We start from the raw sequence: 72,089 nt of genomic DNA on the forward strand, positions 1-72,089 counted from the left end.
TCTTAATTTATTTTGGGGTACAGTCGATATTTCGAAACTAGGAGACGAAGATATCTTCTTCAATATATACTTTCAAATTCCTAAACGAATATATCTTCTTAATTTATTTTGGGGTACAGTCGATATTTCGAAACTAGGAGACGAAGATATCTTCTTCAATATATGTTTTCAAATTCCTAGACGAATATATATTCGTATTGACAAGAAATAAAAAATATAATACGAAGATATCTTCACTACATGTAATGCACCTACCGGAGTTATGTATTGATGTGAATTCAAGAATGAAAACTCATTTATTACTTCAACTACTGATGTATCAACTTCATCACTCTCATACCCTCACTCTCACTCTCACTCTCACACTCCACTCTCACTCTCACCTCTCTCTCTGTTTTGACTCTTTCCTTCCCAAATCTCTATTTACCGGTGTCTTTCCTTCATTCCTTTAGCGTAAAACTCATAAGATGGATGTAGAGATTGACCCAGACATGCTTGTTTTATCGCAGCAACAGCTGGAGCGATACTTAAGTCTGATCAACGATGACCCTGTACCTTTTAGTGTCTATCATGTAGATGAGATTCTTCCTCTATTACGAATAAACGTTAACGACGGACTGATGGCCCACATGCAAAGCAGATGGAATACGGACTCTCGTTCTTTTGTTATTGGAGAAATGCACATATGCCCGACGCTAGAGGACTTTGCTTCAATCCTTAGGTGTGGTAGTCTTGCACTCATGATCTTGCCTGTCCATCAAGATCCTCATATGGCCGCCCACATTTGTGACAGCTTCTATGGAGTTACAATGTTTGATGCTCTTTTGTTTACCCTCCAACATGGATTTCTGAATATGACAAACATAGACGAGTACATTTGGCGTGTCCAGGGAGCTGAGAGGACCATCAACCACACACAAAGCAAACTGATCATGCTTGTGGTTCTGGCTCATTTTTTTTATGTCCGGCTGCAGGACGCCGGCCTTCGGAAAGGATCCTGCAGGTAGTTCCTGCACTGATGGGAAACGCCCCAAACCTGGCTAGCCTGGTACTTGCTGAGACATTAATTGGTCTTAACGAATTTGTTCCCGAGGAAAACAACTATTCTCGCCGTGGCTCACCTTTGGTTCTATACCTCTGGTTGTTAGACAAGTTGCATTGGTTGCCCCGTCCTTCAATTCCATACACTTCCTTTGCCAATCTACAAGTGCAAAGGGTCAATGGACTCGTGCCTCCGAATTTTATTTCGGATATTCACCCAATTAGGTTCATTGTTCCGTGGTATCTGTTTACTGAAATGATGTACGAGATGAGGGGTTCTCCATTCATCATTTTGTTGGGCCTTCAGGGAACTACCTCCTACTGCACAACTGTCATATACAGACAATTTGGCCTACGGAATCCCCTACCTTCAAATGGACACAATCCTCCGGAGGACTTCATGTTTACTCCTCACCATCTTTACTTTGAGTACGCATCAATAATTGAAAATTCTTTGACGGTTTTCATCCCCAACCGATGGATCAATGCTGTGAACGAAGCCATTCAGCTATACATTCCACCCGTCATCGAACATGAGGTCGTGTCGCTGACAGGACCGATAGACGAGTCATCCTCTCATGAATCAGACTAGAGCTTCATTTGTATTGTTGAACAGCTATATTGTTGGTTAATCTGTGCAGTACTTATGTAAACGGATTATGGAATGTTTTTGTGTATTCAACAATATTATGAAGTTATGTTTGATTATAGTCTGAAGTTATATTTTACATTATGTAGTTAGTTTATTCTGGAGTGATATAAATCGACTCATTGTCGTTATGTTTGATTCTTTGATTGCAATTTGGATGTCATGATCAATTCAAAGTATAATGTAAAACAACTGATCTGTTCATGTAAACCCCTTAGATTGATCCATCGATTGGTTGTTCGCTTCCTTACACAGTATCTAATCAGTAAATCGAACGGACATTTCTTCGCCTGTAAAACCCTTAAAACGAAGATGATGTCGCATCCAATCTTTGAAGTTACATATTATTGTTGACACTTTCATGTCATACTGTAACGAATTTGAAAACGAAGAATCATTCGCCTGTAAGTTTCTATATTAAACACAACATTGTTACGAAACGAAATACTATTCGCTTGATATTCATATTTGAGGTCGACCACATTGAACGAAAATGTATTGAAATTATATTTCATCATTGAAAAAAGAAGTGTGTTTTCGTTTAAAACCCTATAAAGAAATCATTTCATATCTATGGATTACTGTATTAAGCCTTTCATGACATATCAAATCGGAACAGTGTGCAGTATTGTTGTCACATCACAAAAATTAATAAATATTATATCTTAATAAAGTTGCCAATTATGTTTTTTTTTCAATTTTTAAACACATGAATTCATCTAATTATATATGAAAAGAAGCGAACATATATTCGTGTTCAGTGAAAATTGCAAATTATTAGGAACTAATTTGAAGCGAATAAATCTTCGCTTGAATGAATTCTAAGTTGACGTACATGTGAAACACACAACCCCTACATGAGAAGACCCTTTACACCTGATGTAAGTACACCAACGCTTGTATGTGAAGACCAAAATGATGAATGAATGTGGGAGGAAAATACACGCCGCGAATAAATCTTCGCTACAAACAATTTTTCAATTTCTATCCGTTAATCACATTTAATTTTTATTTATAATCGTTACACATCGAATCGGACCAAAACTTACATTTAAAATTATGGCAATGATATGACTTATGGGCAACGTATACTTAGCAAGAAGAGTAGATATGATAATACTTTATTATTTTTAACAAATTCGTTATTTTATTAATGTTTAATGACATTTGCATGAAAATATAAATAACAAATAATTATTATAATTCGACGTACAAATTTTCATTACAAGTTTCATAAACATTTCCCCGTTTCATAAACATTTGTACATTTTAACAATATTCATCTGCATCTCCAGCTTCAAGGCATCTCCATTGAAGCAACCACAGCGGATCTCTCACGCATAACTGGGGTCATACACCTGTTGAGTTATCTCTTGAGATGTTTTCCATCCCAGGGAATCTCCCACAGTTGGCGCTTCCCACCAGCAGTGTACACGAATGATCTTCATTTGATCGGTAGTTTCTACTTGAGTTACCAAGCATTCGTGGTAACTGAAGATGTTTTCCACCAGTTGATCTTCATTGTACAAGTTTTCCATCACAGAGAATCTCCCAAATGATACATCCCAATAGTTTATATGAAAAAAACACACACTCTCAACAAAAACGCTCAATAGATATTTCATGCTGCCGACGAAGATTGTTCATGTAATCCCTACATTTATAGCAAACAGAAAATCTGTTTTCTTCATAAAATATTTAGATCTTTTGATTTCGAAAAATTAAATTTTCCGTGATGAAATATCAAATCCGAACAGTGTGTAGTCACTTTGTCACATCATAAAAAAGTAATTTCATTCACGAAAAAGTAATAACACTTAATAATATAAAATAAAATAAATAATTCAATATTGTCATTCACATTATATTAGATAATAAATTATTTCAACATTAATAAAAATATTTTCATGAATAATTATAAAATTATATTCAATATAATACTATAATAGTATTGCTAGACGAACAGGGAAGAGATCTGAGCTAAACTAACTCAATAAGCGAAGAAATCTTCGCAACAATTGTTTTCGACCTGTCCCCCGTGTACACCCCCCATACACAACAATGAGAAGCCCACTTGTCTGTCATGGAAAGACACTAAACCGTGTATGTGTAGACCAAAATTAAATGTATTTTAAATTTCCCTTTATTTCATATTATATGAAATTATTATAACTGACATTAAGCGAACAAATATTCGCTCTAATGACCTGGCGGATCAGTAGGCAGTCCTTTTGTTTTGTCACATCTGCAGAAATTATATGTCATCATCAAAAAAGAAGTGTGTTTTTGTATAAAACCCTATAAAGAAATCATTTCATATCTATGGATTCAGTAAAAGTATTAAGCCTGTCATGACATGTCAAATCGGAACAGTGTGCATTATTGTTGTCACATCACAAAATGTTAAAAATAGTATATTTTAATAAAGTTGCAAATTATTTTATTTTTCTATTTTTACACACATGAATTCATGTAATTATAGATGAAAAGAAGCGAACATATATCCGTGTTCAGCGAAAATTGCAAGTTATGAGGCTCTAATTTGAAGCGAATAAATCTTCGCTTGAATGAATTATCATTTGACGTACATGTGACACACACAACCCTTACATGAGAAGACTCTGTACACCTGATGTAAGTACACCAACGCTTGTATGTGAAGACCAAAATTATGAATGAATGTGGGTGGAAAACACACGCCGCGAATAAATCTTCGCTACAAACCATTTATCAATTTCTATCCCCTGGATCACATTTCATTTTTATTTATAATTCATTACAGACATATTTTTGTACGGTACATCATATCTTAAAGTAATCATTATACATCGAATCGGACCAGTCTTCATTATTTTAGATAGGGAACATCAATCATAATTTATATATTGTTAATTAAAAAGTTTAGGTGATGTTTGATCTACACTTACTATAATTAAAAAATTATAGTAACAAATTAAAAAATTAAAAAATTATTCAAAAAATTATTCATACATAACAAAATTATTCATACATACATCATATCTGAATACTACGGTCATAAATTAAAAAATTACATTTACTATAATTAACATTATATGAAATATTAAATTATTCATACATAACAAACCTTATATTTATTACATGAGTGTCAAAGTGAAATATATACATTGTCATTTATATTCAAAAAAAAATTCATTAAATTTAATTGACAGCTCAATTAAAAAGGAAATTAGTACAATGAAGCGCCAAAAAATTTTCCACATGTCAAGTCAACTGTCACAAAGTCTCAGGCTTTGTGACGACGGCCAGTCAAATTTTTCGTGAAGGTGGGATAACTACGCGAGAAAAATTCAATGACAGGTTCTGTCTAGAAGGTCGGGCTTTCCAAATTTCAAAAATGGACCTCTGGGAAGTGGACCTCGTAAGTACATCTCTGGCTGTCATACCTTATACTATCATTTACCACTCAGTTCAAATCTAATCTTTTTTAATTCTATCCACAGTTGTTTTTCCCAATCATTGATGACAGACATTTCTACCTTGTTTGCTATAACTTCATACAAAGGCAATTTCAAGTAATTGATAACCGGCAGTCACCTATGCAATCGCCCTTCGAAAGAAGATATAAGAATGCACAAATCTTGGTATGACAATACAATTAAAATTTAAAATAGTTCAATTTTGGAATTCTAGTAGCACTAAAATACATTACATAATGTTGTTTGTAATGATGTATCAGGATGACTACATTCAACAATATATGAACGACGTAGACCCCGTTCTTGCTAAAAAGTATGGCGGTTTGGAAAAGATATGTCTGAAATTGCCGTGGCAGGATTCAAAGAATTACACTGACTGCGGCATTTTTTGCATGAGACACATGGAGACGTATGAAGGTGAGGTGAAGGGGTGGAAAACTGGCTTTGGAGTTAAAAGAAATGTGAGGAACCAAATAAAGACATTAAGGATGGAATACTGTTGGCGTGTCATTGGCTCGGAGCTCAACAAGGCCAGGAGCAAGGTCTACAATTCCTGCCGTAAATGGATAAGTCAATGAATTAGGAACTGTATACATATTGTGTAATTTAATTTTACAAAGAATTTTAGTTCAAATGAGTACAATAATGTACTCATAGACAGATGGGGTAATTAAACTATTCCTATAATTGTAATGATTTATTGTTACAATAAAGAATATGTTGTGTAATTTCAATTCTCAAAAATTGTTACTTCACATCCTCACACTAATGAACGTGTATACATGAAGTGTGTTTTTTATGAAATTTGATTTTCAAATACTTGTTCAATTATGTGTTAAATTAATAAATTAAGTGAAATAAACATGAGCCGCATAAATATTCGCTTCAAAGACCTTCTCTTCATAAAGTATGTATGTGAAGCCTCGAATTTCATGAAAGAAATATGAAGAGAATAAATATTCGCCTCTAATACATATTTTCGATGAAGCGAATACATATTCGCCTCAAATTATTGATAATGTAAAGCAACCATCTCATCCATGAGATGCGGGATGACTTGTCATGTCACTGCACTTACCCCGACATGTAAATACCAGTTTCAACATAAAGATCAATTTCATCAGACAAATATGAGGAGAATAAATATTCGCCCGAGATACATGGTGAGGTTCAAGCGAACACATATTCGCCTCAGTTTTATGTTTCATTTTCTCAATAAAACACTAAAAGGATACTTAATATTAGTTCACTGGGGGCGAATAAATATTCGATTGATTAAGGTGTTTGTAATTTTTTAGAAATGAATTAGTGTGGTCAATCATTTGGTATTTCATAAAACTTCGCATGCATACATTCGACCTTATTCTTGGTTTCAAATCCACCGTACATACAATACTATATACATATCAGATTTCACATGAAACTGGAATTCGATAGTTGAGATGACAAAAGAACAGTGAACGGAGTATTGGCGTCCATGCTGAAACTTTCGTCCCATTGTTGAGGAGTTGAGAACTGAGGAGTTGTCGTTGGCATTGCACTTGATGGCTGGAAAGGAATATCAAATTTATTTAAAAGTATGTTATTATATGAATATTAATAACACAGTTATTAGTAAAGAAGGTAAGTCAGCAATTTCATACCGGAATATGTGATTCACTAGTTATTCTTGTTGATTTTCGTTTTCTTGAGTTCTTCTCCAGTCCACCTTTCCTTCTCTTACCCGACTTTGTTGGCTTCTTAGTTTTCATTCCTTTTGCTTGAACAGGGGCACCCTCGGCAGAACGTGATAAACCGGTTGGTGGAGTTTGCATATTTATACTCTCCTGCAATTTTTTATCCACAAACGTGCACTGGCTCAGCATGATTTCTTTGACATGATTGTAAGTGTCATCTCTTTCGGCTGCCTTGGTAAATAAATGCATGGACAACCCACACAAATCTCTGTATCTTATGTTATGAAGCTCACTCGGATCAACATTAGTACTGTCCACGATTGGATCAGTTCCAAATATTCCATCTTTGGCTGTTCTTGTCCACCTCTTCAATATCAACGCCGGAGGAATCTTCAACACGTCAATCGTTGTGAAAATCTTTAGGATGTGAGCACACAAAATCCCTCCAAATTCAAATTTACAGCAGCTACACTCGATATTCTTATCGTCATTCTTATGAACTGTAACTGTATGAGAGCATCTCCTAGTGTGGGGTGTTACCTTGTATTTTCTGTGTGTGTCGACATCCTCTAACATTTCTACACCACAATCATGCGACATAAACCATTGTTGTTCAAAGCACTTGAAGACCTCTGGGGTGTAAACTTTGCAGGCATCCTTTAAGATCAAAACTGGATAGTTAAGACTTGGTTGGCTGGTAATTGATTTGAAATCAGCCTTCAACACATCATATCTTCTTTCATCGAGTAGTCTTTCAAAGTGTTTGAAAAATTCTAAATACTTGTGTTTGTAGGAGCAGTACCGTTTCAACATACTGTTCATACTCTCACTTCTCTGTGTTGTCGTCATATCAGCACAAAACATTTGTCGTCCATACACTAATGCCCACTTTCGCCTGATGCTAAACATGCGTTTCAACCAATCGTTGTTTTCAAGCCCGTAGTTTGTCAACATTTGATTCCAAGCTTCAACAAACTCTATCTCTTCTTCAAAATCATATATACACGAAGAAAAATCCTTAGAAAAATCTCTGAAATTATGGAACACCGAGCTAAGATGTATGGCTGCATTTTGAAATATGTGCCAAATACAGAGACGATGATTTGTTTCGGGCCATTGAGACGCCAAGGCCTTAGCCATGGCCGCGTCTTGATCTGTAAGAATGGTTTTTGGTTTTTTCCCATGCATAGCTTTGGTGAAAGTCTCAAACAACCAATCAAAAGTCATCGCAGTTTCATCGTATAATAGAGCTGCTCCAAAAAGAATTGATTGTTTGTGATGATTGACACCTACAAAAAGCGCAACTGGACGACCTTCATTATTCTTCTTGTATGTGGTGTCAAAACTGACCACGTCTCCGAAGTATGAATAATCGGACCGCATGTTGGAATCACACCAAAAAATATTCGTTATCAAATCGTCCGCATCAAGTTGAAAAGTATTATAAAAACCAGGATCATTGGATTGTTTTTTCTGCAAATACTCTAATACACCCCCTGTTTCCCCAAAATTACACTCTCGGGTTCTTTTCGTGCGCAGGTAATTTTTGTAATCCTCAGGAAGAAAACCTAGATTCTCCCTTCCACCGATTTGTTTAGACATTAGAGCATGTGATGACTTAGGAGGAATTCCCACGTTAGTGGCCATCTCGATATGTAAGCCTGCCACTGCAGAAATATTCCTATGGCATCTATACAGGTGAGTTTTCTTTGGACTTGCAAGAGGATGACTATGATCACTAATAAAATTTACCACTTGGAACTTTCCATTGTCTGCCCTCTTTATCCTCAATTTCGCTTCACAACAGAACCGAGTCACAGAACGTCTACGTTTCACATAGACATCACGTTTGTCCTTTCCCCGTTCACCCTGTGCACTACAACAAAAAACTCTATCCAGTATTTTACCCTCCTTGTCTACATGTTTTGAACTGCGCCTTATACCAAATCCTATTAGTTTAGCGTACGCTAAGTAGAATACGTAGCCTTCTTCTTCACTCTCAAATTCTCTACCTAAAAGTGGAATTAAGTTGGATTCGATGTCCTCCAAAGGTTGGCCGTTTCCATCGAAATTCAATTGACGACGACAAGTAGCAGATTCGCTGTTCAGTTTGAACACGTGGAAATTTAGGTTCAACTAACCAGAACTTGTAGATTATTGGAAAATGAAAAAAATATAAGCGAAGAAAGCTTCACTTCAACAGTATGAAGATTGTAATATTAGGCGAATATAGTTTCGCTTCATAAGATATTAGCTAATAATATATCAGTGAAGAGATCTTCGCTTACATGTGCACTACAAAAATTGGAGAAGTTAAACAATGTTACCTTAAATCAATAATATCATTCTCGTCCATATCATTCTCGCTGATACGTATTCCTTCCTGATAATCAAACAGAACAGAACATTTCATGTCGAGTATTCAAAAAACATAGAAAAGGTTGGGACGAAAAGTAAAGAAGGTGTAGATGACATTCAAAAACATACCATTTTATAATTTAGGAAGATGGATTGATATTATAATGAAGTCTCCGGCGAAGGAGAGGTCGATGGTAGACAATGTAGTATAGCTCCGGCGAAGAAATGGTCGTACAGTAGAGAGAGAGAAGAGTACAAAGTTGTCTAGCTTAGCAGCATGGCTTGCTGCATGTAGCATTTAATGAAAATGTGGCAGGTGTTAGGTGGCGGTGAGGTGACTTGTTAAAAAAATTATTTCATTTTAATAATTAAATGACAAAAATTATTATGAAATTAAATTAATAAATCAATCAATCAATCAGTAAGCGAAGATTTCTTCACATTATTATTTTGACAATTGTTTTACAAATATTATTTTGACAGTAGTTTTAAAAAATATTAATTATTTATCAAATTTATACTTCAAGTTATACAGTATTTCTTAATGTTTCAAGATTTAGTTAAATATAAGGCTCATCTTTTAAAAAAAAAAACAATTCGAAGAACAAAAAATATAATTCTGAAATCAAATATGACATTGAATTTTCAAGAATGCAAAATATTCAAATAATTTGTAAGTAACAAATTAAACCAACACATGTCTATTACAAAAACAAAGGCTGCAAATCACAAGCAGCAATGGATTCTAGCAAGCTTGTGTGAGGAACACCAAACACATCCAAATATGTCTTCAGAGGATTCTCTGCCTCAAATACCCAAACAAGTTCATTAACATCGTGCCGAGACTTGTCGTATACAACTATAGTTTTGTCGTCCTCGGGCTCGACAAATGGATTCTCCATTTCTTTAGTTGTACCTCCTCCAGCAATTACAAACCCCATAAGATCAAGTTTGTAAGCCGGGATGAATTCCCCTGCAAATATGAAGGTGTAACTGTCGAAGAGTTTGGGCAGCTGAAAGAAAATACAAAACATTATTAGTAATCATGGACAATTGAATATCATATGGAGGAGTAGGAATAAGACAAAACTTACATTGTTCAAATACCGCATTCTGCCAGCTCTTGGACCGCCCACAGTCCCATGATTATCTCGCTGCACCTCGTATGGTTCCTCGTCCACGTAACAGTTAGATCTGATTGATGATTTTATCCCTGTATAAAAGCAATAGGTGTTTTTAGTTTCATATATGTTAAAATGAATATTGAGTTAACAGTAAAGGGTTAAGAATAACAGAGTCACACAATCAATGGTAAGGACCCAACTCCCGTTCAATATGCCCTTTAATACTTTGATAGTGCGACCGCATCCACCATTAGAATCGGTGGATGCTATGACGTGGGTCACATCGTCTCTCCACCTCATTGACACCGTGGCACCACATGTGTTAGCATATTGTTGCATCAAGTGTTGTTTAAGAACAATCATAAATATTTCAGTTAAACAGGATGAAAACTTAAACAATATGGAAAAAAAAAGGGAGAAAGGTCACGAAGAGTACTATCTCTTCACTTGTTAATTGATTTGGGCATAAAATCCAGTCTTTGCCAAAGTTTTGGACGGATGCTGAGGCAGTTGCCTGCACGTGCATTAAAAAAAACGGTCTTTGTTAGTATGTACTAGGGTTTCATGGAAATAATATCCCAAAACATAACAATAGGTAATTTATCCTAAATAACATTGATTTACAATGAAGGTGACATTTTGAGAGTAGAGTTTCCTAAAGATTAAAGAGACAACAACATCACATAACAGAATCTAGTGTAGTAGTTCCATAATCCTACATATGAAAAGTTACTATTCAGGAATACGTACCATTGTGGAGTCGTGAAGATGTGGATTCAGGTTCGGTCGACGGGGAGCCGGTTACGAATCGCCGTGAAAAGGAGGCAGGAAGAGAGAGAGATGAATCGGGCGGAAATGATTATAAAATAATCATATTAGGGGGTATATATATTCATGTAACCGGGGCGAACATGTCTTCTTTCGAAAAGCGACTATTCATTCCATGTAACATGACACATGGACCAGGGGCGAATAAGTGTTCTCTCGAGAAGCGACTATTCAATCCATTTTACATGGAACATGGTCTAGGCGAACAAATATTCTTTTCCAGAAAAAAAATTAAAATAAATAAAAAAAGTAATGAATTAATTGAAGCGAATATTATATCGCTGCATGTCATTTTAAATTAATTAAATTAACATTTATAAATAAACGAAAAAAAAAAATTAAAAAAAATCTAGCCGGTAATTGAGGCGAAGATTTGTTCGGTTGCTGCATGTCATCTTCAATTAATTGAATTAATATTTAATAAACGGAAATATAAAATCCATGTCATTTTGGTCTTTACATAGACGGGTAAGTGTCTTTACATGGTAGGCAAGCGGTCTTCTCATGGGTGGGTAAGGGGGTTTTACATGAGGTTTTTATTAAAATTAATTTAAGCAAATATATCTTCGCTCATGAGGGTCCCCCGCCAAAAAAAATGAAATAAAAAAAAAAAAGGAGCCAAGGAATTGAAGCGAAGATTTGTTCGGTTGCTGCATGTCATCTTCAATTAATTGAATTAATATTTAATAAATGGAAATATAAAATCCATGTCATTTTGGTCTTTACATAGACGGGTAAGTGTCTTTCCATGGCAGGCAGGCGGTCTTCTCATGGGTGGATTGGGGGGTTTACATGATGTTTTTATTAAAATTAATTGAAGCAAATATATCTTCGCTCCAGAGTGTCTCGAGGCAAAAAAAATTAAATAACAAAATTAAATAAAATTAAAAAAAAATATAAATTAATTGAATTAATATGTAATAAACGGAAATATAATTATTAAAATTAATTGAAGCAAATATATCTTCGCTCCAGAGGGTCTCCAAGCCCAAAAAATGAAATAAAAAATTAAATAAAATTCCTAGAAAAAAATTGAATGAATTAATTGAAGCGAATATTATATCGCTGCATGTGTTTTTTAATAAATTAAATTAATATTTAATAAACGTAAATATAAAATCCCTGTCAATTCGGTCTTTACATAGACGTGTTAGTGTATTTTCATGGAAGGCAGGCGGTCTTCTCATGGGTGGGTATGGGGGATTTACATGAGGGTCATGGCAACGGGCGTGTAGATCTTCGCTCCCATCGCATCTCACCCTCCCCTCTGACACGGTCCCGGAGCGAAGATATCTTATCTGTTTATCATCTGAATATTATATTATTTCCTGGCGTTAAAAGGCGCTTCCGTTAACGGCGTCTGGTGTGAACCCGGGCCTAAACCCGGATTCCGGATTCTCCCTCCCTCCGTCTCCTGCCCAGATTGATTTATTATTAAATTAATAATGCTGCAATCTGATTGGTCCGCCACAGGGGAACACGGAAATCGGTAGCAGAAGATCTGAACTGGGACAATCTGCACCACAATTCAGATATTCAATTTTATTTTCATTTTTTGCATATTAATAAATTTTACTTATTTGTTTTTTTTTTAATTTTAGCCTACATTTTTTTAGTAAAGGAATACTAAAAGAAAATGTTGATGACTATTTTAAAATATCTAAATGTAGTTCTAACATTTCAAATAGAGTAGTAGGTATTTTTTTAATTTAAAAACAGTAATCATTTTACACAAAAAAAAATTTTTTGGATTTTTTAGATGTGTATAATAGTGTCAAGGTGAGTTATAATGGTTATTTTTGTTCTTATTGCAAAAAAAATTAAAAAATTATATATGTTGTCTTAATTTATAAAGTTTTATTTTTTTTCTTAAGGTTAAAATGTAAAAATAATTAAATAGGTTATGCCAAAATTTAAATAGATGGGTGATAGGAGGAGGAAATTTATGAGGGGAAATATGGAAGGAATGATGTGTCATTATATAATTAGTTGGAAAAATGATAAATGGTAAGAACTAAGAAGAGAGATAATAGAGAAAAATTTTATTTTATTTTTTTTATTTTATTTTTTTTTTGACTAATGTGTCATTCTTTTTTAAATTCTCTCTCCAAATTCATTCCCACAATTATTTCCTAATTAAATAATGGAAGGACAGTTAAATTATATGGTCATTTCATTCATTGTATGAAAATTAATATAAGAATATATGATAAATATAAAACTAAAAGATCTTTTTCAAATTGGTCAATTGTTTCCTAAACAAAATTAGTTTCTTTATTTTTAATTCATCCAAGATTCTTTATATGAATATTAAAGCTCAAATTGTTTACTAAATAAAATGAACCTTTTATACTCGGTCAAGTAACTAAGGGAGATGAACTTAATTAACCACTGCATTCCTCAATAGTCAATCCAACATAGAAATGAGGGGGAATTAGCTTGGTTCATTATTTTTAAATAATCTATTCTCTCTTAATATATTAAATATTATCCATGCATCAATCATTAAAATGATGATTTAATCAAACTATTTTCTCTTTATATTATATCAAGTACAATTAAGTCTTTATACTCAAATAATTTATTTTTTCATACCAAGTCTTTTCAATTTGTTTAAATAGTAGGCCTTCATTTTGGGTGGTCAACCAAGTTATTTAAAATATCATCTTTAAAAAATAATTTTATTTTGTGCCTTAAATATTAATACCTTCTAAATACTTTTAATAAAAATATTCACTCTTACAAAATCACTCCACTTAATAATTTTTAAATAAATTATGTTATTGGTCTATGACAAGATTGCTAAAAAAAAGTATTATGTTTTGGAAGCTGTTTTAGGGCCTTAGACAAAAAAAAAAGTGTAAAATTATATTATTTAATTTATGTTATATTAAAAATATATAAATGCTTTCTAGTTAAATTAATTTAGTCTAATTAATTAAATATTTTAACATCACTGTTAAAATCACCTCCTATTTAAATCATGTATAAGAAATAATTTATTTTATTTAAGGGGATGTGCTGCATCATTCTATGCAGGCCTTGAATATGTTAACAAATATTATTAGATGTTTAAGCTAAAAAGTAAAAAATCTCTTTTAAACTATAATTGCACTTGTAATGGTAATGGGATTGTTTAAAATATTTGGTGATAACTAATCTAAAATATCATTAATTTTAATGATATTTTTGGAAGTTAAACTGAAAACTAAGAAATTTACTTATATATATATATATATATATATAAACAAATGAAAAACATGAAAAGGAATTCTAAAAAATACCGGGATAGAGTTAATATTTAATGAATGCTATCTTATTTCTTCAACTTAATTTTCAAAAATAACTCTAATTTAATTTTTATTTCATTGTATTTAAGACAGAAAAATAGTATGATTTTAGATACTCTTATCTATTAAACTATTTTATTGAGTTAATTCTAATTTAAAAATTGAAGTTCCTACAAAAGTCTTAACATATACTTTAATCACCTTATATCCTCCAGCTTATAAAATAATTAATTATATTTTATATTAAAAAAAATAACATCGCATTAAATTATCTTAATATGTTCGAACTCGTCACCAAACTAATGGGTCAACTTCATCTATGAATTAAAATATATTTTTAATGATAATAAGTTAATATTTTAACTTAATTATTTTATTATAAATAAAAAGTAATAATTTTTTATATAGTGTAATATATTAATAATTTAAATTTATATATATTCTATTTATAATAGTTAAATATAATTTCAAATAAAGAAATTAATTTTAAAATTTAATAACATATTTTTTTAATTTATATATAAATAAATCTATAATAGATTTATCTAGAATAAATATTTAAATATTTACTACATAAATACAAATTTAAATTATCAATCTTATTTTTATTATTTTTTATTTATAATAAAATAATTAAATAAAAATATTAAATATATATTATTAAAAAATTTAATAAGTCAGAGATTTATTTCACTTATTGATTTTAGTAGGATAGGAAGAGAATAAAATATTTCAAACTAAATAAAATAGTAAAAATTATTTTGACAACTAAAACATAATATATTATAACAATTTTCAAATAAATTATAAAACCAATTAAACAAAATCATAGAGATGAACTGGAGCTGATCCCAGCCACCAATTAGTGATTGGCGTTTCCAAACAACAGATGTAGAAACAAGAGGGATACCACGATTCCAAACTAGTATGTGCATTTTTTTTCAAGACAAAGTCAAGGACCCATGGCTTTGGCCTGCTCTCTAAGCTCAAACTTCTTAATTTTTCCAGTAGAAGTTTTCGGCAGCTCCTGTATGAATACCACCGTCTTCGGCGCCATGAAATGAGGCAACCTTTCACGGCAATATTCCACCACCTCTTTTTCCGATGTCCCCACTTTTATCCCTTCCTTCAGGCACACAAAAGCGCACGGCGTCTCCCCCCAAAACTCATCGTCCCTCGCCACAACCGCAGCCTCTTTCACCGCCGGGTGCGTATAGAGAACCGACTCCACCTCCACGCTGCTAATATTCTCTCCCCCGCTTATTATCACGTCTTTCGATCGGTCTTTTATCGTTAAATACCCGTCCGGATCCATCACCGCAACGTCTCCCGAGTAAAACCAACCATCCTTAATGCATTTGGAAGTTCCGACCGGGTCTTTCAAATAACCCAACATTAAAGACCCGCCCCGAATAACTACCTCTCCAAGGGTCGACCCGTCCCGGTTCACGCTCTTCCCTGTTTCCGGATCAACCACATCAACTACATTAATCAACGTTCCAACGCCCTGCCTCGCCTTCATCCGAGCCCGCTTCTCAGGCGATAGTTTGTCCCAGTTTGGATTCCAGGCGCATGAAGCCACTATGCTAGCCGTCTCCGTCAGCCCATAACCATGACTGACAACAAAACCTAACGCCTCAGTTTTCAAGAGCACTGCTGCCGGTGGGGGTGCGCCGGCGGTCATAATCTGAACCGGGTTTATGAGTGGTTTCCCATCTGGGCTGTTTGTCAACATGTTGAGAACAATTGGGGCACCGCACATGTGGGTCACGTTGTGTACACGAATCGCTTCGAATATGGAAGCTACGTCGAATTTACGGAGGCATACGTTAACGCCGCCCATCGCCGCAATTCCCCATGGTAAGCACCAACCGTTGGCGTGAAACATTGGTAGGGTCCATAAGTAAACCGGCTGCCTTGGCACCGCCCAATCCATTAAACAATTAATGGTCATGATGAAAATCCCGCGGTGGCAATGGACGACACCTTTCGGCAACGATGTGGTCCCGGAGGTATAGTTTAGGACAATCGGATCCCACTCGCTAACCGGTCGAACCCACTCGAAGTCCGGACGACCCTTATTCACAAAATCCTCATAAGTGGAGATAAAATCAACGGTGGTGGTCGTCGGGGATTCGAGTACTTGACCAACCTCATTGATGAGGATGAGTAAGGGACGGGGAGAATTCGGTGGGAAGAGGCAGAGAGCTTCGAGTATCAGGGACGATGACTGGTAGTCGACGAAGATGAGTTTGGATTCGCTGTGACGGAGGAGCACGGAGATGGTGCGGGAGTCGAGACGGGTGTTAATAGTGTTGAGTACGGCGCCTGCCATGGGAACCGCGAAGTGGAGCTCGTACATCGCCGGGATGTTTGGAGCGAGAACGGAGACGACGTCGCTTCGGCGAATGCCGAGGGATTGGATGGACGAAGCGAGCTGAAGGCATCGCCGGTGGGTCTCCGACCAATTGTAGGTTACAGAGTTATAGATGATCGATGTGCAGTCGCCGTAAACTGTTGCAGCTCTCTCTAGGAATCCCAACGGGGTTAATGGTGTGGAATTTTCAGATCCGGGCTTTAACTCATCCATCACTTCTTTTTCAGAAAACACTCTCTCTCTCTCTATCTAATAATGTTGGAAAAAGCAAAACTAATGAAGCGAAGACTAATATCAACAATTTTTATAACATTTTATCTGTAAATTTAATATAAAAACTACTTTTTTATATGTAAATTTTTCACTTTTTTATAAATTAAACTTTTATATATATTTAAATCATATTTTTTCACTTTTCAGATAACTTTTTAAGAAAAAAGAAAGGGCTTGTCTCTTTTTTTTTTTTTTTTATTTAAACCAAATTATATAAACGGTGTCATAGATTGTTAAGTAATTTTTGCATAATAAGTTTACACACAAACTTATTATCAAAAATATTTATTTGTTTAAATTTTTTTCTCTATTTTCTTAGAGTTTAAGTCAGCGTTTTTTTTAATATTTATTTATTTTCTCTAATTTTTAATTATTTTATTCACTCGTCTCACATTTATTTAATTTATTTTTAATTATTTTATCATTTTTTTCATCAATTCTATCTATTTTTAATATTTTTATATATATTTATATAAAATTAATATAATAATAAAACATATATTTAAATACATTTTTGTTTATTGTTTATAATATATATATAATTAATATATAAAATAATTAAAAAATATATAAAATATAATTAAACTTTTTATTTTTTTCATTTATAATTATAATTTTAAAATTAAATTAATTTAAATTAATTATCTAAAAGAAATATTATAATAGAAAGATGGAAGGAAGTGTGTGGAAAGGTAAATAAATGTATAATAATAAATTATTATTTTTTATTTAATGAATCATTTAAATATTTAAAAAAAAAATTAAAAATAAAAATAAAGAAAAAAGACAATTTTAAATGAAAGAAAAATGAGACTGTAGATTTTTAAATAATATTAAATATTTTTATATATAATTATATATTTTTTTATATCATATTTATATTAAATATATTTAAAATTATATATTTATAAATCATTTATTTTAAAATATATTATTTTTAAATTTATGTCATTTATTAATATTTAAAATTATATATTAAATTTGTTTTATAAAAATTAATATAATTTATTTTTTAATATACTATTTTCTTAATTTAAACAATTTATTAATATTTAAAATTAAATTAATAAATATATAACTTTGTATTATAAAAAATAAATAAAATGAACTAGCTGATTTAAACACACTTAAACTTAACAGTTAAATAAGTTGAGATTATATTAAAAATGAGAATAAATTGACATTTATAAGCTTAGAAAAAGATGAATCAAACTAATTCTATAATTATAAAGTCAAGTCAACACGAATTTAAAAACAACCAAATTTATTAATATAAATTTGTTGCATTGTCATGAAAATAATGGGAAGACATGCATATTTTATTCCAGTTTTAAAATATTAAATATAAAAACTATTTTAATTATTTTATTCTCTACTGAACTACCTACTTAAGTTTTGTGTTGTTTTTATAAGCATGGTTATTGAAATTTAGTTGTTGATTTTATGCATAGTGGATGAAATTTAATATATTAAAAGTTAGTTGAAAAATAGTTTTATGAAACTATAGAACTGAACATATAAATTATTATGGTGTTTTAGTGTGAATTATTGAGTTATAATTTATTGGTAGAAGATAATTGGTTATTTAATTAAGTGTGATAGATTTGACCATGTTGGTATATATTGATATTTCTTATTTATTTGATTGATATATTTCTTCAGGAGAATGGATTCTCATAATTTATCCAATTATAATATATCTATTGTTATTTCTGATTTTCTTGAAATTTGTAATTAAAATTTATTCATTATATTTGTACTTCTTTTTAATAATTAAATTGTTAAGTTCGATTAATTAGACTATTTTTATTTTATTTTTATAAAATTTTAGTTTAAATATAAAAAGTATTATAATAATTCATTCAACTAAAAATGTAAATAATTTGTTTTTCAATAAACAAGAATTAATAAAAAGAAATCACTAAAAATCCTTAAATAACTAGAATCAAACAAGTTCAAAGATAAAATTGTTCAAATTATTGCTGCAAGAAAATAGTCTATTATTATGAAAAAAGAAAAATCTAATTATGGATACAGCACTAGACAGCTGAACAGCTGGGCAATCTAGTGATTGATACCAAACAGAAATGTTAGGGAAAACTACCAAACTTGTCCAAATATAGTACTTAGTTGGAATGGATGAAATTCAAAATATAATCTTTCTCTCACACATTCACCTCTCTTTATTTTATTTTTTATTTTTTTTAGTTAATAGTTATTTTCTCTTTTTTCAAATTTTATATGCCTTAATTCTTTTTAATGTATTAAAAATTTAAATAAATAAGTTTGGTTGATTTGGGTTATTTAAATAATTAAATTAAAAAAAACATATTGTTCAATTTTTTATTTTTTTTATTACATTACTTAATTCATCAATTAAAAATATAAAAATATTTTTAGTACAAATTATTATTTATTATTTTATTATTATATATTAATATTTTTTTAGTATTTTTATTAAAAAAAATAATAATTTTCATCTTTAAAATTATCATCAATTATTACTTTTTAAATAATCAAGATTTTTTAGAAAATCAAATCCAAACAAGACCTTAAAATGCTTTATAAATAATTAATGAATATTAATTTATTTATTTTTATTTATTAAATTTATTATTTAAATATATTTTTTCATCTAAATAGTGTAAATATTATAATTTTCTATAATAATTTATAATTATAAATAATTTATAATTATAAATAATTTATAATTTTTTGAAAAAAAATATTATGTTATAAAATTATGGAAAATAATATAATTGATTATTTGAAAGTTTGACTCATGTATAAACTGTACAAGCATATTGTTATATTAATTTTATTGAATAAATTAGCATTGAAGACAAGTATAACTAGGATAATAAGAATATTTTTTAAAAGATATTTTGTGTTAATGTTACAAAGGAAATTATATAATTTAGATTTTTTAGGATGGATGTTATTATGATATAAAACTAAGTTCCTAATAATTTTAAAATTTTGATATAGAACTAAGTTCCTAATAATTTTAAAATTTTAGTGTCAAGGTTACGTGTATAATTAGTCATTTACACAAATGCAATGGATCAAAAGAAGTCGTATATATTAGAATATCATATGCAATTCCCCAATAATTGGGATGTAATCTGAAATTGAAGTGTTTGTAATTTTGGTAACACTATTCTTTTTCACTTTCCTATTACCTGGATGGAATGATGGATGCTATTGGTTATGATGGTGTCCAGTATTCGTGTCCACTTTTCCATAAACCTCAAAACCTCTTTGTGTTTTGTGTTATGTGTAGAACTTATTCTTCTGATTTTCTTAAGAGAGAAATGACTTCTAATTCTTGTTCTTCTATATTTGTTTGCAATTCTAAACTTTTTTATTTGACTGGTTCTGTAGTTTGTGCTTAAGGTTCATAATATATAGCTATGAATTTACTTTATCATTGCTTCATGTCGTATTTTCATCGCACAAGCCTACAGTTTTTCTTTATGTTAGAAAATTTTCTGCAGATATTTAATGACCATAATGGACCTGCAACTGCTATATACACAAAAGAGAACCTTGTCAGCAATGTTTTTTCCGCTCTTCCTTCTAAGCCAAGTAGAGAGGAATGGGTTGCTGCACTTCCTAGGACTTTGGTTGCAGGGATTTGTTAAAACAGATAAGGATTTTCGAGAGAAAGGTAAATTAACTATGGTAGATTACTTTACATTTACTTTCCTCCTATTGACTGTGTTTATAATTGCTGATTGTCATGAAGTTGCATGCATGCTTGATGCAAGATATCCAAGTTCAAGAGAAAAAGAGAATTATTACTGATTAAATCAGAGGAGATGCTATTTAAGTTCTATATTGTTCTCTAGTAATGTGGGATGTAACGTCTCATACCTAGCCACTTGGTATATCAAGAATTTATAATCTAATGATTAGGGGAAACAATCTACTTTTCTGCAATATTGTGCCATTTCCCTTTTCTTATTATGCAACTGAAATTGGGCTGTTACAGTTTTGTCTAACAAAGATCACCACCTTCAGTTATGAACCATGAATAGGTGCTTGAACTGTAGATATGATTCTTTAGCTTTTTGGATGGTCAAAGATGGTAAACCTAATTTTATGAATCGACTTAATATGCTAATTAATGGATATTTTAAATTGTAAGAGAAGCATTTGTTTGCAATTGATTAAATTTTTTTAAGATTGTAAGAGAGGCATTGTTTTGGAGTTACCCATTTCAATATATTTGATTATTATGTTTTGCTAGCTCAATTATGGATTGATATGAATGAAAATTATATTGGGTTGATATGAATGGAAATTATGGAATTATACTATTCATATGGATGTTTCACAAGGTAAGAAATTCAGGGGATTGAATTTTGACACATTTAATGTATATAATTTTAAAATTGTAATAAATTGAGTTAACTGAAAAAAATTTATATATTTAGAGTCACAAATTATGTATAATAGAAAACTACCCATTAATAAATAACAAATGAGAGTATTATTTTAAATTATGAATATTGGTGATTATAAATCTGATTGATTAAATATAATGTTATACCGAATAAAGCACAACACAACAAATTTAAGTCGTGTAGAGAGAAATAAAACATTGTACATGTTAAAATATTATGTAAATAGTCAATAAAATAAAAAATACGATTTCACCTTTTTCTAATGAATTTTAAAAAAATGTTATAAAAGAATATTATAATAAACTTCTCTTGATACTTTACATAAATTGAATAAACTCAACAAATTCTAATGAGTCTCAATTGATGTAATATAGTGTATAATCAACTATAAGCCCTTGATGATGTTTAATGCCTAAATGCTCATTTTCCTTACTTCAGTTTTTTCACAATTTATAGATCATTACATGAATTGAATACAATGATTTTTTATAACAGCTTGACAAAGATTATTTAACTAATTATCATATGTAATTTCAGTATGAAAGAAGTTTATCATTATACTTTATAATATTAAAAGATCATAATAAAAGAACATATTGCAGAAAATTAGTAGAGATAAGAGAGAATCAACGGCTTCACCCTTCACTGTCCTCACTTTACATAATCAATCATATATAAGTTTATATATGGAAAGCTGAGGACATGATATTCATGAATGGAAAGCTGAGGACAATGGAAAACTGGTATTGAAGAAAATATGGGAGGTAATCCGGGAAAAAACGCAGAAAGTAGAATGGGCTCCTCTTGTATGGTCAACGAAGATTATCCTTCGACACCAGTTCATTCTATGGCTCGCCTTCTGAGAAAGACTCATCACTCGTGATCGTATCAGTAAGTATATGAGCATCCCGGACGCGAGCTGTCTTCTATGCATAGGAAATGAAGAAACCATAGATCACCTATTCGGGAGCTGCTGCATTGCTTTGGAGCTTTGGGACAGATTCTATAAAAGCCTGGAGCTGACCAGTTTCCCGAGCGAATGGAATGAAATCAAAGAAGCAGCACTACTCAAAGCCAAGGGAAATAGATTTGCAACAAGCGTGTTCAAGTGTGGCTTTGGAGCAGTGGTGTATAACATTTGGCAAGAACGGAATGCAAGGGTATATGACAGAACCCGCAGGAGTATTGACGAGTTATGGAAAGATATTGTATCGGATTGCAGTGCCCTCGCGGGAACGTGGAGAAGAATTCCAAGCACGGAGCAGAACTGGAATATCTGCAGGAACTGGAATTTACCATTTTTTAAACTCACTAGAATTGAAAGCATTGTAAACAAATAATTCATTTACGTTTTTAACTTTTTAGATTTTATTCAGAATGTTACGACTTCAAAATCATTCTAGGCCTGTCTAGAATGATCTCTTAAACTCGTGGTTTTTTTTCCCCGTTTTTGGGAATTTTTAATGAAATGACGCTAAGTCATTTTTCCCCAAAAAAAAAAGTTTATAAACCATTAGAATTAGGATTAAATTTATCTTTTATTTTATTGTTTGGGTTTAGTAACTGATTAGGAAAAAGACTCAATCATACCTGATAGTACAATAAACAATTTTTTTTATTTTTTATTTTAAGAAATAATTAATTAAAATAATAGAACGAGATTTTGATTCATTTATTAATTAGGTAACACTAAAATTTAAATAAATAAAAATTATTTGAGTCCAAACTAACATAATGTAAATAAAATTCACATTTACAAAGTTGAAATAGACAATATTTACATTTTTGTCGTTGCCATTATCATTATTGTTTTTATTGTCTTCATCATCTTTTCGTCGACAATATCTATGGTCTGAAAATGAGGGGCTTCAATGGTTGAGACAACCTAGTGCTCGTCTTACTCCTCTCATTCAACGTTGTTTTTTTATTTATCAAAAAGAGAGAAAAATGATAACAAATTTGATAAGGAGACATTCATTTAACTTTTTTCTCATTAGTTCACCGATTTTACCCTCATTTCTCGGCAATCAAAAGTATCATTTTTTACATAATAGACATCTCATACTACTAATCTCAATTTTGCACCCAACTATCTCAACAATTCCAACATCTTTTCACTATTGACAAACAATAATATCATCATATCACTAACCTATTTACCTTAACTTCTTCGCTAGACCAACAATCTCATTCATATATTTAACCACCAATACTTTTTGTTTTACAATTAATATATCATCTTATCTCTCGGTAAACCAACCACAAATCTCTTATAATTGGCAAACAAATGTTACTGGTATCTTATCCCTTGGCAAACCAACCACAAATCTTAATCACACTTTCACATGCCTCTTTTATTCCCCGACAAACCAACCACCAATCTCAATTAACCTTTAATCTCGTGACCTACAGATCCTTTGTTACTTACCTTTTATCTTTCGACGAATCACATCACAATCACACTTTCACGTCTCTTATCCCCTGGCAAACCAACCATAAATCTCAATCACACTTTTACACATCTCTCATCCCTCGATAAATCAACCACCAACCACCAACCACCAATCACAATCACACTTTCACACGCCTCTTATCCCTACACAAACCACATCTCAATCACAGTTTCAAAAGTCTCTTATCCTTGGCAAATCAATGTTATTGACCTCTTATTTATCGACAAACTAACCACAAAATCTCAATCAACCTCTTATCCATCGACAAACCACATCTCAATCTCAATGTTATCGGCCTCTTAACCCTCGACAAATCAACCATCAATCTCAATTGATATCTCTAATCTCGTAAACTCACTTTTGCACCCAACTATCACAATAATACCAACATAATTTACCATCACTTTTGACAAACCAACAATCTCATCTTATCGCTAACCTCTTTAACTTAACTTCTTTGGTAGACCAACAATCTCATTCATATATTTAACCACCAATATTTTTTGTTTTCCAATTATTCTTTCATATTACTAATCTCATATCTTATCCATCGACAAACTAACAATAAATCTTTAATCATTGATAAACCAATGTTATCGACCTTTTATCCCTCAATAAACCAACCACAAACCTTAATCACACTTTTACACCTTATCCCTCGGCAAAATCAGTCATCATTCTTAATCACACTTTTACACGCCTCTTATCCCTCGACAAACCATATTTCAATCACACAATTTCACAAGTCTCTTATTCTTGGCAAATTAATGTTATTGACCTCTTGTCCCTCATAGAAAACCAACCACCAATTTTTTTAAAACAAATATAACTCTTTAACCAATTAAGCTAATAAGACTTTATAAAAATGTGGCCATAATGGGGTTAAGCACATAGCTTGCAAAAACACTTAATCATTTAACTATGCGCGGAATTTGTCGCCTGACGGGCTCAAACTCATGACTCTCAAGGTGGATGGAGTATCCACCTCTTGTTGATGATTCTATCTAAAAGTGATTTGAGTTTAAGCGACGATCCATGGTTGTGGGGGTGTCATGATAATTCTCCTTTAATTCTAAAAAACAACCACCAAATCTCAATCAGCCTCTTATCCATTAGTAAACCACATCCCGATCTCAATGTTATCGACCTCTTATCCATCGACAAACCAACCAGAATTCTCAATCACACTTTCACAAGTCTTTTATCCTTAGCAAATAAATATTATCGGCCTCTTATCACTCGACAAACTAACCACCAAATATCAATCGACCTCTTTATTTTCGTCCTAATGTTATCGGCCTCTTATCACTCAGTAAACCAACCACCAATACAATCCTTTATTATCGGCCTCATACCCCTTAACAAACCAACCACCAATCTCAATTACATGTGACCTCATACTTTGGTCAATCAAATATATATAAATTATATATTTTAATCATCAATATATTATTTATTACCGACCACTTATGGAAGATGGTCACTTTAACCATAAAACCACTTATAATTAATTTGTTTTATTTATAATTTTGTGTAGACATGTTGTTTTATATTTAGTAATTAACAAAAAATTTATTTATTTTTTTATAAAATTCATAAATAACATTAGACCCTTTTTATTAATTAGTTAAAACAATTTTTTCAATAAAAAAAATGTTATTTATCATTTTGTATTTTGTGTTAAATATAAAATGTAGATAAATAATAAAAAAAAATTAATTAAAAAATAATCCATATATAATATATAATTATATAAATATAATTAATATAAATAGAATATATATATATATATATATATATATTAAATTATTGTATAGAAGAACACTTATGTTAATACAATTAAATTAATTTTTTATTTTTAAAATTAATTAATTATTACATTTTTAATATTTTTGAAAAAAAAGAAATAAAAGAAGGAATAAAAAATATATATTTAAAAAAATGGTGTAGAATTATTGATATATATACACATATTAAAAAAATATTAATGAATATTTATTATTTTAATATAATTAAATTAAATTTTATTCTTAAAATTTATTAATTTTTAAATTGTAAATGTTAATTATAAATTTCACTAATTAGAGAGAAATAGAAAAAAAAATATAAAAAGTCATATATGTTTTTATATTACCCACAATTTTATTTTATCCATACAGGTTGTACTTATTTACTTTAACGTAACCCAATCCATTTAGATTTTAAGCATTATTATAAATATATAGATTAGAAGAATTTTTTTTAATTTTTGTTTAAAGCTTTTAAGATTTTTTTTTTAACAATTTGATGTTTTTATTTAATTATTATTTTATAATGTTTTTAATTATATAATGACACCTATAGATAGAGTTGGACAATCTGCACCACAATTCAGATATTCTGTTTTGTTTTTCATTTTTGGCATATTAATAAATTTTACTTATTTTTTTTTTAATTTTAGCCTAAATTTTTTAGTAAAGGAATACTAAAAGAAAATGTTAATGACTATTTTAAAATATCTAAATGTAGTTCTAACATTTGAATTAGAGTAGTAGGTATTTTTTTTTTCTTTTATTTAAAAACAGTAATCATTTTACACAATAAAACATGATTTTTTAGATGGGTATAATATTAGTGTCAAGGCAAGTTATAATGGTTATTTTTGTTCTTATTGTAAGAAAAATTAAATATGGTGTCCTGATTTATAAAGTTTTATTTTTTCCTAAGGTTAAAATATAAAAATAATTAAATAGGTTGTGCCCAAAATTTAAATAATGGAAGGACGGTTAAATTATTAGGTCATGCATAAGTTTTATGCATAATTTAACGTTAGAGTGCAAGTTTTCATTCATTTTTTATCCATTGTTTGAATATTAATATAAGAATATATGATAAATAAAAAAATAAAAGATCATTTTCAAATTGGTCCATTGTTTCCTAAAGAAAGCAACAATATTGTACACGCTAATCACTTTTTTTTTATGAATTATATTAAAAGATGCTCTTTATATTAACACTTTAATAAAAAAAAAAATTAGTTTCTTTTTTAATACAATCGCAAGTTTAATTCATCCAAGATTCTTTATATGAATATTAAAGCTCAAATTGTTTACTAAAATGTACCTTTTATAATCGGTCAAGTAACTAAGGGAGATGAACTTAATTAACCACTGCATGCCTCAATTCAACATAGAAATTGGGGGAATTAGTTTGGTTCATTATTTTTAAATAATCAATTATCTCTTAATATATTATAATATATTATCCATCAATCATTAAAATGATGAACTAATCAAACTATTTTCTCTTTATATTATACCAAGTACAATTAAGTTTTATACTCAAATAATTTATTTTTTCATACCAACTCTTTACAATTTGTTTGAATATTAGGACTTCATTTTGGTGGTCAACCCAAGTTATTTAAAATATCATCTTTAAAAATTAAATTTGTTTTATCGTTAAATAAATATGAATACCTTCTAAATATTTTTATTAAAAATATCCACCTAATTTACAAAATCACTCCACTCAATATTTTTAAATAAATCAAGTTTATTTGAATAATCCAAAACTCTAAATATCTTGATTCTTTTAAGATTGAAAAAATGTGTGAAATATGTTATTGGTATACGACGAGAGATTGCTAAAATAAAAGTATGAATATGTTTTGGAAGATGAAGATTTAAGGCCCTAGTTAAAAAAAAAAAAAAAAAGGTGGAAATTTTATTTTATTTAACTTTATGTTATATTACAAATATATAACAGCTTTCTAGTTAAATTAATGAGAAATGATAGAGAGCGCGACTGTGAGACATTGACGGAGAGAGCGATGCCTACATGGGTTGACAGGTGGAATTAATAAATAAATAAAAATATAATAATAATTAAAACACATTTTGCTCTCCTCTTATTAATTAATTTCTCTCTCCTTTTATTAAATATTTTCTCTCTCTTATTAAACTCTAAACCCTTAACTCTAAACCCTAAACCTTAAACCCTAAACCTTAAACTCTAAATTCTAAACTCTAAAATCTAAATCCTAAATACTAAATTCTAAACCCTAAACCCTAATTAATATCTGATTAGTTGAATTATGAATTTATCTCTTTTATTTTTATTTTATTTTTATGAATTTTCAATTCCTTTATTTATCAAATATTTTTTATAGCCTTTTTTTTTTTTATTATTTTTTTCTATTGACTTATTAATATTTTTTTAGTTTTATTAATAAATGTTTATCTAATATTTCTATTCTCACGATTAATAAGAAGAGAGAAAATAATTAATATAATAATAGGAGAAAGAAAATAATTAATAATAAGAGAGAATATCCCACATGTCAACCCACGTAGGCATCGCTCTCCCAGTCGCTGTCTCAAGTCGCGCTCTCTATCATTTTTCTAAATTAATTTAGTCTAATTGATTAAATATTGTAACTTCCCTAATAAAATCACCTCCTATTCAAATAATGTATTAAACAAATTTTATTTTATTTAAGGGGATGTGCTGCATATCATTCTATGCAGGTCTTGAATATGTTAGCAAATATTATTGGATGTTTAAGCTAAAATAAAAAATATCTTTTAAACTAAAATTGCACTTGTAATCGTAATGGGATTGTGTAAGTTATTTGGTGATGACTAATCTTAAATATCATTAATTTGAATGATATTTTGGGAAGTTAAACTGAAAAATAAGATATTTACTTATTTTATATATATATATATATATATATATATATATAAACAAATGAAAAAAATGAATGCTATATTATTTCTTCATCTTTCCAAAAATAACTCTAATTTTATTTATTTAAGACAAAAAATTAGTATAATTTTTGATACTCTTAAGTCTTATCTATTAAACTATTTTGTTGAGTTAACTAATTTAAAATTTAAGTTCCTAAAAAAGTCTAACATACTTTTATCACGTTATATCCTCCATCTTATAAAATAATTAATTCTATTTTATTTTAAAAAATAACCTCGCCTTAATTATCTTCATATGTTCTAACTCGTCACTAAACTACTGGGTCAACTTCATCTATGAATTAAAATATATTTATAATAGTCAAAGATAATTTCAAATAAAGAATTTTTTTTTTAAATTTAATAAAAAATATTAATTTACATAAATACAAATTTAAATTATTAATCTTATTTTTATTATTTTTTATTTATAATAAAATAATTAAGTTAAAATATTAAATATATATTATTAAAAAATTTAATAAGTCAGAGATTTATTTCACTTATTGATTTTAGTAGGATAGGAAAAGAATAAAATATTTCAAACTAAATAAAATAGTAAAATTTATTTTCACAATTAAAACATAATAAATTATAACAATTTTCAAATAAATTATAAAACCAATTAAACAAAAACAATAAAACACATTTAAACCAAATAAAAAAAATCATAGAGATGAACTGGAGCTGATTCCAAACTAGTATGTGCATTTTTTTCAAGACAAAGGATAAGATATGGTAAAGTCAAGGACCACTCATCTTAATTCCTGGACCCATAGCTTTGGCCTGCTCTCTAAGCTCAAACTTCTTAATTTTTCCAGTAGAAGTTTTCGGCAGCTCCTTTATGAATACCACCGTCTTCGGCGCCATGAAATGAGGCAACCTTTCACGGCAATATTCCACCAACTCTTTCTCCGATGTCCCCACTTTTATCCCCTCCTTCAGGCACACAAAAGCGCACGGCGTCTCCCCCCAAAACTCATCGTCCCTCGCCACAACCGCAGCCTCTTTCACCGCCGGGTGCGTATAGAGAACCGACTCCACCTCCACGCTGCTAATATTCTCTCCCCCGCTTATTATCACGTCTTTCGATCGGTCTTTTATCGTTAAATACCCGTCCGGATCCATCACCGCAACGTCTCCCGTGTAAAACCAACCATCCTTAATGCATTTGGAAGTTCCGACCGGATCTTTCAAATAACCCAACATTAAAGACCCGCCCCGTATAACTACCTCTCCAAGGGTCGACCCGTCCCGGTTCACGCTCTTCCCGGTTTCCGGATCGACCACATCAACTACATTAATCAACGTTCCAACGCCCTGCCTCGCCTTCATCCGAGCCCGCTTCTCAGGCGATAGTTTGTCCCAGTTTGGATTCCAGGCGCATGAAGCCACTATGCTAGCCGTCTCCGTCAGCCCATAACCATGGCTGACAACAAAACCTAACGCCTCAGTTTTCAAGAGCACGGCTGCCGGTGGGGGTGCGCCGGCGGTCATAATCTGAACCGGGTTTATGAGTGGTTTCCCATCTGGGCTGTTTGTCAACATGTTGAGTACAATCGGGGCACCGCACATGTGGGTCACGTTGTGTACACGAATTACCTCGAATATGGAAACTGCATCGAATTTACGGAGGCATACGTTAACGCCGCCCATCGCCGCAATTCCCCACGGGAAGCACCAACCGTTGGCGTGAAACATTGGCAGTGTCCACAAGTAAACCGGCTGCTTCTTCACGCCCCAATCCATTAAACAATTAATGGTCATGATGAAAATCCCGCGGTGGCAATGGACGACACCTTTCGGCAACGATGTGGTCCCGGAGGTATAGTTTAGGACAATCGGATCCCACTCGCTAACCGGTCGAACCCACTCGAAGTCCGGACGACCCTTGTTCACAAAATCCTCATAAGTGGAGATAAAATCAAGGGTGGTCGTCGTCGGGGATTCGAGTACTTGACCGACCTCATTGATGAGGATGAGTAAGGGACGGGGAGAATTCGGTGGGAAGAGGCAGAGAGCTTCGAGTATCAGGGACGATGACTGGTAGTCGACGAAGATGAGTTTGGATTCGCTGTGACGGAGGAGCACGGAGATGGTGCGGGAGTCGAGACGGGTGTTAATAGTGTTGAGTACGGCGCCTGCCATGGGAACCGCAAAGTGGAGCTCGTACATCGCCGGGATGTTTGGAGCGAGAACGGAGACGACGTCGCTCCGGCGAATGCCGATGGATTGGATGGACGAAGCGAGCTGAAGGCATCGCCGGTGGGTCTCCGACCAATTGTAGGTTACAGAGTTATAGATGATCGATGTGCAGTCGCCGTAAACTGTTGCAGCTCTCTCTAGGAATCCCAACGGGGTTAATGGTGTGGAATTTTCAGGTCTGGGCTTTAACTCATCCATCTCTTCTTTCTCAGTCTCTCTCCTCTCTTTCTTTAATAATTTATGGACAAATCTAATAAAGAGACAGCAAAAACCTTTATTTTATAGTAATCATTAATACGAAAAAAAAATCAACACAAATTTACTATTCTCAGAAAAACAACCAAATTTATTAATAAAAAAATTGTTGGATTGTTTGATTGTTTCGTGATTTGATTGTTTCCTTGTTTGATTGTTTAGTTGACTTATTTAAATAACATTCCTAATTATCATTTCATTCTTTATTATTTATTATATTATTTACTTAATTAATTAAAATATTAAAATAATTTCAATTTTAAAATTTAAAATTTATACTATATTAATATAATATAAGTCTTTTTAAAAAAATAAATCTACCTCCTCTAAATCTATTTATTATTTATCTTGAAATTCAATTTAGCCTTTATTTTATTGTATGTAATATTTTAAAATTTTAAATATTAAAAATATTTTAATTATTTTATTCTCCAACAACTTTTCTTTTGACTTTATAAGAATAGAAAGTTAGTTAAAATTTTATATATTAAAAATCATCCATCCATTCTTCTAGTCCAGTGTTCTCTGAAATTTTGAGTTCGAGCTCGTTATAAGACAAATTTTGTTTGATTAATTTGGTTGAGTATGTTTGCAGATTACATGTTTAATCCACGGAAAATAGTCGCACTCTAAGTAAAGAGCTAATAAAAAAAGTTATATAAATCCCACCAAGTTAGCCCAGTGGTAAGAGTCGGCTTAAGAAAACAAAAAAATTATATTTCAATTCTTTCTGGAAGCGCTTTAAGTTTAAGCGAGGGTCATGTCTGTGGGGGATCATGCTAGCTCTCCTTTATTAAAAAAAAAGGTTATATAAAGTTATAACTATTAAAAGTTAGTTGACAATAATTGTTTGAAACTATAGAACTCCATATATAAATTATTATGGTGTTTAATTGTGAATTGTTGAGTTACAATTATTTGTAAGAGATGAATTGGTAATTTAAGTGTGAGTGTTTTGATGTTTATTCATAGACAAATTAATATGGTCAAACATAATTTCAATCCTCTCTCATTTATAAGCATTCATTATTTAGAGCTTAAACTTTAGTAGAAAAAATAGTCTATAACGATCAGTAAACTGATCGATATTAACCTCCAAACCAGTCGTTATAGTCCTATAGTGATTGGTCATATACCAATCGCTCTCAATCGGCAGAAGTCTTCTTGTTGTTGTCTTAATTGGCAACGTCGATTGGTAAATGACCAATCGCTACGATTGATAGATGACTTATCGCTACGATTGATAGATGACTAATCGATATAGGCTTATAACGATTGGTCTAATAACCAATAGCTATTACCTAAAGCCCTATATCGACTGGTTAAACAACCAATAACCATTTCCCCCATTAGTCTATAACGACGGGTCTAATAACCAATAGCTTTTACTTAATAAAAATAAAAATATTTAATTTAATAATATTACAATACCTAATATAAAACCGAAAATTTAACTATAATAATAATTAAACCATAAACACCAAACCCTCAATTGAACCAAAATCATAAACAATGTTATTAAACAAACACACAACCAAAATATTACACCAACATTAACCAAAATCATAACAAAAGAATTTCTTAACATAAACACATAATCAAAGTACTACATCAACATTTAAAATCTAATCAAAATCATAACAAAAGTTCTTACTTAATTCGCGTGTTCCCCATAATCATCGTTGTCTTGTTGTTGGGGATGAACGGGTAGAATTGTTGTTGATGACCCGATGATTGACCACCAATATTAGTAAATTGGGAAAATAATGTAGGATTTATCGATCTATCACCGGACATAAACTATGACATAAGACACGTCATCTCAGTTCTCTCTATCCTTATCATCTCTTCTATTTGAGCTTTCTCCATCCTCATCTTGGATTCAAGAAAAAAACTCCGGTCTCAAATGAAGAAAAAGAAGTTAGGTCACGTGAGGAAGAACACGTCTTCAACAAATCCTCGATTTAGAACTCAACCAAAAAGAAATGAAATTAAAAACACACATTTAAATTATGTCGATCTAAAGTTAGACATTGATCAACAAAATTACAACTTTAACAAATAACCTCACAAACACTAATTTGTTTGACATTTTTCAAAACCAACAACATATATATAACATTTAACAAAACACCTTGTGAGCATGATTTCAAATGACAATAAAACACTCAATTCAAATACCTCAATCATGAAACTATTTCAATTATCCTCAAAAATCATAATGCCTAACCTATTAAAACTCATTCAAATCATGTCTAAAGCTAATCATGTCTAAAGCTTGACATTCAACAAAATCACAATTTTAAAACCAACAACATATATTAGAAATTAACCCAACACCTTGTGAGCATGATTTCAAATAACTATAAACTATACCTCAATCATGATTTCAACAATATATATATATATATATATTTCTTTCAAATGATTTCAACAAAATATATATATTTCTTTCAAATCATTTCAACAAAATATATATATATTTCAACCTCAATCGGTGAAAGAAAACCTACATAAATTAGGGATTATGGATAAGAAATTAGGGTTTCAAAGATTAAGGATTAAGGGAAGAACTTACTAATCGAATTTGGGAAGCGGCATAATCGAATCTTGGATGGCGACGACTCTCTCGGCGACAATGCCAGAAGATCTTGGACGAATTAGTAGTCGGCGCGCAAGGGAAGGGAGAAAGAGAAACATATTGAGAATCAGGGGAGGCTATCGAGTTAATTTACATTTTTTTAAAGGTAATAGCGATTGGTATATCGCTAATATGACTTAAGATAATAGCGATCGGTTACTTATCCATCGCTATTTAGGAAGTAAAACTGATAGGTTGATATTCCAATCACTATTAACGCATCCAAAATTCGGCAAAACCTGACGCCTTTTTTCGCGGTCTTTAATTGGGTATATACCGATTGGTTTTGTAACCAATCGGCGTTATATGTAGTGTAAGCTATTATTAAGGTAATAGCGATTGGAATTTACACTAGTTGCTATTATTGCTAGCTATTACCCATATACTAGTGCTTATTATGTTTTTACTTAATAGAGTTCGAACTTTGAGTTAAGTCATTTGAGATTCGTACTAGTTTAATTTTAGAATTGATAGTATAAATAATAACTATTTGATTGAGTTTTTGGAAAGAAAGATTGAACTAATATTATTGATTGAAATGTTTAATATACAATAATTTATCTAATATGTATATATTTTTTTATTTTGAAATAAAGGAGAGCTAGCATAACACCCCCACAACCATGAATCCCCGCTAGATGGAATCGAACCCGTGCTCTTTTGGTTTCTTAAGCCGACTCTTACCACTAGGCTACCTTGGTAGAATAATTTATCTGATATCTATATATATATAATGATGCTTAATTTTTAAAGTGTCCGGATTGCCGGGTCGAGAGCTGTGGTTAATTTGGATACTTGGGTCGGATTGTGGGTTTACCCGTTTTTAAATTTAAAACGGTTAAAAATAAAATTAAAAATGCTAGAGGTATGTTTCGAACTTGCAACCAAACAAAACAAGTACAACTCTTTAACCAACTAGGCTACAAAGACTTTATATTTTAAATTCAACACCAAATTTGATAAACGCGGGACGTTTTAACATTAATATAAGTTCAACATTTTAACTAACTAATCTATATATATATAATGATGCTTAATTTTTAAAGTGTCCGGATTGCCGGGTCGAGAGCTGTGGTTAATTTGGATACTTGGGTCGGATTGTGGGTTTACCCGTTTTTAAATTTAAAACGGTTAAAAATAAAATTAAAAATGCTAGAGGTATGTTTCGAACTTGCAACCTAACAAAACAAGTACAACTCTTTAACCAACTAGGCTACAAAGACTTTATATTTTAAATTCAACACCAAATTTGATAAACGCGGGACGTTTTAACATTAATATAAGTTCAACTTTTTAACTAACTAATCTATATATATATAATGATGCTTAATTTTTAAAGTGTCCGGATTGCCGGGTCGAGAGCTGTGGTTAATTTGGATATTTGGGTCGGATTGTGGGTTTACCCGTTTTTAAATTTAAAACGGTTAAAAATAAAATTAAAAATGCTAGAGGTATGTTTCGAACTTGCAACCTAACAAAACAAGTACAACTCTTTAACCAACTAGAGTACAAAGACTTTATATATTAAATTCAAACACCAAATTTGATAAATGCGGGACGTTTTAATATTAATATAAGTTCAACTTTTTAACTAACTAATATATAATAATGTTGAGTAAATGGATACTTGGGTCGAATTATGTGTTGACCCACCCATAAATTTAAAACGGTTAAAAATAAAATTAAAAATGTTATCCGTAATTTTTTTCACGGTTTTTTATATTATTACTCGTGCAAATGCACGGGCTAAATGCTAGTTTATAATAGTAATAGAAAAGTTAACTAATATGAATTAATATATAAAGCCTAATTAATTGGAGATAAATCATTGATTTATCACTAGAATTGGAGATAATTAATTGGAAAGATATTGTATCGGATTGCAGCGCCCTCGCGGGAACGTGGAAAAGAATTCTAAGCACGGAGCAAACTAGAATATCTACAGGAACTGGAATTTACCGTTTTTTAAACTCAATAGAATTGAAAGAATTGTAATCAGATAATTCATTTACGTTTTTAGCTTTTTAGCTTTTATTCAAAATGTTACGACTTCAAAATTATTCTAGGCCTGTCTTGAATGATCTCTTAAACTCGTGGTTTTTTTTCGTTTTTGGGAATTTTTAATGAAATGACGCTAAGTCATTTTCCCCAAAAAAATCATTTGTTTAATACTTTATCATCCCTTTCAAGCGAAAAGGTGATGCACAAACCGTAAGTTCGATGTCATATTTCAATTCTATGAAATCAAGAGATAGTAGAGTAGTCCGGAATGTAGCATACCAAGCACGAGAAGGTTGTTTAAGACTATAGATTACTTTTTGAACTTTGCATATATGATTACAAATTTTTGAATGGACAATACCGGGTGGTTGGGCCATGTAAATTTCTTCTTGTAGAGACCCATAAAGAAATGCATTACTAATATCTAGTTGATGAATTGACCAATAATAAGATATTGCCCAAAAAAAGAATAACATGAATAATAATCACATAACTTAATGTCTCTTCATAATCAATACATTGTTGTTAATGAAACCCTTTAGCCACAAGACGTGCTTTATGTCGATTTATAGACCCAACTTTATTCTTGAGTTTGAAAACTCATTTATATCCAACAAGATTATGAGATGGTGTACGAGAAATAAGAGACCATGTTTTGTTCTGAATAAGAACATTATACTCATTTGTTATGGCAAGATGCCATTGCGAATCTTTATTAGCTTTGGTAAAACACGTAGGTGTAGTAGCATAAGAAATAGTAGTGAGAGCTAATGAAGACATAGATCATGCTTTGTTGTGTGCAATTATCTGATGATTAGAACATTTAAGTGCATTAACTATTGTGATAATTAGTTGTGTTTAATGAACGATAATAGTATTAGAAGAAGATGATATAGTATTTGGTGATGTTGTGGAGGTCGAAGAGGGTGATGGTGAAGATGATGAAGTGATATGAGATCATAAAGGTGGTATTGATAATTGGTGTATAGTTTTTGGAATAAATGTCTCATTATCTTCAGTTGGTTTAGATAAGTGCACAAGGACCTTACTTTTAAAAGTAAAAGTGAGTTCGTCAAAAGTAACATGTCGAGAGATAAATATTCGTCCATATATAATGTGAAGACACTTATAACCTTTGTAAGATGAGTTGTAACCAAGGAAACCACATTCAGTTATATGAAAATTTAAGTTTGTGTTAATTATACAGTTGTGTGAGTGACCTAAATGTCATACAAAAACACCATACTTAGGAGAATAGTTAAATATAGTCTCGAATGGTGATCGTTGATGTAATGTTAGAGTAGAAAGATAATTGATAATATATGTGGTCGTTTCAAAACTTCACTCCAATAATTTAGTTGCATAGATGCATGAGCCAATAAAGTGAGACCAATTTTCGTACTGTGACGAATTTTTCATTCAACAATACTGTTTTGCTCACTAGTATGTGGGCAAGATAAGCAATGTAAAATATCATGATGATTCGTTTATGATTTGAAATTTCTATTTTCTCATACCCAATCAGTTAACAAGTCGAAGAAAGTTGATAAATGTATCCAAAATATCAAACTTTTTCTTTAGCGAATATATCAATGTAATTTTGATAAAATCGTCCACAAAATGAATGAAATAATGACAACCAGTAGACGATAGTTTAAGAGCAGATCCCTAAACATCCGAATGAATTAGGTCTAAAGGAGCCATATATGTAGATTTAGAAGACGAAAAAAGTAGTTTACATACTTTTTCATATTGACATGATCCACAAAAAGAAATAGTATTACTACCTGAAATTGATAATTTAGAGTGTGATATAACTAAAGATGTAGTAGCGCTAGAAGAATGTACAAGTTGTGAATGCCAATTTTGAATCGAAAATCGAATATCTATAAACACTTGTTTATTAGAACATGATCAAAACAAACTTTCAGTAGGGTCAATGCATTAAAGTTCATCATTGAGTAATTCTTAAGAAGCATCATCTTCCTATCTTGGTATTTAATAAGACAAATATTCAGGTGGAATTCAAAAATCACGTTATTAACTTATGAAAATCTCGCGACACTCATCAAATTTTTAATAATATCCGGAATGTGCAAGATATTACGTAAATAGAGATATTTTCATTGATTTAAAATTCTAGTGTACCAATATTATAAATATTCAGAGATACCGTTTTCGACTTTAAAAGTTTGAGTACTTGTATAAGGAACATGTACATGTATATTATTGTTGGGTCAGCTCATTTGGCAGATGGGCCTAACAAATTAATAAAGCCCATTAGGGCATATTTAATTAAGGGAAAAAAAACACAGCAGTTTTTTGTGTTGGTTTTTCTCTCTCTCTTTTCCAGCGGTTCTTCCTCCATTGAAGCAGCAATTCCTCCATTGAAGCAGCAGGTTCTTCTTCTGATTTCCTTTATCTCTTCTCCATTTGGTTAGCCATCTTTAATGATGATGATAATGTATGTGAATGACAAGTTAGGATGAGGTCAATTGATAACTTTTGTTAGATTACCTCTAGGCTTGTATTGAACTACATTGTATACCCATTTGATATAGTGGATGATTTTAAGTGGCCGAAGTGTCCCGTGGTTTTTACCTAATTTGGGTTTTCCACGTAAAATCTTGGTGTCCTGCTCTCTGTTTTTGATTGTTTGATGCTCAATTGTTTTGGTTGCCTATTTGATTACACAAAAGGGAAAAAGAATTGTTAGGCCTTGTTGTAGCTTGTTTATTTCTGAATTGCTAAACAGGTGCTATTATTCGATTTCTCCAACAAGTGGTATCAGAGCTGAGTTTGTTTGGTGGTGATTCTTGTATAATTCAAATGGAAGAATCGTTGAGCAGTAATGGAACGATGATCAAACTCACAGCTACCAATTACACAATCTGAAAGTCACGGATGGAGGACTTATTGTGTAATTATGATTATGAAGACACTATTTTGGGTGATAAAGGCAAACCAGAGGCTATGACAGATGGAGATTGGAAGAAGCTGAACAGAAAGGCAATTGGTAAAATCAGGCAATGGGTTGACAACAGTGTGTATCAGCATGTGGCTATGACACATGGAGATTGGAAGAAGCTGAACAGAAAGGCAATTGGTAAAATCAGGCAATGGGTTGACAACAGTGTGTATCAGCATGTGGCTACTGAAGTTAATGCTTATAAGGTGTGGACTATTTTAAGTGAGCTGTATGAGAAGAACAACACTCAAAACAGAGCATTTCTATTTAGGAAGCTTTGCTCATTAAAATATCAAGATGGGTCTTCTATGTCTGAGCATCTAAATGCTTTTCAGGGGATTCTAAATGAGTTGGCTGCGATAGGAATGAAATTTGATGATGAGCTTCATGCTATGTGTTTGATTAACTCCCTGCCTGATAGTTGGGAAACACTTGTGGTTTCAATTACCAATTCTGTTCCACAAGGTAAGCTCACTTTGAAAATGATGAAAGAGAGCGTGCTGAATGAAGAGGCTAGAAGAAAAGAACAGGGCTTCTCGACTCCAAGTCAGGTGTTCGTGACTGAGAAAAGGGGGAGAAGTAAAAGTAAAACTCCAAAGAATCGCTGTGGCAGTTCAGACAGGTCACGGGGAACATCTAGCTCGAGAAAAGAGGTTACATGTTATCATTGTGGCAAGCCAGGACACAAGAAGTATCAGTGCAGATCTTTAAAGCGGGAACAAAAGGAGAATAAGCAAGATGGAAGTAGTAAGGTTTTAGATGTGGGTGGTAACGACATCGATATTGTTTACGACAATGATTGTATCAACCTTGTTTCTCAAGATACACAATGGGTGGTAGACTCAGGTGCTTCTTATCATGTCACCAATCGTTGTGATATATTTGCTTCTTACACTAGTGGACAGTTTGGTTCAGTGACGTTGGGAAACCATGTTACGTGTAAGATTGTTGGAAAAGTAGATGTCTGTTTGGATACTAACACTTCGTGCAAACTACTTTTGAAGAATGTTCGACATGTTCCTGATATTCGGATGAATTTGATCTCTACTGGTATTCTTGATGATGAGGGCTATCATAGTTACTTTGGTGAAGGAAAATGGAAACTCACTAAGGGGTCTTTGGTTATAGCTAAAGGAAAGAAGGTCGGTTCTCTTTATGTGACAGAGACTAAGTCTTACGGGGGAGAAGTAAATGCAGTTAATGATTGTTCAGCACAGCTTTGGCATAAGAGACTTGGTCACTTAAGTCAGAATGGCATGCAAGTTCTCTCCAAGACAATCGATCTCCAGGGCTTAAAGTCCACAGATTTGAAGACATGCACAGATTGCTTAGTTGGTAAGCAACATAGAATTTCCTTCAAAAGTTTCTCTCCATCTAGGAAGCCCAATATCCTAGATATGGTTCACACAGACATATGTTCTATGGATTCCTTGACTTTAGGTGGTGCTCATTATTACATCACTTTTATCGATGATTGCTCAAGGAAGGTGTGGGCCTATTGCTTGAAGACTAAGGATCAAGCATTGGATTACTTCAAGTTGTTTCACGCTGAAGTAGAGAGAGAAACTGGGAAGAAGTTGAAATGTGTTCGTTCGGATAATAGTGGCGAATATAGAGGACCATTTGTGGAATACTGTAAAAGTCATGGGATCAAGCTTTTGAAGACTGTGCCAAAAACACCTCAACAGAATGGAGTCGTAGAGAGGATGAACAGGTCTATCAATGAGAGAATTTTGTGTATGTTGTCTCATGCTAAGTTGCCAAAATCCTTTTGGGGAGAGGCAATGAAGACAGCGGTTGATCTGATAAATCTTTCACCCTCAAGTCCTTTAGATGGCGACGTTCTAGAAAGAGTTTGGAGAGGTAAAGACGTCTCTTATGATCACTTGAGAGTTTTTGGTTGTAAAGTGTTTGTTCATGTTCCTCGAGATGAGAGAGCTAAGCTTGATAGCAAGACGAGACAGTGTATCTTTATTGGGTATGGCCACGGAGAATTTGGGTAGCGATGTTGGGATCCGGTTAACAAGAAACTCATTAGAAGCAGAGATGTGGTATTCTTTGAAGATCAAACCATTGAAGACTTTGAGAAAAAAGAAAAGTCGAAGTCTACAGAGAATGAATTGATTGACAATGGTAGGATTCGTACACCACAATCACAGCCCAATGATGTGGAAAATGCCCAAGTTGAGGTTGATGAGACTCCTCTAGTTGATGCTGAGCCAACAGAGGAAGCTGAACAAGATAATGATAGTTCTCTAGAGCCACCTGATGATCAGTATATTAGAAGATCTAGTAGGCAGCGACAACCTTCTAGTAGGTATTCTCCCAATGAGTATGTGATGTTGACTGACGGGGGAGAACTAGAAACCTATCAAGAAGTATTATCTCATGAAAACAAGAACAAGTGGTCGGTGGCAATGCAAGAAGAGATAAATTCTTTGCAAGAGAACGAAACTTATAACTTGGTGAAACTTCCAAAAGGAAAGAAGACTTTGAAGAACAAGTGGGTATTCAAGTTGAAGCACCAAGAGAATAGCTCACAACCTCGATACAAAGCAAGACTGGTTGTGAAAGGCTTTGGACAGAAAAAGGGGATTGATTTTGAAGAGATCTTCTCACCGGTTGTGAAGAGGTCATCCATCAGAGTTGTGTTAGCATTGGCTGCTAGTCAAGATTTGGAAATTGAACAACTGGATGTGAAGACTGCATTTCTCCATGGTGACTTGGAGGAAGAGATATATATGGAACAACCTGAGGGTTTCAAAGTTAAAGGTAAAGAAGATCTTGTCTGCAGGTTGAGGAAAAGCTTGTATGGGCTCAAGCAAGCGCCTAGACAATGGTACAGGAAATTTGACTCTTTCATGGAAGAAAATGGGTACAGTAAGACTACTTCTGATCATTGTGTTTTCATCAAGAGAACGGTGTTGATGATTATGTTATTCTTCTACTCTATGTTGATGATATGCTGATTGTTGGGCAAGATATTGCGAAAATTGAGAAGCTCAAAAGGGAGTTGAACAAGTCTTTGCGATGAAGGATTTGGTTCAGTGAAGCAGTCTTAGGCATGGAAATCACAAGAGACAGAAAGAACAGAACACTTTGGCTATCACAGGAGAAGTACATTGAGAAGGTACTTGAGAGGTTTGCAATGAAAAATGCAAAACCGGTTTCAGTTCCACTTGCAGGTCATTTCAAGTTAAGTTCTAAACAATGTCCTACAAGTGAGAAAGAGAAAGATGAAATGAAGAATGTACCTTATGCCTCTGCAGTTGGTAGTCTTATGTATGCCATGGTATGTACAAGACCGGACATAGCACACGCAGTTGGTGTTGTTAGTCGGTATCTCTCTAACCCTGGAGAAGAACATTGGTTGGCTGTTAAGTGGATTCTCAGATATCTTCGAGGCTCTTCGAAAGCACGTTTATGTTTCGGAAGTGATACTCCTATTTTGGAAGGCTTTACAGATTCTGATATGGCGGGTGATGTTGATTCAAGAAAATCTGTATCAGGTTTTTTGGTTACCTTTGCAGGCGGTGCTGTTTCGTGGCAGTCAGGGTTACAAAAGTGTGTTGCTTTGTCTACTACAAAAGCTGAGTATATTGCAGCTACCGAGGCATGTAAAGAGGTGTTATGGATGAAGAAGTTCCTACAAGAGTTGGGTCAAAAGCAAGAGAAGTTTACTTTGTTTTGCGACAGTCAAAGTGCCATTCATCTCTCAAAGAATTCAGCTTTTCATTCGAGATCCAAACACATCGACGTGAGATATCATTGGATACGTGATGTGCTTGAGGCAAAAGAGCTGAACTTGGAGAAGATTCATACAAGTGAGAATGGTGCCGATATATTTACGAAATCCTTGCCTAAGGACAAGTTTGAAGATTGTCGGGAGAGAGCGGGTTTATTGGAGCCCGCGAAGTTGCGCTGACGGGGGAGATTTGTTGGGTCAGCTCATTTGGCAGCTGGGCCTAACAAATTAATAAAGCCCATTAGGGCATATTTAATTAAGGAAAAAAAAAACACAGCAGTTTTTTGTGTTGGTTTTTCTCTCTCTCTCTTCCAGCAGTTCTTCCTCCATTGAAGCAGCAATTCCTCCATTGAAGCAGTAGGTTCTTCTTCTGATTTCCTTTATCTCTTCTCCATTTAATGATGATGATAATGTATGTGAATGACAAGTTAGGATGAGGTCAATTGATAACTTTTGTTAGATTACCTCTAGGCTTGTATTGAACTACATTGTATACCCATTTGATATAGTGGATGATTTTAAGTGGCCGAAGTGTCCCGTGGTTTTTACCTAATTTGGGTTTTCCACGTAAAATCTTGGTGTCCTGCTCTCTGTTTTTGATTGTTTGATGCTCAATTATTTTGGTTGCCAATTTGATTACACAAAAGGGAAAAAGAATTGTTAGGCCTTGTTGTAGCTTGTTTATTTCTGAATTGCTAAACAGGTGCTATTATTCGATTTCTCCAACAATTATTAAGGTCAGAAGTGATATGGTTAGTCGCACCTGAATTTGGACACCAAGTGGAATCTGCAATAGTAGACGATGCAACTAACATTTTTTTAGGATTTGTAGAAGGATTAAAATGAGGGAAATCGAGAGAACTATGACCAATTTTATGACAAAAAATTACATTACGAACAATTATTGTCTCGATTCTGTCTTTGGTTCTTTCAGCCTCCATGTCAATAAATATAAGCAACATTCATTGAAATGTTTTAGGGCAAAATATTTTCATAATGAAAATTTCTTTTTTTGAATATGAGTCGTTGTTCATGATTTTGAAGGATGATTATTATCTCAGTAAACGATAGATCTTGTCCGGAAGTTAGAGAACATATCATTGACTCAAATTCGTGTCTGAGCCCATTGAATAGTTTTAGTTGCAAATTTTGATAAAAAAAATATTGTCCAAGATCAATAAGTGCATCGGAAGGTTTCTGATATATTGAATGAAGTTAAGAAGATAGTCACTACATTTGTGTGTGTTTAGGAGTTGACATTGTAACTGAAATAGTCGGCTTTTTGATTGAGAAACATAGATCTTCTTTAGGGTTTCTCAAAGTTCTTACGACGAAGATGATTTTAAGACTTGTTAACGAATCTCGTCGGTCAATGTTAAAAAGAGTCATGCAATAACCCTTTGATTTTGGATAGTCTTTGTTTAAATTTTGGATTATGTATTTGAATTGTATTATTTTGATAATCTATTTCTTAAAGAAATTTATGAGGAGTTTTAAGATTTCATTATACTATACTATATTTAATAGATCATAGCCTATTATGATATAAATATGAGTAATTTGTGATTTCAAGAGATATAATTGTGTTTATCAAGTTATACATTTTCAGGTATTGATAGAAGTAAGAAATATATTATTATTCTATTGTAATTGTTTTCGAAAGTTTATAAGCTCTTATACTGAATTTGATTTTAGAATTGATAAAATAAATTATAACTATTTATTGAATTTTTGGAGAGAAATATTGAACTCATATTATTAATTGAAATGTTTATTATTTATAATAGTAATAAAAAAAATTATGAATTAACTAATATATAAAACATAATTAATAGAAATAAATCAATGATTTCTCGTTAAATACTTTATCAAACGTCATTTCAGACTTTTACCTAAACAATGTTTCTGTTTTAATTGACTTGACCTTGTTTTATTTTTATTTATATAACAATTGACCGTATTACGTGGACCTTGAAAATATATGTATTTTTATATCAACACGACCGAGACCGAGTCCTCCACATTTTCCATTGAACTTATCTTTTTTCCTCAATGAGACCCCATTTTCTTCTTTCATATACTTGTTCAAAGTAAAACCCTCCATCTCATTTACGTCAATATTTAATCCACTCGATTTAGAAGTGTCTATATATTTACAGTTTTAGTCTCAAGTGTTATAGGGGAGGGAATTTGAGAGAGAAAATGGGGGAGAGAATGATGTGTCACTACATCACTGGTCAGAAAAAAGATAAAAGTTGAAGATAGAAGAGAGAGAAATTTTGTTATTTTTTTTGGCTAATCAAATTGCGCCACATCATTGCCTCCCTCAAATTCCCCCAATCATTTCTCGTAAATAAACTAATTAAGTAATTATTTCCCTGTTATTCTAGTTCTAATGGTTATTTCACTTAACTAATCAAGTTTTGATATGTTTGTTTCTTCTCCAAACCTTGAATCCTAATGAAATCATTGCGCTAACAAGTTAAGAACAAACTCCAACTCTTTCTCTCCAAACGAAGTTACTTCAGCGAAGAAGAATGGGATGGAAGTATTGATGAATCTAATGTGTAGTAGATGAAGGTCTTGTTTAAAATAAAATTATTTTGAGGGTTATATGTAATACCCAGTGACAAATAAATATAAAATAAATCTAAGTCAATTAAAACAATTAGACTGCCTCAACTCAAATATCAAATCATATTACCCCCGCACGAGTGATAATATAAAAAATCGTTAAAAAAATATTACGGTAAAAATATGATAGCATTTTAAATTTATTTTTAACCGTTTTAAGTTTTTAAGCGGGTCAACCCACAATCCGATTCAAATATCCATTTATTCTGACATTGCAAAACGATCTCTAAAACAATTGATACAGTTTGATTTTTCAACTCATTTAGTTTCACCTCTAGTTTCCACTTCTTCCCTATACTACGAGTGAAAGAAAAAATATAAAGACTACTATTAAAGTAGCTAGACGAGACTTACTATATTCATATGAATTATGTCCTTTATCTCTATAAATATGACGGAATTATTCCATTATTCATTTGTTACTAACCTCTTATTTTTCGACAAACCACATCCCAATCACACTTTCACATGTCTCTTATCTCTTGGAAAACAAACCACCAATCTTAATCGATATTTAATCTCGTGACCAAACACTTTGTTCAATCAAATACTTTATTCATATTTTTTAACCACTCTAAAATTGTTACGGGCCTATTATACCTCGGAAAACCACATCCCAATTATACTTGGTTAAAAGATGATGAGTCAATAATCGGTTGTTGAGATGTTTGGATAGAAATCTCGAGCTCGATTGGATTGAGTTCATGTGTCCCAATCCAAATTATTTTTTAGTGGACTATTAGACTCAAAATGAACCGTATGATGTCTAGTGACCGCGATCGACCGATATGTTTACTCACAACTTTATTATTACAACGATATGAGAGATTTTTTTCTGAAAAATCGGTAGAGGCTGTCGGTGAACTTATTGATATTCGAGGATTTCTGAGCTCAATAACTTTACATTTTATGTTATTGTTAATCTCGAAATGATTAATTTTATTTTTTTTCAGGTGTCTTTAATGACAAGGTAAACACATGTTTTTATATTATTTTTATCGTTACGTTAAACTACTCTCATTAATATTGTATAATATTGACATTAAAAAAAATAAATTAAAAAATACATTCAATTATAACTTAAATTTTAAATCTCAGTAACCCATCATAAAACAAGCTCATGTTGAAATAATAAATGGTTGAGCTCCCATCACCGCCTCGCCTCGCCTCCCCTCTTCTATATTAAAAAAAAGAACTTAGAGATTTATCTAATAAAATTTAAATATGGAATAATAATGGATGAGAGATCTATCATATTAAGAGAGTATAACCATATTAAAAGACGAAAGTTTCCAAGTTCCATCCCTAAAAAAAACTTAAATTGAAATTAGATTAAGACTTAGATTCTTAAAATTTAAAAAGAAAATAAAGGTCAGCCTTTTATTATTTTAAAGAAAGTAAAAAATTCTTGAGATCTGTTAAGATTGCATCTTATGCCACTCTATTTTGTCTCTTACTATCCAATAAATAAAGAGGTCATTCTGTTCCATCTTTAGAGATATAAGTAAACATATAGCTATCCATAACAAATAAATTAAGAATGAGAGAAGAGTTGTGCTTCTTGTTGGGTGTCTTCTTGCTTCTCCACATATGTTTTGCTGGTAGCTATTTTCGATCTTCAAACTCTTTATCATTGTTTTTGTTTTTTTGACATGGTACGATGAATTATAGTTTGAAATTTCTTTGCAGCGAATGATGAGGATGATAATTTTTTCATATGGGTAAAAAACATAAATTTCAAAAGGATGTGTATTACCAAGGACCCATGCCGTCTAGCTTGTGTGTATGATTTTCCATTAGCATTGGGTGGAAAATGTCAATATTTTTCATGCTACTGTAAAGTCATTAACAAAAACAGACCTCCCTCCATTCCCTAGTGATAGAGGAAACTAAATATATAAAAGGGGAGAATATTATCCTTTATGTTGTTGGGATAATAAATTTGAATAAAGTTAACATGAATATGAATAAAATATTTCATTATTTATTTATATATAGTATATATCATTATAAACCTAAGTCATTACATGAATATTCACAAATTATTTCTTTTGTTTTTTTGGGGAAAAAATAACTTAGTGTCATTTCATTAAAAATTTTCCAAACGGGAAAAAACCTACGAATTTAAAAGATCATTCTAGACAAACCTAAAATAATTTTGAAATTTTATCATTCTGAATAAAAACAAAAACATAACTGAACTATTAACAAGTTTGACTAATGAAAAGTATAACAACTGATCTTTTATAAGAATATTAGGTTTGGAAAATTTAACAAAAATTACTAAATTAATGATCCCATCAATTTGTAAGAACAAGTTCTACTTCCTCCATTCCTCAACAATTCATAAAGTTGACAAGCTATTATTAGTAATAATATTATTGCTGCTACACAACAAGGAAATATAAAGGAGAAACATAGAGTCATTTACTGTTTAATTTTTAAATTATGTGATGACCTAGGTCCAGTCGTGATTCCCTCTAAAATCTGGGCTCCAGCCTTTGTGTTCCAGTCCTTGACAAACTTCAAAAATAGTTTGTACACCATTTCACATGAAAGATTCTGAGTCGCAAATTCATTGTATCTCAAAAAGTAGTCATTATGGGATATTTCCTTAAACTCCAGAGTTATTGATAAATAAAATATATATAGCATTCTAAAAAAAACACACACAAACCAAATAATTCACAATATATAGTTTTTGTGTGTGTTTATGTTCTTCTAGCATCATCAACAAGACATTTTTGTTTAATGGATATGATTATAGCAAAACATTTGTTACTAAATATAAATTAATATAATAAAAGTTAACAAAATAAATAAAAGAAATAGTACATTTTTTTTGTTTTATTGAAAAAGGATTTTTTTATATATGTTTTATTAAATTTCAATAGAATTCATATATATCACCATTAGGTTTAAGCTGGACTTAAAAAAATAAAAAACATATTTGATGCAAACTCCAATAAAATAAAAAATAAAAATATTATGTATGGTAAAAGAATCACAGTATATGATTTATAAATTTATCATATTAGATATAGATAACTAATAATAATACTATTGATTTTTAATGATTGAAATATGTTCCCTTAATGTTAATTATTTTTAAATAATAATTAATTATTATAAAATATTATTTGAATCTAAAAAAATAAATAAACTTAAAAAATTCACATAAATTATAAAAACCTTAAATTAATATTATCAAACAAATTCTAAAAATAAATAAAATCTAAATAATTATAATCAAACTATATCCCATCAAAATATTAATTTACATATATGTATAATATCTATTTCTTTCTCACAAACAATAAATTGTTTATATATATGTATATAAAAAATATTTTGGATTGGCTAGGGGTGGGATTAAGCCCCCAAACCCTAAGCTCCATTTATCTATGCATGGAGGGATGAATCTTGACAGATGCTAAATTTATGAAATTTTTTACATTATGGTTAGTTGTCGCATAAGGGGTTGTCTGTGACTTTTTTTTTATTGCTAAAGAGTGACTGCGATTTAAAACCTACTTTGAAACATGATTAACATTTTTGATGCCATATTCAATTGTTGGTTGTTGAGATGTTTGGTTAGAAATATCGGGTTTGGTTGAATTGAGTTGATGTGTCCTTATCCCGATTATTTATTGATTGACTATATGATTCAAAAGGAACCTTATGACGCCCAGTTACCACGGTCGACTGATATGTTTACTCACAACGTTATTATTACGACGATATGAAGTTTTTTTTTATGAAAAAACGTTAGTGGTGGTCGATAAACTCATTAATATTATGAGTATTTCCGAACTCGTTAACTCTAAATTTTATGTTTACGGTATATTTTTAAATTAATGAAGTATATGAAGTTTGAAAAATATCTAAAAGAATGATATAATGCATGCTTAATAGTCATATAAATTGACAATATTCATTGATTAAAAAGAAAATTAGTTTAGAAAAAAAATCAAACATTGATATTCTAACCGAGTCTAATATTCCTTACTATTATATACTTATTTGAAAAATAAAATATTAAAAAATCATCTAACCAATTATTAATAATTTTTATTTTTATAATGATTTTAATTATTTAAAAATCGAATTTAGTAAAAATTAATATTTACCAACAAATAAAATAAAAAACATATAATTAATTATTTAAAAATAAATAAATTAATATGATAGATAATTGAACAAATATAAAATATTTAAAATTAATATATATACTCATTCTCATATGTATTTATGTATATATATATAACAAGACACGTGTCCAGTATAAGAGGCTATCTCAACGCACAGAAAAAAAAAAAGAAAAAAATTAAGATAAAAAAAAAAAAAAAAAAAAGTGGATAGGATAGCAGGATTTTTTTATTTCTCTTTATGGAATTATCCATTCTGATAGATAGGAGCTCTTTAACATCCGATGCTATCATCGGCGGTAGTTTTGTAGTTTTATCCGCTGGTGCAAGGTACCTAAGCGAATATGGCAGATAGTGAAATATATATATAATTTAAACAAATATGACAATAAAATTGTTGTATATAATATCTTAATTTGTTTTTTATAATAATAAAATATTATGATGGATAATTGAACAAATATTAAAAAATAATTAAAATTAATAAAATAAAAAATAAAAAAAATATGTGCTAATAAAATAATGTTATTACGATGTCTTAATTTGTTTTTTTTATAATAATAAATTATTATGATATATAATTAAACAAATATTAAAAACTATGTAAATGTAATATATGAATATATATAATTAAATAAAAAAACATGTTAATAAAAAATGATTTTTTCATCTTAACTTGTTTATTATAATAATAAATAGAGGAGTGATATATAGAGAGAATTTGGTGAGGAAATGACTTGGTATCACCTTCATTCTTCATTGGTTGGTTGGAAAATGTAAAAGTGAGAGAAAAGAGATAAATTATTTCATTTTATCATCATTATGCTAAGTCATTCCCTCACCTAATCATTTCTCTAATAAATAATATCAAATATATTTCTCAATAAATTTAAAACTTAACTTTGTTAAATATATTTTTAATTTAAATATTTTTATTGATTTGTTTTATCGTTTTTATTTTTCATTTTAACAAATATTTTTTTATTTTTTATTTCAATCTTTTTAATTAATAATAAATTAAATATATAGATTGATATTATCCTATTTAAAATTTTCATCAATTCTAAAATATTATTTTATATATAGAATGTTTTATTTTGTTTTTTATAATAATAAATAAATCAAAAGGAATTTCTCGATAAGTTTTAAAATTTAAATTTTAAAATTTAACATATTTAGTTAAATAGATTTTAATATATATAATTTGAATATATATATATATATATATATATATATATATATATATAAAAGAACATTATAAATTAAAATAAAAAAATATTTATTATATTTTATAAATTTTTGTAATACATATAAATAATTAATAATTTTAATACTAAAAAGAAAAAAAAGTATATTATTAAAATCTCTCGCACCCATATAGATAATGCTATGCATTATTAAGCCTCGATGAAAGAACTTTGCAGTTGTCAATGTGCATTCTTAAACATTCAATTACACATTTTCACATGATCTTAGACTCTAAGTCACCCTTCGTTAACGAACTCTTATGTTTTCTTACCAATGTTTTCCTTACTCAAACCAACATTCTCAACATTCGATTACACCTTTCGACATGATCTTAGGACCTAAATCAACCTTCGTAGACAGACCTTTAAGTTATTTCATTAATGTTTGCTTTACTCAAGCCGACATTTCCTCCGTGTATGAACCCTTAGGTTTTTATAACCAATATTTGCGTTACTCAAACCGACATTCCCTCCATGGACGAACCCTTAGGTGTTCTCACTAATATTTGCGTTACTCAAAACGACATTCTCGCTTCAGCTTCATAAAACCAAAGTTAGGCCCTAAATCACTCTTTGTGTAGGAACCCTTAGATTTTCACACAAATGTTTTAATAAAATGGAAGCATGACTAAAACACATATAGTTAATTCAAATTTGAACTCATATATACCACCATCATACTATCCCTTCAAACACATATAATTCATTCAAAATTTTCCTCACATATACCATCATCACAATTTTATTCAAACACGTATAATTCATTCAAACTTTGCCCTCACATAGATCGCCGATATCACAATATCTCTTCAAACATATATAATTCACCTAAATTTGAAACCACATATACAACCATCACACTATCCCCTCAAACACATATAATTTAATCAAATTTATACCCACATATACCACCATCACACTATTCACTCAAACACATAATTTATTCAAATTTTTACCCACATATACCACTATCATATTATTCCCTCAAACACACATAATTTATTCAAATTTGTACTCACATATACCATCATCACATTATCATCTCAAACACTTATTCATATTTATAACCACATATACCATCACATTATCCCCTCAAACAAATATAAATCTCTCAAATTTACATTTGCAAGAATTCAAACTCAAGTCTCAAATGTGGAAGGTGATCACTTTAACCATTAGACTACTTGTGATTGATGAGTTTTATTTATAATTTTACATATGCATATATATATTTTATACCCTAATAAATATTAAAATTGTGAATTATTTTTATAAAATTCACAAATAACATTTCACTCTTTATTAATAAGCTACAAATATTTTTTAACTATAAAAAACATTTTCACACATTTCTTATCTCTCGACAAACTAACCATCAACCACCAATCTCAATCAAACTTCCACACGCCTCTCTTATCTCTCGGGAAACCAACTACCGACCTGAATCGACTTATTTTCCCTCGAAAAACTAATCAAAAATTCTAATATTACCTGTCTCTTATTCATCGATAAACCAATTACCAATCTCAATCGACATCTCATATCATAACCTTACACTTTCACACTTACATTTATTTAATCCCTCGGGAAACTAAACACCAATCTAAATCTAGCTCTAATCTCATAAATTTACGATTCTTTGTTACCGAAGTTTTTATTCCTTTGCAAACCAATCACCAATCCTAATCTTACTAGCCTCTTATTCCTCGGTAAACCAACTACGGATTCAAATCACACATTCACATGCCTTTTATTCCTCAACAACCCAACCACTAATCTCAATCACACTTTCATACACCTCTCATCCATCGACAAACTAACCACCATTTTCAATCAACCTCTAATCTCGTCACCTCACAATCATGTATAACCGGTCTCTTATCCCTTGTAAAACCACATCTTAATCACACTTTTAAAAGTCTCTTATCCCTTAATAAACTAATCATCAATCTCAAACACACTTTTACATGCCTCTTATTCTTCAGTAAACCAACCATCAATTCCAATCATATATTTACTCGTCTCTTATCCATCGGCAAATCAACCACCAATCTCAACCACATTTTCAAATGCTTTTTATTACTCAAAAAATCAACCACTAATCTCAATCACAGTTTCACACGACTTTTATCCTTCAACAAACTAATCACTAATCTCAATCAACCTCTAATCTTGTGACTTCACGATCCTTTGTTACTAACCTCTTATCTTTCGACAAACCACATCCAAATCATACTTTCATAAGTCTCTTATCTCTTAGAAAATAAACCACCAATCTCAATAGATATTTATTCTCGTGACCTCACACTTTGGTCAATAAAATATTTGATTCATATTTTTTAACCACTCTATTGTTATCGACCTATTTTCCCTCGGAAATCCACATCCCAATCATACTTGGTTAAAGGATTGTACTTATTTTATTAGGTTACAAGTTCAAAACATACATATAATATTTTTAATTTTATTTTTAACCGTTTCGAGTTTATGGGCGGGTCAACCCACGATCCGACCCAAGTATCTATATATTCTCACATATATATCCAAATTAACCACAACTCTCGACCCGACAAACCAAAAAAATTCAAATTAAGTAATATATACATATATATTAGTTAATTAAAAAGTTGAACTTATATTATTAAGAATGTTCCACGTTTATCAAATTTGGTGTTGAATTTTAAATATAAAGTCTTATTAGCATAGTTGGTTAAAAAGTTATACTTGTTTGTCAAATTACAAATTCAAAACATAAATATAATATTTTTAATTTAATTTTTAACCGTTTCAAGTTTATGGTCTATTAAATGGTTAAGAATGTGTAGGTTTTCCATTGCTTGAGTCAACCCACGATCCGACCATAGTATCCCTTTACTCTCACATAAATATCAAATTAACCATATCTCTCGACCCGAAAAACCAAGCAAATTCAAATTAAGCATTATATATATATATATATATGATTTGTTATTTTAAAGGTACTTAAGCCTATTTGTTCTATAAATAACTTGCTTTATTAAGAGTTTGGGGAGATAAACTATTTAGAAGAACCTCTATAATTTTTTGGAAAACGTCGTTCGGGGAGAAACACTAAGATTAATAGGCGATACAATCAATGGTTAGAGGTAAGTGTTTAATCTAATCACGCATCCGTTATTTGATTTAATATTTATATATTTTTTCTAAAATCATTAATTTTATTTTTAATTTGAAAAGATTTCTAATAGATTCATTCATATCTTTAATCATAAATTCAATTTGAAAGAACGTTCATTTTAAAGTGACTAATACAATTTTTAAGTAAGATTTGTGGAATCCATCAAGACTTGGAGATTTAAAACTACACCCAACATTTTCTTCACTTTTGTTTTAAGAAAATGAAACACAATATTCTCCTTTTCACCTAAGTTTAATTCTTATTTTCACTATAAATAGGGTAAATTAAAACTTGTGTTTGTACCTCATTCAAATTATTGCTCAAATAATTTTTCATAAAATAAATCCTGAAAAAGAAATTACATCAATCTACTTTTTATAAAAAGAGATATAATAATGACTTTTTTTAAAAAAAAAATAGACATTATATTCCATCTTAATTATATTTCAAATATTATACGCCTAACAATATATAATTTAGAGGTTGTTCATTTAAGTAACACTATACATATGAAATTAAGTTGAACAATGAATCATCTAACCGTTATACCGATTCAGTCTGAATTGAAAATATTGATTATATATATATATAATATCTATGTTAGGTCTTAGGTGGACTTGAGCCCACTCCAAAAAATAAATTTATTTTATAGTAAAAATGTGACATAACCCTATAAATTCCTATTTTTTTTAAATTTAATTCACTATTACTTCTCTAATTTTAAAATAAAGATAAAACTCATATTTATTAACTTGTTTTATCCATAATTTTCCCTTTATTGTTTAAGCCCACCTTAAATGGGAATTTTGACGAAATGTACCTGATAATGAGTCAAATTCGAAAAATGACCCACACACTTGATAATCTTTACAAAATGGCCTTTTGGCCTGTGAAATATCCATATATCCCTCCCTTAAAAATCCCAAATCATCTTTTGTTCGCCATCCCATGATTCTTCAACTTCCAATCTCTCATTCTTTTGGTTCATCTTCTCTCTCCCTAACAACCCTAAATCTCTCGTTCTCCCTAAACCAGCGGTTTCTCTCTAAACCCTCCTTATCATCCCTACGATTCTCGTTCAACATCATCAGAAAGGAAGGTTAGTTACATCCTCCCTAAATCTCTCTTCCCGTGATGGGAACAGTAAAGTTTGTCACGTGAAATGCATTTCTCCTCACGCGAAATGCATTTCTCCTCACACAAAATGTTTTCCCTGTTAGGAGGAGCTTCAAAGCTAATGGTTTTGATAATCCTTTTGTTGGATCAGAGGAAAGATCGAAATGTGATGATGATTTTCATTCTTTATATAAGTTACTTTCTTGTTACCGTTCAAATGGAGAGAGATCGAGAGAGTCAATTACTGTCGGACCTGAGATTTCGAGGCCTGAGGCGAGCACAAAACTTAGTGCCCTCAAAGCTTAATATTCATACATATATTTTTTTATTGATTTAAATATAATAGTATTTGTAACATGAATTCTAGAAATAAAATATCATCAAAACAATATGTCATAAGTAAATACTAAAAAAACAAAGAAGATCCAAATAAAATATAGATACAGATTGTGAATCCATTCCACCAGACAAGTCCTCAACAACCAAAAATAATCAAGTAAATCGAACCAAAATCTCACCGAAATCGGAGGAAGAACTCTAGTGGGCAGTGGCGCAGTGTCGAGAAACAAGGCTGGAACGAGCGAAAAAGGCCCAAGAGCTCGGGGAAGGAGACAACCGAGTTTTCTGCTCCGATTCCGGCAAGCTAGAGGATCGACGACGGGCTTGGGGTTTGGGGGAAGTGTTTTTTTTTCTTTTTCCAGAATGCTTGTTCTTATTTTTTTTTCCTTGATTTTGTTGATAGGGAATCGTGCGATTCTTTTCTCCAAGTAAGATAGTGTTTTTTATTTTTATTTTGTTGGATATAAATTAAGTTAGGGTTTATCATTGATAAGTTATGAATTATTATTTATGGACTTTTTTAAAATAAGACCATTAACATATCATTATAATTTTCTTTTTGAAGATTTTGGTGCCCAAAAACATTTGGGCCTAAGACAATTGTCTCACTTATTACACAGCAGGTCCGGGCTTGGAGAAATAAGTTAGTGAAATTGCTTCCCAAACTTGTAAAAGACATTTCATAAACATGCATGTATCCATCTTTTTAGTTGGTGAATATTGATTATGATGCGTCATTCTTAGGAATTATGCTGAACATGATTTAATGACAAATATAATATATCTCCTTTTATCTTTTGTACTTGTTTAGAATCCAAATTTAATGTTTAATACAACATGGCTACAAAGAGATAAATTGTTGCTCGAGATTGCTTCCTTACAATTGATGGATCGAGGTGGTGATAATATGGGCATGTTGGTGTTTTGTTATTGAAAACTCGAAAATGAATCAAGTAAGAAGAAGATCGAAACCACTACTTCCGCATTTGATTTTCCCCCAAAACAACATTAATCGGAATTTGACCATGAAGGTATGCCAGGACAGTTAGGTTAGAAATAATTGCATTATACTTAGAAACCACATATAGATTCATAAAAGAAACATGTATGTAAAGAATAATTACTAGGCTAAATTAGTTTTAATGAATTGCATGTAGCTCAACTAACTGTTAATTGGTTCATTACATTTGTAATCTCTATAGATTTTCATTATAATTCAGGTCACGGTTGTAGTAAAATGAAAAGATTTTATAATATGTCTTGCAGATGAAAAATTTTGTTTGGTTACTGTCCTTCACGCAAAGTAAGAACTTCTAGCAATAAACAAATACAATAAGATCACAGTCACTTCAAGAGATAAGAAAATCTACAAATAAACAAACAATTCCGAGCAAAGCTATGAATATTAAATTGTAATATCAAGAATAAAAAGGTTTATAATGATGTTGAGTAAAAGAATTTATAAAATGATTGGTTCTTGTGTCAACAAAACATTACATTAAAAGAAAAATATTATTTGAACGTCGCAATTAGCTCCACAGTTGGCGACTGCGGTTCTTAAAAGTCTACGATTCTGCTTCCACCTAAAAATAATAGGGATAAAATTTCGTTGTCTGAAATCCACAAGTCTAGCCACCTCAATCATTAGTTTCCAACATCCGCAAGGACCATCATTTTTATAAGAATCGAGAATGTCACCTAAGAAATACACAATGAGAAAGTTAGATATTTTGATATAGTTTATTGCGATGAATAAATAGAAAGTATAGAAACTACAATAAATAGATAAATAGTCACATAGTTTTCACCACAAAAGGATTATATTTTAGTTGAATAAATGAATGGATGGTGCGAAATTCATTTCGCGCGAGGATAAATGCATTTCACGTGCGTGAGGAGAAATACATTTCGCGTTATCAACTATAGTATATAACATAATGTTCATAATCATATATCAGAGAAAGAGAGAAAAAAGCTCTGGAGATTTTTAAAGAAGTACGATCGGCACAGACGACACATCACAGCACGATAGGCACATACGACACGATCATCATAAGTGATACGATATTGTCTTGAGGCACATGTCATCAAATCGACACCGAAATCACCATTTATCAAAGAAGTGCGATCGGCAAGGGTGACACGATTGGCACAAGCGGCACAGCCTGATCTGTACAGATGACACGATATTCTCTTGCATCATAAATGAGCCATTAAGTTTCTCTAGTCTAGGGTTTCTTGTGTATTTGTAAAAATCGTTGGAATTTTCCCTCGATTGCAGTTTATCTGTGATCATTTCTTAGGTTTCCTGCAATTAATCTATTCTTTTTCTTTGTTTCTGCCAGCATGGGGAAGAGAAAGAACAAAAGTAATAAATCTAAAGAAGTTAGGGATTTTGTGTTGGGAGGAATCAAGTAAGCGGTCATCAAATAATTAAAAGAATTACTGAAGAAGTTATCAAAGAACAATAGGATACCAACACAAGTAAGCAATCTGCTCCAACTGCTACTGGGAAAATTCCTGTTGAAAATGATGCAGGAAAACAGGGATAATGAATGAGCTTGGAAGATACACTATAATGAAAGAGATAATCTGTTTGGGCTCAAGAATTAGATTACAAAGCTCCTTATACATGTCAAAAGGGGAGAAATTGTCATCAATAAGGAGAAAGCACATCAGATTATAATTTAACTCAATATCCACTATCTTCAAGACTGTAATCTGTTGAAAAAAGAAGAATATGAAGAAACTGTTCAATGGTCAGTTGCTATAATGTAGGAGATGATGAAGACTCCCAAATCTAAGTCATATATACTATCAGGAGCAACTCGACATGAAAAACTAATGAAGTCTGGAAGAACAACAATGCAAAAAAGTCATAAGATCATGTCTATAAAGGGAAAATCTACTTGGGCAATACACAGACAAAAGTCGAGGTATTGAATTCTCAATTTAAATTTAAATTGTCTACTGAAGTAGAGGAAAACTGTATAAAGAAATGGGAAAATGTACTTGTGGGAAACTACATAGAAAAAAATAGAGTATCATTCCCAATTACTAAAGATGCACTGTTGAAGCAATGGGAAGGAAAATGGCTGAAGAAGATTTCAACAAATGTCCATGATTTATATTTCCTTAAATTCAAGAAGGGATCTAATTTGGAGGAAATTTTAGAAAATGGGCATACATATATAGGATCCAACTATATGAAATTGGAAAAATGATCTGAAGACTTGAACCTATTGAGTAAGCCAAAAGAAACTGCACAAATATGATTCAAGCTTTGGAATATACTTGTACACATGTACAATTCTGAAGCACTTAGTCATTTTGCAGGTTTATTGGGTAGACTATTATACATGGATCTAATTACTGAAGGAGGAGAGCACATATCATTTGCTAGAATTAGCATTGAGGTGCATCCTAGAAGCACGTTGTCGAAAAGTATGACCATAGTAGACAGAAAAGGTAAACCTACTGTCATGTAAATCACTTATGAGTGGAGACCAAACAGATGCTCTTTCTGTAATAACTTCCAACATGCAAGCTCAAAATGTGATTTGGCTAAGGAGAAGATTAGAAAATTCATAGAGGTCAGAAAGTAAAGATGCAGGAAAATGAAACAGAGGTGTCTATTTTCAAAGAGAAAAATGTGGTTAAAGAACATGAAACAGAAGATAAAGAAAATTCTGTACAAAAAGGAAATAGTACGAAGAAGGAGGTGGAATCACAACCTAATCATGTTGAAGAGATAGTTGAGGATTCTCAATCAAATCAAGTTGAAGTGGTTGCTGATGAAAATAGAGAGGAAGATACCCAGGTTAATCAAGAGGAAGAAGAGAATTCCAAGGTTGATACAGAGAAATTCAAAGTTGCTGAGAATTCCAAAGCTGAAGTTGAAGGAAATAAAGACAATGATCTCGAAATTCAAGTTGAGAACAACAAGGTGAATTTCCTAGAAATCCTAAATAATAATTTTTTCTATCAAATCAAACGAATTCATATAAAGAAAGAAATCAAAATGAAAATAGACAATATTCATCAACATCTTCAGTTCATCCCATTTTCATTGCAAGAGGAAGGGGAAGGGGAAGAGGAAGGACAAAGGGAAGAGGAAGACAACATGTTGAAACGTCAAGTTGGTATGAAAATAAAAATCTTGATTGAAATAATTAGGATTTGAAACAGTTTGTAATATTTGTTTGTAATCTTTGTTTCTTGTATGTTTAATTGTTACCGATCAGGTTCTTTAGGGTTGTTTAATTGTCATCATTTAATTATAGCTAAAATTTGTATAGCTTTAACTATTGACCTCCCACTTTTAGAATTTTAATGAAATTATTTTAATCATTTTAAAAAAAAATATATTCATAACAAAGTCCGGTGATCGTCAAATTTCCCTTTAATCTAATTTTTAGATTGATCCCTGCTTATATAAGATTTTAATACAATAATAATATAGTGAGATAAAGAGTCTATATAAATTAAACCTATTGGATTTGTGCTTAAAATATTTTAATTAATGTTACGATGTATGAAAAATTCTTTATTAGATAGATTAACTTAAAATATGTAGGTTGGTAAGTTTTTGTAATTATATTTATAATATTTAACTTGTTGAATAATAACTTAATATATATATATATATATATATATATATATATATTTAAAATAGAAAAAAGATATATACAAATAAAAAAAGAAAAAAAAAGTTAGAATGCTGTATTTGTTAGTAATTCTATTATTTTTAATTAGTTGAATGATTTCAATTTATTAGTTCTCCAGAATCTTCGAGCTATATTCTAAAAAATTTAAATTGATTTCATTTAATTTTAACATTAGATTTTATGTTAGGTTTATTGTTAATGAATATTTTTTATTTATATGTTAGTGAATACTTTTGACTTATTATTCATTGTTACTCCCTAAATGGTTAATCACATTGTGTTTCGTTTTTTTATATATTATTTTTGGAATTATGTTTAAACGACTCTCTTTATATTATATATATATATATATATATATATATTAAATAAATTACAATATAATAATTCAACCAATTAAAAAATTAAATAATTTTTTTTCTCTCTATATATAAATCTCAAATAAAAAACAATCCTACAATCTATTAAAAATAGATGGTTGTGTCATGGCTGTGGGATTGTCATGCTAGCTCTCCTTTATTAAAAAAAAACAAAAAAAATATTTGAGCTTCCATCTTTGCCTCTTACCTGTTGAAAAAATAAATGAACTTTTAATCAAGCTAAGTTAAGGAATTTATCTTCAAAATTCAAATTTTGAATAGAAATTGATGAGAGATCAATATATTAAGAGAGTTCAACCATATTTAGAGACTAAAGTCTCCAAGTTCATTTTTCTTAAAAAAACAACATAAGTTGAAATTAGATTATGACTTTACCTTCCTAAAATTTAAAAAAAAAAAAGAGTAAGAACTTCTTGAGATCTCTTAAGATTGCCTAACAAAGACAAACTACAAGTCTCTAAATAATAATAATCTTGATATAAAATGCATTTTTCCTCCCCATTAATAACTATACACCTATTACTATAAATTAAAGAGGTCATTGTTCTCCATCTTTCACGATAGGAAGTAAGCAAACAATTAATTATAACTAGCATAATTAACTAACAAATTATGAATGGAAAACAGTTCTCCTTGTTGGTCTTCTTATTTCTTCTCCTATGTTTTTCCTCTAGCCAAATCTCTTTATCATTGTTTATTTGTATGTTAAGATAAATTATAGTTTGAAATTTTTTGGCAGGAACAGGAGAGGACTCATAGTCAATAATTGACCATGTTGATGAGTTAAAATGGGTAAAAAATAGATGTTTCCAAAGGAAGAGATGCTTTACCCTCTGTCTCTACAAATGCATTACAACTTTTAGGAATGATGGAGCATTGGATGGAAAATGTCTACATCTTTCATGTTACTGCAAAATTCTGAATTAGAACAAGTTCCAGCTCCTCAAAAGTTCATCAATTTGATATAAGTTTTTATAGCTAGCTAGTACTCAACTATAAAGTACATGAATTTATATTTTCAAATCATAGTTTTAATCTTCACTCGGACCTTTTACAAAAATATAAATTAAAATATAAAAGTATACACAATAAGGCAGAACACATATTGTTTAATTTTCCAATTATGTTGCCCTAAAATCTGGGCTACAGTTTTTTATGGGATTTTATTACACATAAGAAAAATATAGTTTTTTGTACTTTGACTGGTATCATAGACCATGTAAAAATCTATACAAATAAAACTCGAAAAATATCTTGAATTTATGGGAAAGTCATTTATAGTCTAGAGAAACTTCTAACACCCAAACATGAGGATGTGGGTAGATGATCCTCTCCTTGAAAGCTTTATACCCTGAAAACATTTGTCCTTTTCAGCTAAAAACATAATCATTGAGAAGACTTTCATGAAGTAATGAAAATAAAGATTATAACTTATAAGTGTAAGTTTTTGCATTGAACCCAAACTATATAAGGATTTCACCAATGATCTTTCATTCATATATCTTTAATCATAAATTCACTTTAAAAGAACATTCATCATATTTTAGTGAGTAATAATTTTAAGTAAGATTTGTGGAATCCCATTCCAATCAACTTGGAGAATTAAAACACACAACAGTTTCTTCTCTTTTGTTTTGAGAAAATGAAACACAACACTCTCTATTTCACCGCAAGGTTTAATTCTTATTTTCACTATAAATAGGATAAATTAAAATGTGTGTTTGTACCTCATTTGAATTATTCCTCAAATAAGTTTTATTAAATAGATTCTGAAAAAGAAATTACATCAATTTACTTTTTTTTTTGGGGGGAAACGACTTATCGTCATTTCATTAAAAAATTCTAAAAGTGGAAAAAACCCACGAGTTTAAGAGATCATTCTAAACTGACCTAGAATAATTTTGAAGTCGTATCATTCTGAAAAAAAAAACAAAAACGTAAATGAACTATCTGATTACAATATTTTCGTTTCTAATGATTTCAGTAAAAAGATAAATTCCAATTTCTGTTGATATTCCAATTCTGCTCCGTACTTGAAACTTTTCTCCACGTTCTCGCAAGTGCGCCACAATCCGAGACTATGTCTCTCCATAATTCTTCAACACTTCTGCGGGTTCTGCTATAGACTCTCGCATTACATTCCTGCCAAATGTTGTAAACTACTGCGTCCAAAGCTGCACTTGAATACGTTTGTTGCGAATCTGTTCCCTTTGGCATTGAGTAGTGCCGCTTCTTTGATTTCTTTCCATTCATTCGGGAAACTAATCACCTCCAGGCTTTTAAAAAATTTGTCCCAAATTTCCATTGCTATACTACAGATCCCAAACATGTAATCAATGGTTTCTTCACTTTTGTTGCATAGAAGACAACTCACATCCGGGATTCTCATATACTTGATGATACAGTAACGAGTGATGAGTCTTTCCCAGAAGGCAAACCATAGGATGAAATGATGTCGAGGAATGATCTTGGTTGAACATACAAGTGGAGCCCATTCTACTTTTTGCGTTTTTTTTTTCGAATTACCTCCCATATTCTCTTTGAGACTAACTACCCATTATCTTCTGCATTCCATTCATGAACGTTGGGCATGTCTTGGAGTTGTATGTTACTGATTTAATCCAATATCCTATGTCCTTCTGGATTTCTTCTCAAAAGCGAGTCTTAGTCCCCGTCTTTTACGTCTCTAATTTTTGCCATTACGTAGTCCCTTCTGATACATGTATTTTTGAACTTCTCTTTGTGAATGATTGGCTTGTTTTCGAACTAGGGATCATGCCAGAATAGAGTGCCTTTCCCCCCTAGTCGAATGTCGTAAAGGTCTGCAATATCACTTCTCAATTTAAGAATTTTCTTTAGTGACCAACTCATACCTTTAATGATTTTATACGTCTAAATACTGGTTTCCTGTTTCATAAATCGCGTGTGTCCTATTTCGGCTTACAGAGAGCAATCCATTTGATTTTCTTTCGTCCTCTTCTGCTACTGCCCCATATGAAGTTCCTCATTAGCGTGTCTATCTCCTTCATTAACTTCTTCGGAATGACCATCTACTGTGCCCAATATCCAATTATGTCCATGACTATGGTTTTGATAAGCTCGATCCTCCCTACATAAGAAAGTTTCTTGACCGCCCAGCCATATATCATGTTTTTTACCTTTTCAATCAGCAACTTGTAGTGTGATATCTCGATTTGTTTCGTAGTTAATGGAATCCCCAAGTACCTTACGGAAAATCAGTCTTCCGCAATGCCCATGATGTTGAATATGTCCTACTTTGTTTCGTCCTTCAATCCTCCATAAAATGCTACATTTTTTCTTTCATTAATAGTAAGATCTGTAATCTCAGAAAAAAAAACATTAGTGCAACCCTAATAGTTTTAATGGAATTGACGTCTATGTGCGCTAGAATGAATAAATTGTCAGCAAAGCATAAATGAGTTACCTCCTCTACCTCACAGAAAGGGTGAAAGATGTATGAACAATTCTTTCAGAACATCACGAAGATGCTCTCAAAGATCTCCATGATAGCTACAAAAAGGTAAGAAGAGAGGGGGGTCTCCTTGCCTTACCCCGTTTTCACCCTTGTAGTAGCCTCCATGGACTCTATTCACGCTAACAACAAAACATGATGAAGAAACGTATTGTATAATCCAATCAATAAAAATCATAGGAAAAACAAATACAATCAGAAAATCCCAAATGGCTTCCCATCTAATAGAGTCGAAAGCTTTCTTGATATCTATTTTGTAAGCCACTCTCGGGGCATTTTCTTTTTTCTCGTAGCCTTTTAAAAGGCATTGCATGAAAAGAATATTCTGAGAGATTGTCCTACCAGGGATAAATGTAGATTGATTAAGATTTATTATTTTTCCTATGACATTTTAAAGCGTTTAGAAATGATTTTTGAAATTATTTTGTAAACCAAATTGCAACATGAAATTGGTCGGAAATCTTGTACTTTTTCGGGCACCGCAGTTTTGGGGATCAAGTTCAGGACCGCTGTATTCCATTTCTTTAACATCTTCCTGTTCTTGAAAAACTCCAGAACTCCATCAGTAATATCTTTATTCACAACCGACCAATTATCTTTGAAGAACTTCGCATTAAAACTATCCGGACCCAGACTTTTATTCCTATCAATACTAAATAGAGCTTCTTTAACTTCAACCCTCGTGACAACCTTTATTAACTCGCGACTATCCTCAACAAAAAAATTTCTATCGATAATCCGATACAAGGTATTCAGGTGACTTTGATGCTGCTTTCTTGTACCCATTAACTACTTATAGAACTCGATAGCTAGATCTTGTACACCTTTCTGACCCTGAACATATTCTCCATCATCATTCTTCATCCTTTGCACGTTGTTTCTCATATTTCTAGCCTAGCATTTCCTGTATAAGAAAGCTATATTTTTATCACCCCACGAAAGCCAGCTCTGACTTGACTTCTGCCTAACAAAGTTCTCTTCAAGTAGACTCAGCTTCCTGAATTTTTCGAATGCATCCCTCTCCGCCTCATTGAGTTGTTCATCACTATCATCCCTTAATAATATTTTCTGAACCTCTTCCAGTTCTTCTCTTACACCCAAAACTCTACTAGAGATATTGCTGAACTTTTTCTTGTCAAAGCTTTGGAGTTGATTCTTCAGGATCTTTAACTTTTAGAAACCCTATACATATCGGAACCCCTGACATCTGTAGACCATACACTTTGAATAATATCCTTAACTTTTTCGTTTTCCATCCAGAAGTTGAAGAATTTGAAGGGTTTCTTGAACCTTTCCTCATTTTTTAGAACAATTTAATCGGGCAATGATCAGAAGTTCTAGGATTCAGAACATGAAGTTGACTTCTTGGAAATTGGTTGATCCAATTCTCATTGACCAGACATCTGTCAATCCTACTTTTCCTTATGCGCTCAACTCCTCTTGTAGAAGATCAGGCGAAGAAGTTCCCAGAATTAGTGGGCTCAATACAACCCATATCTCTGATGCAGTAGTTAAAGTCAATCATATCCTGTGTGATTTTAAATTCTAGGCTATAATCAATTTCATTTCTTGTTACAATATAGTCACCAAGGACAACCCAATATTTATCACTAACAATCCATTTCCTAAGGCAATTCCAAAGTAGTCTTTTGTCAGTGCTTGAGCTATTACATACATAATAGAAAGATGAAACACAATTCCGGTGATTAGTCTTTGACCTCAACCATGATGGTTTGATCATTAGAAAAGAGAGACTTAACCTCATCAACTTTATTATCCCAGATAATCCAGATTCTGCTTGTTTTGTCATTTGAATTATGAATAATTTCCTAGTTGATATCAATACATAGTTTGCTAACATTGTCAACGTTCTAACTTTTTACTTTTATCTCAAGAATACCCATAATAGTGATCTTCTGGTTCTCAATGATCCTCCTGATTTCTTTGCATTTCAGAGGGTCATTGAGACCCCTTATGTTCCATGTCACTATATTTATGAATGGATATAAGTGTTGGGTTCTTGACTTTCAAGGCTAACTTGGACCTCATCCTCAGAGAATTTATAAGTATCACTTGCCTCACTATCTTTAATGGAAACAGTTTGATTGCATGGAATGCTGTTGCCGCTCCGTTGGGAGTGTATCTCATAGATCTCATCCTCTCTCATGATAAAGTCAGTAGCCTCTATATCTAGAATCTTTCTACTTTGTCATTGATTTTCAGCATGTTCTTTTTTAGTAGGTCTCTTATGATTTTGAACCTTTTCACTGCTGGATTCATGTCTGTTATCAATTTTATTTTTTCCCACTTCAAAACTAAGACTCACTACCTTATTCAAGACCAACTGATCTTCTTCTACATTTGATTTCTTGATTTCTCAAAACCCGAGATTCCCCAGATCATTCTCTAGAGTTTCCTTATTATTTGCAAGATTTTCAATATTTTTTAGTCCAGGATTCTCCTGGTCACAATCTCTAATGGTGGCTCTAAGTCCAAGGATCATATCATTTCGAATTCTAATGAAATTATTTCTTCGGATCTTGCTTGCATTCCTAAAACTGTGAGGATAAAGACTAGGTTTGCTTGCTTCATAAGGGCTAAGAATTCTATGTCCCAGAGATCTTTGAATACCAGAACATTTGGATCCAGAACCGGTAGTTACATCAGGACCTATTCTAAGATCAAGATTAGGACCGGTGGAGTTAGGACCTACATTAATATCACCAACAATAATAAGACCACTATCAGTATCACGACTAACCTTGCTAAAACCAGCATTATCAGTACTAGTTGCATCAAGACCGACAATATCTAATCCAGTGACATGAGTAAATCCGGGAATAGTGAGACCATGAATAGGGTTAGTAGGGCCAGTATGACTAGGATCAACATGATGAGCAACTCCAGGACCGATATGACTGGGACATGCTTTATTATGACCAGTACCCTGACCTGGACCAGTATTATCAGGACCAATGTTTTGAACAGGACCTATTCTTGAAAAAATAGTATTCTTAGGACTAGTGTTTTGACTTGACTAATAGGATCAACATTAGTAGGACCAACTTGTACTTTTACCAACTTCATTCATTTCCCGACCATTATATGTTTTTGTATTTGATTATCCATCCTATCAGCATCAGTGCGCTCATTAATGTTAACTTTAGATCTGTTCACATTTCTAATAGCCTAGTTAGTTTCATTCAGACCACCTTCCTGAACATTGTTATTGGCCTTCGATTTCAGATTATTATAGATAGGGCATTTGCTCATTAAGTGTGTGAAAGTGCTACACCACGTACATCGATTGAGCTTTCATTCATATTGAACTTCAATATTAAACAGATTCCCCAGTCTATCCTTTAGTTTAAGCTCGATCGGGAGAGAGTTGCTTGGATGTATTTCAAAACTAACTCTTGCCACAATCACTCTCTCGTAGCCTTCCATTGCTGGTTCAAACATAAGTGGTTTACCTATTATACTTAATATATAAGCCAGACCCATTGAGTTGCATAGGTGTGGTGGAACATTTTTCAGATTCACCCAAATTTTTTCTAGTTCAGGCGGTCTATGATTGGTATTAAGTTCCTCACTCCACTTGTAAAACTCGAATCTTCTACCTCTGATAAAGGTATACTCACTATCATTAATCAACTTTATTTTGCTTCCATTCCAGAAGGATAGAAAATTGAATCCATGATCGTTGATTGTGATCCTTTCCAGACTAGACGATTCCCACTAACCCATCAGCGTTCTTCTAACCTCAACAAATGGTTCTTTACCCATGAAATGACCAACTATGACGAACTCCCATGCCTTTACGCATTTTTCTTCAATTTATGGTGGAAGTTCAAACCGGATCAGATGATCAAGAGTAATTACCTTTGGGAATAGGGTGTCTATCTAGAATTTTCATTTTTCTGGATCAAGCATAGCATTTCCATTCCACACCTTTCCTCTCTGCCAGGTTCTGTTTGGGTTGCTCATGATTGTGTACACCGTCGTTTTATTACATTTTGATATTTCCTTCATGGTGTCAACCGTTCACTTGATCACATCATCATATTGGTCCTTGTTGAATATATTCCAATTTTTTAGATAATGGCTGTTAAATTGTACATTCAGTTGGTTGCTTATTTCCTTAGCCATAATGATCTACTGTTTGTTTACTTGAAAGAACAACTTCTTCATCTGGTTTCTCAGTCCTGCCAAATTTGCTATTTCATTTTTCCTCATTGACCACATTGAACCAACAGTAGGATCCTTATTATCAGCCTAAGTGTTCTCTTTACCAGGAATTATAGCAGTAGGAGCTGAGGAGATGACTGTTTCAGGGTTGCTATCTTTTTGTGTTTGCTTATTCTTTTCATCCCATCTAACCCTTGCGTTTCCAACAAAACCGTTGCCTTCAACTGATCCAATCTTCTTTAGTATGTCCATGTTTGTGCTCTTCTCATGTGTACCAGATTTCATCTTTTGAATGGTATTAATAGGAGTTTCAGGATTTAGAATAGTAAGAGGGAAAAAGCACCCAGATTCAATGTCTTAGGACTAGCTTCAAGAAGCACGGTCTCATTAGGATTCACCTTTTCATTCTTCTTGGAACATGAGTTATTTGCTTTCATGTTTTTCCTTTCCTTAGTTTTTGATTCATTCTTTCCCTTCATAACTGTTTTGGAGTTACTCAATCCAGTTTCATGACTGATCCTTTCAGTTCTAGTGCTTGTCTTAGGAGAGAAATGCCCTTTAGCTTTCGGTTTGATCTTTGTTGCTGACATCTTCTTCATTGACTTATGATATTCGAGATCACATATTATTGTTTCATCATAGTTAGTGCTATCATCTAATTCCTAATCAACTTCCTTGCTTTCCTTCTTTTGATTCGATCGTTGGCGCATAACTCTAATCGTAGAGTCATCATCCTTGCTACTTGGACCGACAAAAGGTTGATTTGTTATGCCAAGACCGACATTAGAAGAACTAGGATCATCAGACGGTGGATCTGTGATGCCAAGACCGGTTTGTCTAAGGCCAACAATAATAAGATTAGTGTGTCTAGGACCGGTAGTAGTATGACATTGGCCTTGGCTGAAACCAGCAAGAGTATGACCAGTAACATTAATAGATCTGTGATTAAGACCGACAAAAGATAGATTTGTGATGCCATGACCGAAAAAAAATGGATTTGTGATGTTAGGATCGACATTTGAAGAACCAGAACCGGTAGAAGGTGGATCTATAATGTCAGGACCAGTATTTGAAGAGCCAGGACCGACAAAAGGTGGATTTGTGATGTCAGGACTGACATTTGAAGAACTAGGACCGAAAGAAAGTGGATTTGTAATGCTAGGACCGAGATTTGAAGAACTAGGACTCGCAAAAAGTGGATTTGTGATGACAAGACCGACATTTGAAGAACCAGGACTGGTAGAAAGTGGATTTGTTATGTCAGGACCGACATTTGAAAAAACAAGACCAACAGAAAGTGGTTTTGTGATGCCAAGACTGACATTTGAAGAACTAGGACCGACAAAAGGTATAGGGCTTGCCTTAGTAGGACCGAAGACTTGAGCATTTTCATGACCACGGTGTCTAGGATCGGTTCAACAGGACAAGCTTGTCTAGGACCGATAGCAACATGAACGTGACCATGGTTAAGATCGGTATAGAAGTAGGACCGGTACCATTAACAGAACATGGTCTGGTATGTGTAGAGCTTGTATTAGTAGGACCGATGACTTGAGTATTTCCAATACCTTTGTGCCTAGGATTGGCATCCGTAGGACCATTGACATGTAAATTATCAGATTTAGTGTGTCCAAGACCGACGTGATCAGGACTAGTGTGTCTGGGCTCGACATCAACAGGACATGTGTGTTTGGGACTAACATCAGCAGAATCTATGTGTCTAGGACCGTTATCAGTAGGATCTATGTGTGTGGGATCAGCAACCACATGACATGTATTATGAAGACTTTTATTTTGAGTAGGACCTATATAAATTGTACTAGTAAGGTCAGGACCGATCTTTTCCTGACTAATGTTTTGTGCAGGACCGACTAAGAAAGGTGCGTTAGGTGCATGTATATGATCAGTGGCTTCTTTGGTGCGTTATATCCTGTCTTGACAACTAGAACCGGAAGAGTTAACAAAACATGAGCAACTCTAGGGCATATGTAATGAGGAACGACATTAGAAGGATCTGCACCTTGTCTAGACCCGATAATTTGATTAGGACCGGTGTTAGATATATGTATAAGACTGAAAGCTTCCAGACCACGATCTTGACTCCGACCCAGACCCATAATGTCATTCCTTTCCGTATCAATACCCATAACATCAACTCTTGCTAGACCCGAATTTCCAGCAGCTAGAATACCTTCTTCAGACCCAGCCAAGCGAAAATCGTTGGCTAACTCATCATTAGACCCAGCCAAGCGAAAAACGTTGGCTAACCCTTCTAGTTCATTACAATCTGCACTTCTTTTACCCTGACATATGTTCCGACTCAGACACAACTTAATTGTAGCATCAATGAGACCCATACCCAGACCCAAAATTTCAACCAGTTTGTGATCCATAGTGCCATCTACCAACGAACCAATATAACTCCCAGCCAAATTCTCACATTTTGCTATTTCAATCAAATTTATTTCTTCATCCTTTAGATTAGTATTATTAAGCTTCCTTGACTTTGCTGAATTAATTTATATGACCAACTCCAACTCAGACCCAATTTTTTCAGTATTTCCAGAATCTATTATACTAGGTCCTTCAACAGTTTCAGCCAAAGGTGCAGGTTTTTCAGTGGACCCTGCAATTTTAGCATCGGTTTCAGTTTCACAAACGACACGATCGACATATAAATAAAAGAAAAAGTTGAATGTTATATATATTTGTTAAGTAATTCTATTAATTTTATTCAATTGAATGATTTCAATTTTTAGTTATTATTTATCTATTCTTAAATTTATGTAGTTAACAAATATTCTTTTAAATAATTATTATTGTCCAAAATTTTGATTTTTATATCTTTATTTAATTAAAAAATGTTTGAAATTGTTATTATATTCATAAGAGAGAGAGAAAATCACACAACCCAACCCCTTGATTATCAATTTAGCTGGCTATCTTATTTCATATCATTATATATATATAGTTTTAGACCCTAGAGAGGTTAATTCTTAGTTGTGTCCACTACCACTTCGTTATCATATCCTCCGGGACTACCACTTCCGCGATGGGTATTGTTGGTTTTGTGTTTAGTTTATTGTAGCATGATTTTGCATAAACATGACGGATTGAGGTTATATAGCCTTCTTCTCCTTGATCACCACCTCCATGTCGGGTATTAAGGTTTTTTTGCTCTTCTTGTTTTAGGGAATTTGCAGAAGCATAATCATCCCTACAAGTTTCTAATTTGCATTTGTCGAGGTTATTGCTAATGCATCTCCTTAAGAAAGATCTGCTTGCTATCCATTTGTACTTGCTAAAGAACAATATGTAAGAAGACACTCAACATGGGAACCTGTTTTCCTATTCTTAATTTGTTGTGGATGAATAGTTAACGTTAATTGCTTGTTTGTTTTTATCTAGAGAACACAATGACCTATTTATAGTAAAATGGAAGTGCTCAAGTTATTAATGGGGAAGGACCAAATATGCAGTGGATAAGTGAATGTTTATTTTCATTAGGCAATCTTAAAATATCTCAAGAAGTTCCTATAGATGGTTGAACTTTAATGATCCAAAGTTTATATGTTTCTGAGCTTTCGTATTTGGTCTTTTTTTACTAGTGAAAGAAGCTTTGAGAAAAGTGCAACATTTAGGTCCCATGTTTTCTTTAGGCTAAGACAACCTTGCCTTTTAGCATATCTAACAGATTTATTACATCCACAATTACTTTGTTTTCTTCCACCAAAGGAACTATAGATTGAATCAATTTCTTTTATGAATCAATGAGTAGAATTGTTTGAATTGCTGAAAATGATAGGAGTTCATTTTTCTTTTCAATTCCTATGTGTTTTTTTTGCCTGCTTTTGATGATATATAGTTCCAAGACTTGATTATATGGCCTTCGAATTGATAATGGAAGTTATGGAACCCCCAAATATAGTTGGAGAATCAATACCATTTTTAACAAACTTTATAATAATTGTTGAAATTGTTTAGATATCAACATATAGCTTTATTTTTGCAGCATAAAATATCAATATGATATACTGTATATGATCCTTTCTCCTTTAAAGCTTTTTCAGCTAACATATAATCCTTGAGAATATTTCCATGGAAATATAATGAAAAGATAGTGTGAAAGATATATAAGGTTTCCCTGGCTAATTCTTTAAGATGGCTTTGGGCTACCATTTGTAAAAGTATACATTGTAGGAGTTGATATACATTCATTGATAATAGCCCTGAATTTCTCAT

The 72,089-nt window shown here is 31.8% G+C and overlaps 2 protein-coding genes across 2 annotated transcripts; both read right to left on the minus strand.

Moving 5' to 3' along the window:
- Window positions 1-15,236: 15,236 nt before the first annotated feature.
- Window positions 15,237-31,105, minus strand: LOC124940707 (2-methylpropanoate--CoA ligase CCL4-like). Its single transcript, XM_047481241.1, has 2 exons — window positions 29,372-31,105; window positions 15,237-15,353 (listed from the first exon to the last, which is right to left on the minus strand). The coding sequence occupies exon 1, from the start codon at window positions 31,067-31,069 to the stop codon at window positions 29,411-29,413; it is 1,659 nt and encodes a 552-aa protein (XP_047337197.1). The 5' UTR covers window positions 31,070-31,105; the 3' UTR covers window positions 15,237-15,353; window positions 29,372-29,410.
- LOC124940708 (2-methylpropanoate--CoA ligase CCL4-like) lies at window positions 15,377-17,069 on the minus strand. Its single transcript, XM_047481242.1, has one exon. The coding sequence runs from the start codon at window positions 17,012-17,014 to the stop codon at window positions 15,377-15,379; it is 1,638 nt and encodes a 545-aa protein (XP_047337198.1). The 5' UTR covers window positions 17,015-17,069.
- Window positions 31,106-72,089: the final 40,984 nt, after the last annotated feature.

This window comes from Impatiens glandulifera, chromosome 5 (assembly GCF_907164915.1).
Source record: "Impatiens glandulifera chromosome 5, dImpGla2.1, whole genome shotgun sequence".
Lineage (NCBI taxonomy): Eukaryota > Viridiplantae > Streptophyta > Magnoliopsida > Ericales > Balsaminaceae > Impatiens > Impatiens glandulifera.

Bases quoted from the DNA above. Each gene is read 5' to 3' on its own strand.
- LOC124940708 (XM_047481242.1), bottom strand. From the start codon at position 17,014: ATGGATGAGTTAAAGCCCGGATCTGAAAATTCCACACCATTAACCCCG.
- LOC124940707 (XM_047481241.1), bottom strand. From the start codon at position 31,069: ATGGATGAGTTAAAGCCCAGACCTGAAAATTCCACACCATTAACCCCG.